Source organism: Mya arenaria, chromosome 14 (assembly GCF_026914265.1).
Source record: "Mya arenaria isolate MELC-2E11 chromosome 14, ASM2691426v1".
Classification (NCBI taxonomy): domain Eukaryota; kingdom Metazoa; phylum Mollusca; class Bivalvia; order Myida; family Myidae; genus Mya; species Mya arenaria.
The window spans coordinates 11821798-11893886 of record NC_069135.1 but is presented as its reverse complement, the minus strand read 5'-3'; the positions used below and the strand labels follow the sequence as shown (position 1 = coordinate 11893886).

Below are 72089 nucleotides of genomic sequence, written 5' to 3'. Positions count from 1 at the left end.
AAATCGCCAAACATGGCCGCGGGATCACCAAGTTATACCTAATTCTCCTTTAGACACATATTCATTTTTATTTGTTTTTATACTATGCCTCGAGTTTGTATGCTGGTGATAGGTATTAAGAAGATAAATTAAAATACCGAATGTCCTTAAGTTGAAAGGATTTCTAATTGCAGCACATTTTATACGGGACTGAAGTCCATTATGGTTTGTACATGAAAGGGAATACTTCCTTTACATGCCTGAGTGGTGGGATTTTGTTCATGTAACCATTGAACCATACCATTTGATCAAGAAAAGGCTTTTAATTCATTGCTTAGATGATACGTGTACAGACCGTAAGGCAAATTATGCATGTTCGGGGCGGGATCTTACCTCCGTTATGCAATGAAATTTAATAGAGCTAATCAGACACATTTTCAGGTTCCCACGTTCCATAAATACATAGTTTAGCTTTCGCATGTAAATAGTTCTACATATGATCGGAAAGTATGGTTCATTACTGTGCAATCCAGTATGAAGAAAACTTGTTTTTGTAATTTAAACTTTTATTGCTACTGACAAATTCACCAAATATCGCTGAAAAAATAATATTAATGGAATAAGATTTAAATATATTCAATTATCCGTATTTCACGTAACAATTAACTTAATGTCGACTTGAAGTTAAAATAAGTTTGTATCCAATTCCTTAATATAACCTTTTTGGTGTACCACAGCAGGCGGTTATTTTTTGTATTTCACAAACACATTATGGAAATGTATACGAACAGTAGCCTTGTGTCGAATTGTATCAACTTTATGACTACCAATAGAGTTACGTATGCCTCAAATGGTTGGCATATTTTAAACCTTCACAGAAGTGGGTGGCAGAGCCTCGTTTTTATCGTTTTAAAATGAACTCGTTTTATAAAATTCGATACAAAATAAACACTCATCTAAGATCCTCTATGTATCACATGTCGGGATATCATTCCTTTATTAGCAAGTTTAGTACTTATAACATTCTGGACGTTATGAGACTGGGGTTTAAAGTTTTCTTTCATTAACCCTGAAACGTACTAAGAGCATTCTTGAACTGACGTGACCGATAGCGACGTTGATGAATAACTCATTTTTTTTTATCTTAGGTTTACATTTAAAAAATACAAAGTGACATAAATCAATAGTATACGGTATCGCAGAAGAAAAGATCTTCCAGCGTTAACGAATGTCTTATAATATAACTATGGTAGTTTATTAAATAAAACTTACAACAAAAACAATCTGTATCCAAGCCATCGTGACAAACAAATTCTCACTGGTCCTTTCAGGCTTATGTTTTTCTACTATAACTCTATTAGAGAAATTTGGAACGCACAGAACGAACCCAATCACTTTACTGAAATTTGCTTAATATAAAAATGAAACAATGACAGTTAAATGATTTCTCATCTAGTATTTGCGTCCGTATTTCAATGCAAACTATTAAATTTAGTGGTTAATGCTGAGTTTCATTATGAGATGACATAATAAATACACGAACAATCAAACGAGTGAACAAACGTTCGAACAAAGGAACGAAGGCACGCACGCACATGCGCACGCACACACACACACACATACACGAACGAACGAACGAACGTACATAAGGACAAAAGAAAACAAAAATGATAATAAAAATGATGATTTTTAAATGTGCCTTGAAAACAGATTTTTTTCCGGCATCAATTCATATGTAATTTGTTTCATAATTTGCTTCTTATCAATAATTTCCTTTTATAATTGTTAGCTAGTATGGCTGACATTTAAACAATACCACATGTGGTTTGGCGGAAATTAATTCTTATATTCAACTGAAGCACTTAGTTACGACTTTTGTTGGAAACAAACGAATGTTGCATTGTGGCTGTCTTTCGGAATAAAAACATTTTATCCTATTCTAGAACTGTGTACTTTGTGGCCTATCAAATGCAACAAACATTACCACTCATAACTTGCTGATAGTAACGTATGAAGTATGTAACTCTCACTTTTTATTTACGTCGCAAATACATAAAGCAGCGTATTTTTTAAGATCATTTGAGGTATACACATGTATGTTTGTATACCTTATGTACAAGTCTGTATTCGTTTAACACTTTATAGCATCAGAATTAAATTTGAAAAAAATACACATTTATTTACATCTATTTGAAAACGAACCCATGCTTACATCTTCAGGAAATGCAGTGCATGGACACACGAGTGTTATGAAGTTGATAATGAGTCTTTCTCGACAGTCATTCATCGCAGGACATGGAGCATAGTGTTCTTTAGCTTTAACAGAAATGACATTACAAAGTAACTTCAATTGAAGTTTGACAAATATAATTAAAAGACAGTAAAACATTCCATTAACTGAGAATTTAATTGCCACACATAGACTACGATGCATGCTTGAAAGCAAATGAGAATACTGCTTAGTCCCGGATAATGCTATTGATGATGGGTATGTAGTCTTTTAGACGAGTTTTCATTGTTTTGCCAACATTTCACAGGGCTGTTTTTGTTGTTATTCCTATTAGCGGGCATATAAATAGAAAACAATATTGGCAGCAGTAATTGCAATACCCATCGCAAAATGCAATCACAGTCATTTAACTAAAACAAAAAAAGAAACAATAATTTACAGCAGCGCCTTTGCGCAGAGTTTCTCGCACGCAATATTTTCCATGTAGATTAACCTATGTTTTATAAATACAAATGCAATTAAAATTGCAATTGTCGCGTTTAACCATCATAAACTATTTCTTGAAGTCGTAAGGTATATATATGATTAAATAATTATGTTATTGAAAACTGTGCCGGAATAGATAGTTTGGACAATTTTACTTTTTCTTTTTTCATACATACTCGAAAATAAAACAACATTGTACAAGTAATGCATTCATCTGATCCTTAAAACACAGAAAGCACATTTGTATTACCATTGGTAGGTGTCAGCGTACAATTATGCATGAATACCCTCTTTTCCATGAATTAGATACCAAATTCTTTCAAGCCTACATCCCGAAGGATGGACTCGTATCTCTTCGTCAGATTGATGATTCCTGAATCGAATTTGTCACCAGTGAGGATGCGAGCAAAGGGATCATTGTCAAGGCCGCCTTTGAGTCGGGTGTAAAAACCAAGAGAATAAGACAATTGGCTCAGAAGATTTCAGTTAACACAGTTTTTGATTGTTCATGCATGATTGATGGGTTTGAAAGTTGTTGCAAATTGAAAGCGTTAGTGCTGGTAGCTGCTTAACTTTGATGACTGTTTTTCTCTTTGGACATTTGAGCATTTTCACACAAATTATAATATAAATAAAATAGGCAGTACGCCTATAATATAATGCAATCAATATCATAAAAGAGATCATATGCGCGGGACTTGGGTTGGTAATTCAGAAAATGGCTCGGTGTTCAGGGAAACAGTGTGTCAGGAATGAACATCGGGAAATCGACAGGATCAATTTATCTTTCATGTTAATTTGTGTTTCTCAGAGTATGTGTTTCCATGTTAATAAAGTATCCCAAAATGATATTTTGATATTCGTTTTGTAGCGAAACCCTTCTTTCAGACGCATGTGTTACTTACAAGTGTGTAGTATGTACAGTATGCATCCATTTATACAAAAGATAAAACTAGTTTTGTTCAGTTTAAAAGATTTTCTTCACAATTTTTCAACGAGTTTCAAGACACTTTGTTGCATCAGTGAATTGATCACTCTCGTGGGCGAAGTAAGTTTTGTTTCGGAAACCGGAGTACCCGAAATCAACCCAATTGTCAGGCTTGGTGATCTGAAACCAAACTGGCATACCGCCTTTCCGGGACTCGAGTGCTGGACACCTTGTCGCGAAGCGAGCAAGCTTACTTCCGCGAAACTAAAGACAACTCTCTCAAAATGTGAGACGATGTGAACTGGTTTCATTAATCGAAATGACATCATACTTTTATGTTACTGAAAATAGAACTGCGACGCCCATCATGCAACTTATTTTAAGTTCATAGAAAGTTTTAAAGTCCCATGTACGCACATGCCGTTATTGCTTTGTCGCGCAACATATTTGCTGGGCACGGAATCGTTTTGGTCCATGAATGTTTTTAGAACGGCTTTTAAAATATCGTTGCCAAATAACATGATATGATGTTAAAGTTATATTTTGTGTCTGTATTAAAACAGACCAACTATTGGTACAAGAAAGAGTGGTTAACCTTTATGGCTGTAGTTTTAAAACATCTAAAATTAGTGTATTCGGAAACGGTTAATAATGTTAAAATACCAGGAATTGTAATTTCGTGACCCTAAATTTAATAAAACGTAAACTTTTCAAGGTTCAAAATAATTCCACAGAACCGTTGCCACACATACTTGGAGTGAACGTAGTTAGCCTAATTCAAATATAACTGTAAGACTGACATCGACAAAGAGGTCATATGGTCGTATTTCAAAATTCACTTTTTACTGTTGAAAAGTGCAATCTGTTTATAACGTATAAACCTAAACCACACGTATAAATATTGAATCTGATCTTATTCTTTATAAGTTGGTTGAATACTCGTACGAAAAAAGAAAAGTACACGACAATCTTCGTGTTTATTATACACGTTATATTCATTACAAGCTAAGCGATATTTAAGTACGAACACATGCTGATGGTTGAGTAGAAGGAGTTTTCGTACGACGTTAAGAATAATGTTTTTTTAAATGACCATTCTTATACTCCAAACCATTTGTTGAGTTATTCGACATGACAAATAAGCTTTCTATGTAGGTACGTTATAACTAAATGTCAAGTACCCTGAGGCGGTCTAAAATGCAATTCAGATAAAGAATTCTTCTTCAGATTGATGTTTTCCTTAAATCTGAGTGATGCGCATAGCTTATACTTAGTTTACATTGAATTCAGTCCAATAACTGCAATAGGAGAGGACAGACTCATGAATACCTCAGAGATTAAATATATTATTGCTGGACTAGAACTGTGCTTACTTCCTGTCTGATGCAACATGGATAACTTTTACATGATAACCGCGAGTGAATTTACGGAGGAGAAACGCGATATACCATGATGTTAAAAATCAAATGGTTATGAACTGAATTTCAAGGAAATACCAACCGCTAGAAATGTAATTGTGCAAATATAGCAGCCTGTTAAAATTGATATGTAAATGGATGGAAACAACTCGCAACTTGCCTGTAACGATATACACAGTTATATTAACTTATGATACCTGGTGACCTCAGATGGTATCGTTTAAACTAATACATCTAAAAAAAACTTAACTATATTTTTGCCTAAAAGGTTATTTTCGCGAAAATAACTTCATTTTCGGCAAAAACTAACCATATTTTCAGATTTTGATCAATACCTTATTTTCGCCAAAAACTAACGAAATACATCAAAAATGTTATTAACGCTAAAATAACTTTATTTTCGCCCAAACTGACCCTATAATCAGATTTTTATCAATATCTTACTTTTGCCAAAATTACTTTATTTACATAGTTTTTTTTCGTTGTTTATGACCTTATTTTAGCGGAAATAGCCTATTTTCGTATTTGAGTAATATCGTATTTAGAGTTATTCTTATAAGAACAAATTTATGACCAATTTTGCTTAATGCGCCTGCAAATTAATTCTAGTTTAGTATTAGTACCTACTGGTTATTTAAATCAAATTTTGGCGCGGAATTATTTATTTTGAAATCGTTCGAGACAAAAAATGTTTTTCGAAGAAGAATTACAACATTTTCCAATCATAAATACCTTCTCATTGATAAGGTCATTCGCTTTCGCCGCTTTTTATCCATTTTTATTACTTTAACGTATAACTAGAAGATAACTTAGCTATTGATATTCCATAACGAAGTAGCCATGATCAAATTTGGTTAATTTAACAGTTGTGTATGAAGGTAAACATAATATTTGAACAATACTCATATTGTAATATCAAAATGGATCCTCTACTCATAGCAGAAAATCCTTCATTTTACCTGATTAAATAAGACAGGCAGAGGGACAAATTATTTCAACTTGTACAATGTACATCATATACAACACATATTTCTACATTGATCAATGTCAGAGTGTATGCATAGTGACAAACAATGTGGAATAAACGAGTATACATGTATATACACAAAAGAAAGTTAATATGTTACAACAAATTCGATGACTATTGTAATTGTTATAATATATCGTTATGTTTATCTGTTGCATTTTTAGAATAGATGGTGAATGGTTTTGATGCACGTATTTGTAAATGATTGTGGGTCTGTTGTCGCATTGTTAAAACGTAGTATACGTATATTTTGTTGTAGTTATCACTGCTTAATCAAAAAGATACTGATTAACAATGATATGTAATTTTAATAGAAATCTTTTTCTTCCTTTCCTTCTTCTCATTCTCTGTATTCTCTTTCTTAATAGTATGACTTTTGCATTGGTCAATAATTAATTCTTCGTTATCATCAACGTAATTTCAACTACCATTCTATGTTATATTTCCCTAAAATACTGAACGTCATCGTTTTTCTATTTGTTTAATTATTCCATTTTAACGTATTTCAAAATCTTAACGAAATGGTTCGTTGCCATTATGAGTATGCTTAAGTCGCAAAAGCTTGAACAGGTCAATTTATTTCATAATATGCAACCTCTTTCGAATCGCGATGAACAGATGTTTTTTTTTGAGATTTAGGAAAGAAGTCTCTAAGCGGCCTTGAGAGCGGAAAGAACTCTTATTGTAACCCAATTGATCGAATGACGCCTGAAATATTTTTAAACTTCTACCTTATCCAATATGTATACATTTTATATAACATTTCCCACATTCAGCGCACTGGTATGATTTCTCGCCAGTATGGCCGTCCATATGAGCCTTCAGGTCTATTTCTCCTCCATTGAAATCCCACACATGTCGCACGTATAACATGTCGTGCCATCTTCTCCTCGCCAATGTCTGTTCAGGTACGTATGTGTGGTGACCTCCTGCATGCATTTCGGGCACAGAAACTGCTTATTGGATCCATGTGTGGTGCACCTGTATAAATACATGTATGCCTTTAAAGGTATGCAATTTAAATACTTTAATTGCAATATTTTGGTAACCTTTAATAAAAACGCCTGAGCTTGTGACTGGTAGATAATTGCTTAATTATAGAATAATATAGAATAAAACAAGAATAATATAAGCATTTTTTAATACTAGAATACACTTACATATGGCGCGTCAAGCTTTCCGTTGTGTATAACTGTTTCTAACAGCGTGTAAATGCTTTTACACCGTCATTGCGGCGCTCATGCAATTTCAGCCCCCATGTCGTTTTCAACGCATTCCCACAAACGTGGCAAACAAATGACATCACTGAAACAGACACTGTCATTCATTAATTAAGCGCCACTTGATTTACTTTGCAAAATATATTACACAAATTGTAGTTTGTTAAAAGAATATCATCTGTAAAAGCATTTTCATAAAAATACGTCTCGCGCAAACAAACGCTTATTAAAATTTTAAAAGATGGCTTATCTAGCTAAGTAAAACGACATAAAGCGTTTCACTTTCCCTTATGCATATGACCGTAAGCATTATGATCATAATAATAATTAAATATAAATTCAAAAATCTTACAGCAATAGTTATGGATATAAAAAGAATAAAAAGTTTTAAAAGCTTTCGACATATACGATAACTCATTTTTATTATTATATAAGATGCCTACGTGCGTTTGTCATTTTTGGTAGACTACGTGCGTTTGCCTTATGAAAATGCCAACGTGCGTTTGCCAAATTTAAATTCTTCAGAAAATGCATTTGTTTGTACAAATTGCATCGCACAGAATATTCATAAAACAAATAAAAACCATTATTGAACAACTGAAAGTCAAAACAATTGAAAAAATGTGGCAATTTATCTTAATATTTGACATTTTAACACTACCTACGTGCGTTTGCATTCATGGACACAATTTGTATCGAAGTGTTCTCGAAAACTATGCAGACATGAATGGTGACCAATACACCGATCGAAAGACGAAACAATGCATTCTTTTTTGCGCTATGTCATTTGAACGAACTCTCGCGTATAACAAAAATATCGATAAGAAACTTACCTTGATTGACGATCAATCGAGCCAAAATACTACTGGCGTTTGCATTTGTGGTCACGTGACTTTTTTGCTCATCCCCGGTGCTTACTGTCGAACGTTCTTCAAACCATAAACCATACCAAACATCAAACATCATTTTCCCAGCCCTTACATGATGAACGCCCCTCAAACCCTAAAACATTCAAAACATCATACACCATATTCCCAGCCCCTACATTTTAAACGCCTCTAAAAACCTAAACAATACCAAACCTCATACATCATTTTCCCAGCCCTAGCATTTTGAACGCCCCTCAAAACCTAAACAATACCAAACGTCATACATCATTTTCCCAGCCCTTACATTTTTAACGCCCCTCAAAACCTAAACAAAACAAAACCTCCTACATTATTTTCCCAACACCTACATTTTGAACGCCCCTCAAACGCCAATCATACAGAACCGCATTACGCATACAACATTTAATGTGTGTCATTGAACATTGTGGTATTATGTGCTTTTTTAATTAAAACCTGCCATGAAAACGTATTGAAAGCATCGCGTTTGATAGTATTGTGTTTGTACTACTGTTTACAAATAATCTCAGCAAAACGTACAGATCAACTTTTTTAAGAAAGCAGTCGCAAAGAGGAGTACTGAAAACGAGGTCAATTGTTATCACCAAAAGCCGCCGAAACGCATTCGCAATTTCGCCTGCTGTTGGCTGTCAATCATATCAGCGGTACACTCAAATGGTCATAATTTCAGTTCTTAGCTTCAAATTCATATGTTATGTCATCTGATTTTTTACATGACTGGTTGTATTTTGATATTACCACCGGGTATTTTTTTCAATTTGAAGCTGAGTAAACACTCCGATTTTGTAACAATTCAAACCTTCGGAACGCTAATATCAATTGCAAACAGTAGTATGAATGCTTATACCAAATACATCATGATAAGTAAACTGTTATATTGTATTATAATGCTATGTTATTATAATGATGTATGACTATAAAATTGACTTAAATTGCATATTGAAAACCATCGCCTGCCCCGGTTTCTCGAAAATACTTACTCCAATAATTTTGTCTATGGTGTATTTATGACATTTTTTAAACATATTTTTAACCAGTATGCACTACCATTTTAGACGATATCTGTATTTTATAAAGGGTCACTAGGCATCAGTCTTATCTTCATTGTCAAGTTTAAATTAACGTATTGTCCTAAAAGTGTCAACATTTATCAGAAGCTATGAATATATATTAACAACCCTCAGACTATTTATTTTTAAAACGTTTATTGTAATTATTGCAATATTTCAGACGATGGCCAACGACTTCTTGATGACCAAATGGCGTCTCTGGTATCAATCTCTTGACCTCAACCATGATACCGTGATATCCCTTGATGACGTCGAGGAATCTTGGTAGGTATTGAACCGACGTTAAACAAACGTCGTCATCAAAATTGTATGGTGAGGCAAACAATGACACCGAAGTTTAAACTTCAAACATATTCCAACTTAACATATTGTAACTTGAAAATGAAGCTTAACTAGTCGCATTTGTTTGTATTAACGATGGATGGATTACTTTAACGTGAAGACTTCTGAGCTCGTTCTTGTTTAAACATTATATATTTAACAACGATTGTGAAGAAAATTATGATAATTTACAATAAGTCACTGTCGTAGGCACAATTTATCGCAATAGTGTGGTTTTGTGTTGTGGTGAAAACCGCAGTATTCTGAGAAAATCCACTAGTCTAGCTTAGTGACAACTAATCAAACTCACATGCGCCCAGGTCGGGATTTGAATCCTGGTTGCTTTGTAGAGAAGCCAGAGCGCTAACCACTGCGCTAACCGACAAACGAATAGTCTTCCCCTACAATGTACCAAAACGTGAAAGAAAGAATATCCAACACATTCTCATGGACCTAATAGGATTCCGCGCTTTAACCCATCACTGTCGCTGACGACGTTCACTAACTAGCGTGCGGCATAAGTGAAAAGCGTTACACGCTAGTTCCTGAACCGATAACGTCCGACAATCTAGCTACCGTTAAGATATGGACATTCATGTTTAGACAGAAACAAGGGAAACTTATTCAAACAGCCTACTATGTAATATAAACAAAACACTCAGACTAAACATAAACATTGTAAATATCGATTAATTAATACCATAGAAATTACGTGAACAAGCATAACATACAGAATCCTTATATGAAAGTGTAAGTCGCAAATTGATAAAAAAAAATGAAAAGCCAACCAATATGAAAAAAACCTCATTACTACCGCCCCCACAGCCAAGGTGACGTATGCGAAATATAAAATTTGGTTTACCTTTACAGCATAAATACAAGTTTACCACAACTCAATGCCACCAATTAGTTCATTACCTGTTAATCATCACTGCCATTCAGTTTCACCACCACCGACTGATTCTTCCATACAAAATTTTAACATCACTGACCTTTGATTTCACTATCTCTGGCGCAAACTGCCACACGTGGTTTCAACATCTCTGACTGAAGTTGCAACCTGTGATTTCGCCATCTCTGGTGGAAAATGCCACACATGGTTTCATAATCTGTTACTTATACCGCTACCAATGGTTTCACCATCTCTAGCTAATATTTCTACCTACAGGTATGCCATCTCAGACTGATGCTGCAATCTACGGACCAGAATCTGTGGCTGAAACTGTCACCTATGGGTTCACCATATGTTACTGATACTGGCATTCACTGAAATTAACACCTATGGTTCCACCATCTCTGACAGATACTGCATCCTATGGTTTAACCATCTCGGACTTATATTGTATTCATTGTCTTCATCATATATGAATGATACGGCCACCTATAGCTTCACCATCTCTGACTGATAGTGTATTCCTCGTCTTCATCATCTCGTACTGATACGGTCACCTATGGCTTCACCATCTCTGACTGATAGTGTATTCTTCGTTTTCATCATCTCTGACTGATACGGTCACCTATGGCTTCATAATCTCTGACTGATACTGCATCCCATGGTATAGCCATCTCAGACTCATATTGTATTCTTCGTCTTCATCATCTCTGACTGATACGGTCACCTATGACTTCACAATTTCTGACTGATACTGCATCCAATGGTTTAGCCATCTCAGACTAATATTGTATTATTCGTCTTGATCATCTCTGACTGATACGGTCACCTATAGCTTCACCATCTCTGACTGATACGGTCACCTATGGCTTCACCATCTCTGACTGATACTGCATGCCATGGTTTAGCCATCTCAGACTCATATTGTTTCCTGTTCATCATCTCTGACTGATACGGTCACCTATGGCTTCACAATCTCTGACAGATACTGCACCCTATGGTTTAGCCATCTTAGACTTATATTGTATTCTTTGCTTCATTATCTCGGTCACCTATGGCTTCAGCCATTTCTTAACTAAAGTTGATTTCTCTTAGTCAAAATAAAAGAAAAGTAGAACTATGTATTCTCAATATTATCAATGGATAAAAAGTTCATAGATTGTATTATGTTATTCTATTAAATTACCAATGAGAACCTTAAAATCGAAAACTGATTTAAAACGTTTAATAAATGACGACTGGGTCTAGCTTAAGACATTGCGAAAAAAGTTAAACCTATTATTTTTTCAAATGTATGTTTAGAGTAACAGCGAAAAGAAAATCACGTATCTGGATGGTAAAGTTGCAAAATAAACGCATAGAAGTTAGTTTACAAAATTTGTTTTGTCAGATAACTATGCATTCATGTCTTTGATAATATAAATAAATTAAGCCCACATTGAAAGAATCATAGTGTAGATTCAATTGTATCAGTGTGAATTATATGTACAGCAAAAATCTTTATATCTTCAATAACTACAACGATGAGTTCGAGAAGCATTAATTGAATGTGTATGGCGTTGCTTTTTAGTTTATTAAAACGATGTTATGGGGAAAAAAAAGAACACGGTAACATTGATTTGAATTTAAAATTGATCAATTTGCTTTTATTATGCATTTTTGTGTCGCCTACAAAGTATGGCAAACACTGGGGAATCATGTCTTTGCCGTCACACTCGCTCTTGAATGCACTATGGAAGAGTCATCCAGCAATGTGTACGGTGTGCGCATTGCGCATGGCCAGTTGTTGCTCCTATTGATTTTAGAGGCTGTTGTTAAAAGGTGGGGGCGTAGCAAACTTTAATACAACAAGAGCGATCGCAAATGCTCGCCTGTTAAGTTGTCGATATTGGGACATAACTCGGCAATTGCAAATATCTGAGATATTGGCTATTATTTGCAATTGCGTATGTTTGAAAAGCGGTTTTTGAACGGGGGCCCTTCAGGGCCACGTTCATAGTAGGCACATCAGATCGTTACTACAAATGATTACACGGTGATTCGGTCGAAATAATGCGCTCATTGAATGCTTGAATACACATGACATCTTTAAACTTCAACAAAACTGAATTGATGTATAGTAATGTACACTTGAACTCGTACATTTTGCATATCCCTGAAAATGCAGCTGAAAAAAAATCACAAAATGAAAACAACATATTTATCCGCAACCGCTCGAAAACGGCGAAAAACTAAATGTATTGTTACAGGTGTGAGTCGGTATATGAAGTAGTTACCATAACTGATTAATCGATTCCAATCAATTCTAAAATTTCCTTAAAATGAAATGATATATAAACACTATTTCACTGATCAATAAGCAAACAAACGAAGTGAATGCTTTTTGGAAACCGTATATCGATAAAGTATATTATACAGATTACTCCGCCTATGTTTAGCATGATCATTTCACTTTTCGATCGTCGCCATTTTGTAAGAGTGTCTCATGGACTTCAGCTGGATTAAATGTGTAAGTAATTTAAAATCAGATTGTTACACATGAACGGCTCTACGTGTGTGTGGCATGACAGTTATTGAAATTACTTCATTATTTGCACTGTATACATATTGTTCTTTGTGCAAATATCTATGATTTACCTGCGTTGTTTATGCGCGTGACCTACATTAATTGAGAGGCCTAAACCATGAACCTGCGTGTTTATTCTATTATTTAATTTGTTTAGATTACGATGTGAATTTGTGTGATTACGATGTGAATTTGTGTAGTTCGTCTAGCTAATTTTGATGACGTATACTATGCTTTTCGATAATTTATGCATTCGTGCTGTTCGTGGCTCACGCAGCTTCGTGACATTAGGTGACCTACTAAGTAGATACATACCATGAATGTACTCAGTAGCGATGCCAAGTCGAATGTAGTAATCTCCCCTTATGAATCTCATGAATATTAATTTATCACGGAAGGCGACTCCAGGCTGGTACCGGTTTTATACACCCTTTAAAACACATATATCAACATTTGCGGAGAACCATGAGGCTATTTATAATTATTCAGATGATGAAATATTCTGGGATCCAGTCAGAGTTCACTGAAAACGTGGTTTTTCTAAAAGAAAAACGAAAGTGAAAATTTGATTAAACGTTTTTTTTTCATGTTTTAAGGCAAGTACAAAGGATTATTTGGTTTGTATTTAAGTATGGGAGGGGTCTCTCATAGTTTTTATCACTTTTGATACGAAAACAACTGGACTTTGAACGTTCTTAGACCATTTATAGACTTCGCCAAAATGTAAACAAAATCCAAAATGGTTGCCGCGAAGTGAAACTCCAGTTTTCACTTAGTCAGATGTTTGATGATTAATGCATGAAACAGTTGCTGACAGCTTCAAAATGCAAGTACACCTTGTGTAAATAGGTGTAAACATTAAGAATGAATACAATCTATGTCTGTTCTTTAAATATTTGTTAAAAAACACATGTTTTTTTCTCAAAGTTTGTGTTCGTCCCTAGTTTCGTACGGTTTCGTTCTCAAATATGTTTACAGTATGTAATAAAGACGTGTTTATTAATAAACCCAAGTTGTTTTCTAACTGAAATGTGATATTGGGTTCATCTTCAAGTGTTGGCTTCATCGCACCTGTCATGAGCAGCTTTCGGTCGTGGTGGAACACTTAAAAGTTGAACCCATCAATTTAAACTGGTATGCCAGAGATGTGTTAATTGAGTATGTTGTGTAGGCTATAAAGGCGGCAATGATTGTATGTTTGGGTGTTGTTGATTTATTTATTTTCCTTTCTTATTATTTTAAATAGACCCGGGAGGAACTGTAAAGAACCGCACTGTACTTTGTGTATGCCAACATGCCGACATGCTGTAATTTGTTAGTACTTAGATCATATAATGGAAAATTGTATCCAAACTGAAGTATAAAGTGAGTAAGTTTGGGTCATATAAGCTCATTAATACTGTTTGTTCCATTCCTAAATGAATTCCTTTCATGTTGTTTGTCGATCATTTTTGGTGCGACTTTGATCATAATATTATTTTCTAATGAAACTGCTGACTCGTATTAGTCTTTGGTCTGTATTGTGCATCAATTCGCACATTTTGTTTGCTCTTTTAAGCAAACATTACATTTATTTAAAATTCTATAAGCAATTAAACAAAACATACTGCACATTTGATGCAGAATTATGTTTTATTTAGTGTGCATATGATTTTCAGCTTATGGACAAGAAATCATCTACTTCAACAATCACAGCAACACAATGAGATCCCAATTTTAAAGAAATAATGCCACCTTTCATTAATTCATTAATTCATTCCATCAATCATTCATATATATTCATTTATTTATGCAGTTTATACATTGAAATACTTGCCATTTCTTAAGGCAAAAGAAATAAAAAGTGAACCACGTTCATAAAGATTAGAGCCTTTTCCCTTCATGCATTAAAAAAAAATCTTAATACATAATAAATGTCTTAAAACCCTAATGTATTGTTTATTTCAATAGCCAGCCTGGTTGCTGTAGCCACAGGGGAATTTACATTTCTCAAGGCAAAAGAAATAAAAACTGAGCCACTTTCATAAAGATTAGAGCCTTTTCCCTTCATGCATTAAAAAAGCAACCTTAATACATTATAAATGTCTTAAAACCCTAATGTATTGTTTATTTCATTAGCCAGCCTTGTTGCTGTAGCCACAGGGAAATTTTCAAGGACAAGAACAAGTGCTGGTAAAAATGTGATCTCATGTGGTTTTCCGTACTGGCATTCAGCAAGGATGTCAGAGAAAGGAATACTATCTCCAAGTAAGAAGAAATTCTAAGTATGTCTGGTTTAAATGCTTTCAAAATGCATCTGGGTACTCAATAAGATAAGATTAACCTTTGAATTGTTAAAAACTGATAGCAACATGTCCAAAAGACTATATATTTCATAATATTTGTCCTGAAAATCCTTCAATTCATGAGCTTTTCTGAATATTTATCACATTTATGACCACATAAAAGGTTGTGTATGCCTCAAATGAGTGTTTACATGCCTTTTTCAAACTTTAACAGTATTGGCAGATAGTTTTTTTAAGTGTAAAACATTGCTTTTGTGTCTTGCTTGCAGATCATGGTGTGCCAATAAGCTCCAGTTAGCTACGCCTTTTTCTTCCCACCGGAAATCCTGCAATCTGAATCCAGGAGATGCAGCTCTGAATCCAATATTTCAGAAGAATGAATATGTAAGTCAACTCTGTAGTACTTGTTTGTGTGTAAATGATCAAAAGAGTGAGATTTATAGCAAATCAGGTGTAAAAAAACAACTTAAAGACATTGGTGAAGTGCTGTACTCTGATTTTAATGCCAAATCTAGCCTTCAAAACAGATACTTAAAGTAAACAAAATATTAAAAATGAGCATATTAATGCTATCTCTGCATTTTCTACATTATGTAGCCACCTCATACATGAAAACACTAGCATTTGTCATGAATCTTTCAGTTTTGGTGGGGGGTTTTACCATTTTGGTGTTTAGACTGTCTATAAACACATTATCACTAAATTTCTTTTGTTAAATTGAACAGTTCTGTTACCTTTGTATAAAAGTGGATAAGAAAAGCAAAAGTTTGATAAGTTGAAGCATTTCCTATGTCATTTTTGTTTTGCGATGGTAATTTGTACGTAGTAAGTGCGTCCGTGCGTCTGTAAACAATTCATGTTTACACGATACAGCCTTCAGTTTTGATTGTATCTTGATGAAACCTGTACAGTATTTACATATCCATTAGAGTTCGGTTTCTTTTGAAAACCAGCCAGAGACGACCATGCTTGCCTAGATTATGGGCCTTGATAGTATAAAAATCATGTAAACAATTGCTCGTTAACATGATACAGCCTTCAGTTTTGATTGTATCTCGATGAAACTTGTACAGTATCTACATATCCATAAGAGCTTGGTTCCTTTCAAAACCAGCCAGATCCGCCCAGGCATGCCTAGATTATGGGCCTTAATAGTATGAAAAAAATCAGTTTGTCAGGAAACAATTGCTCGTTAACACGATACAGCCTTCAGTTTTGATTGTATCTCGATCAAACTTGTACAGTATCTACATGTCTATAAGAGCTCGGTTCCTTTTGAAAACCAGACAGATCCAGTCAGCCAGTAGAGCATACGCCCTTTTGGGCCTCTTGTTTATATACAACTCTAAGCGCAAAAGAAGTGCAAAAACCTTATTTTGCTTAGAAAAAAACTTATAAGAGTAGGCAGGTCATTTTTGTGGTGCTGTTCTGTAGACACCATTGAAAGCTACAAGGAAAACTTTACTTAGTCAAATTATTCCAATGCATGAGGAAATAATGGCTCTTCAAAGGTTTGCAGCTTACCATTTGAGGGAAATTGCTGTTTCTGCTTTTTATGAAAATACCACAGGTGCTAATCTTTGTCTTAATCATTTATTGTTTAATATATCATTTCCAAACTTTCAGTATGTGTTGCATATACCCTGCAAATGAACTATATGAGTTTTGAAGCCTGTTCCCCCTTCTGTCATGCAATGAATATTAATGACTATGTATGTGGTACATGTACTTTCAGAAAACTGAAGCCTTCAGGAAGTCAATGACACCATGGTATTGATTTACTCAGCTCTGATGTACTCACCTGTGATGTAACATGCCTTCAAGCCACTATCCGAAGAACATTCAGACGTTCTAAATGGACCATTGCCCTGTTGCCATGGAAATCATTATGAGGAGGAGCACAAACTGTCACTTGTTTTGAATATGAGATGTACCACGAACTGACCATAAACTTTTCGGATGCTCTGTTTATTTCATCAGCCAATTTCGATGTAAATTTTACTGAATAATGACAAACAGTCTTACTCATAAGGATCTCTTACTCGTTCGTATTCCACAACTAAACATGCTTGCAATTACACTGTGCCATCTATCATAATATCGCAATGCTGCAATGACCACATTTTTTTGTACCAGTTGTTGCTTTATACTGAAACTTTAATTGAAAATGGTGCATAAACACTGACAACATAAATGTTTCATTCATACATTTGTACATGTTCTTTCAGTGTATATGTTGATAATGTTAAGACATATTTTATGTGCATTTTCACGTGTGTTTATTGCCAACCTCATCAAAACATGCATAGTTTGCTCACATACAAATTTCTAACACAGACATTTACTGAATGTATTACTACTTTACGTTGATTTTGATATGTAAATAAAACATTGTACTTCTCGTTTGTACCAAACACTTTTCAATTGCTATATTTTTTTTCCATGTTATGTCCGCATACAGATGGTATTTTCGTATCAATTTTTAGCTCGACTATTCGTAGAATATGGAGAGCAATACTACACACCCAAGTGTCGGCGTTGGCGTCACACCTTGGATAAGGTATTGCATGCAAGCACACATAGGTTAATATCTCAGTTACTTCTTGAAGTATCGCATTGAGACGTGATACAATGGTACTCAACCATCCAACCTACTTAATTAACCATGTTAGATAACTCTACTTTGCATTTAATGCAAATTAAAGGCTTTTATTATTTGACTTAGAAAATCTGGTTAAGGTTTTGTGTGCAAGCACACATAGGTAAATATCTCATTAAGTACTTGAGGTATTACATTGAGACTTGATACAATGGTATTCAACCATCCAAACTACTTAATTAACAAAGTTAGATAACTGTAGTTTGCATTTAATCCAAATAATAGGATATTATTATTTGCGTGCAAGCGCACATAGGTTAATATCTCAGCAGCTACTTGAGGTATTGCATTGAGACATGTTACAAGGTACTCAACCATCCAACCTAATAAATTAACCAAGTAAGATGACTTTCCATTTAATGCAAATGATAGGCCTTTATTATTCGACTCAGATATTCTGATTAAGGTTTTGTGTGCAAGCACACATTATATAAATATCAACGCAACTACTTGATGTATTGCATTGAGACTCATACAGTTGTACTCAACCATCAAACTTCCCCATGTAAGATAGCTCTAGTTTCATTTAATGCAAATAGTTGCCCTTTATTATTCGACATAGAATTCTAGTTAAGGTTTTGCGTGCAAGCACACATAGGCAAATATCTCAGCAACTACTCGATGTATTGCATTGAGACTTTATAGAATGGTATTCAACCACTCAATGTCATTGAATAACCAAGATAACTGTATTTTGCAAATAATTGCCATTTATTATTAGACTTAAACATTCTGGTTGAAATTTTCCATGTAACCACATTTATGTTAATATCTAACCACATGAATTGCATTGGAATCTTATCTAACAGCGATCAATGCATGTTTTGCCAAATGTTTCAATCCTTACACTGAACAGCGGCGGAATAGTCGATCCCACTGTCTCTGTGACAGCTTTGTTTAAAATTAACGTGATGTTCATTTCCATTGTGAAACTTATCCCTTGGGAACAATATTAACATCTTTTAGCATACATGCCTGGATGAGTTTTAATAAATGACCATGTTATGCATATTTACTGCAGGAAAATATACAATGACCTACATTTCATATCAACTTGTGTATCTGTATTTCCCAACTACTTCGAAATAACAAACGTCCCATCCCTAAAATGTTCAAACATATTCTACATACATTATTTTTATCTTACACTGTATATATTTGTTCTTTGTATATATCACGCCTAATAAAATTGAAGCCTGTCAAGTCGTACGTTGTTGTGAAACATATGAACTCAACCTCTCAAATTCCCTGTGTGTTCCTATCGATTCGTTTCTGAAATTCCTGTCATCATTTGAAAAAAAATGCTTATTCTCTCGGGGCCGTCGTTCCTCAGCGCTTTGATTGTACTAAGTTTCATTTTGAATAGTTTGAACGCTTTTTGAAGTATGGCCTTAAATAAAATTTTGCAATTTCTGTCGAAAACAGGACATAATTAAACAATTACTTATCTTAAAATTATGGGAATATTTCTTTAGAAACATGTACAGCAATATTAATTTGATGACCGGTAAAGAGTAATGGTCGAGATTGAAAGGTTCTTTTTTTACTTATTGTATCGAAAAAAACAACATAAGGCATAAAACATGAATATGGCATAATTCGACAATTATTAAAACAAGAGTTATCGCATTGCCATTCACGTGCGCATATTGGTACCGAGTTTCATTCGATGTTTAAGGTCAAAGTGGTTGTAGAACAAGGACGCCGACGACGACACCATGACTACCCATTTTCTAAAACTGTTTCGGATCAATTACTTGTTAAAGATACCTAATGTAGGTTTCAAGTTTCTCAAAAGCACGAGTCAAAGTCAGTCTTTACATTGCTTACGTTATTATCGATAGGATCTACTTAGCGTAATGAGTCTTTGGCGCCGGCGGCCTTTTCATGTTTCCGTATATCTTGAAGCCTATGTATGAGGTGTATCACGAAGCTCACGGGAGATGCCCGAGTTATAACGATTGGCCTCTGAGTTGGGCATAACTACGGAAAATAAGCTTGAATAAATGGTCTAATTGTTGTTCAATATATGTTGTTTTGGCTGTTTCTCATAATACACTCGAGGTTTTTGTACTAACTGTAATATTATTCATGTTATGTGCGACAAATGGTCAAATAATTTGCTTGGAGTTAGGTCTGTAACGTTTGCATATACGCACGCAAAAGTATGCCCTCGACCAACTGAACTTTGGTGCCCTTTTTACAATTGCTCGTGTTATGATTTCTAATGCAAATATGAATGTGTATTCGGCTGAAATGTTGGAGTAAAAAATAAACTTGAGGCATGGGTATTGGTGTTGCTTTATAACGTATGAACAAAACATTTTGTATATACCTTACTCCTTACACGTACACATAGAACACATGAACACACAACTTTTAAAAAAGGTTTCTTCAAAGTTATTTGTGCCCGAAAGCTCACGTTAAGCCGATGACAGAGAACGTACCGAAAGTGGCTGAAAAAGCGAGTTTTCCGAAGAACGCTTCCAAAAGAAAGTAATACCTACATGCCTCGAAGCTAGGGTAACACACTCAAATGAACTAAACTGAGTGTAAAAGCGGGTTTTAATTACGCAATTTTAACTCACAAAAACGAGTTGATTTGTGGGGTTTTGTAAAAAGTCGTTTTCTTGTGGAATCGTTTTCACAATATCTATGAATAACACCCGTATGTTGGTTGAAATGGGATTTTCTTCAAGTTTAAAAGCTCGGTTTTGTTTAAGAAAATCTAAGTGAGTTTTTAATACAGAATTCATCATTTATTATTAGTTATTTTTCTTCTCTTCGAAAGGATTTGGCATAATATCATAGTTTACTTAAATTTTCTTCTCAGCATACATAACTTACCAAAAAAACGTTTCCCAATCGCTTACTTAACGTTTAACGGTATTTTAAGCGGTAATTTATATTGTTGTAGCTGGAAAATTCAATAGGAGCTATAAGATAATGCGGGTAAATAAATACATTGAATATTTTAAGAATAAGTTCATCTGTGTTTAAAAACGTTTAGTAATTGAATTTAGTCTTACATGGGTTACTGCTTATTTACCCCGTGTTGCAATCATGCATACATAATTATAACCATTAGAAATCATTCAATATTAAATGTATTTCAAATGGTAAAACGTATGATAGAAGGGTCATTAGGCATCCAAATTTCACATATTTGTTATGGACGTTTTTATTCAGAAGCAACATATAAACCAGAGTATGTTCAGCGATCCCAACGGCGGGGAAAAGAGCAAAACCTATCCCAATCACACTGTTAAAACTAGCCCCTCACCCTCATCATAGGGTTAAAACAAGCCCACGTCACATTGGTTAAACTACCACACCCTGCCCCAATCACAGTCGTAACAAAACCCCTCCAATTACATTGATAACAATATACCCCAACATTGGTTAGAGAACCCCTCACATCACATTGATTATAAGTATCTTCCATGGCCGAGAGTGTAAGATAGGTTCATTCCGACCCGAGCGTAGGGTGTTTTGTGGAAACGAGGTTTACCGAGTTTCCGCAAAACACCCTGCGCGAGGGTCGGGATGAACCTATCTTACACGAGCGGTTATGGTAGATGCTTTTTCTCCCATCTCAGTTAAACAAAATTAAGTAAAAATGTTTTGTTTTTTTGCTAGAACTCTTTTGTGCTTAGTGAAAATAATTGCGTACGGATATGCGATAATTCGTAGTTGACATGGATATTCGCGCAGTGATTCAGAGTATGTAAATGGTCTGATCGGTCTTTAAATAGTTCTAAGAAGAGTGAAGCAGTATTTCTTGAAAGGTGCGTGAAAACTGTTTTCTGGTGACATTTGAAGCGAGAAATAATTAACTAGCGTTATAAATATTGCCACAAGACAAGGTTTCCATGATGAGCTATAGACGAGAGTCTTCAACAGGGGAGGTAATTACACTGTGGTGACCATTAAAAGAAGTTCCATCCGGCATTTTATCTTCGCCCGTGGGCACATTGATACATCACATTGGTTGCACAACCCCTCACATCACATTGATAACACTATTCCCCTCCCATCATATTGATACATCACATTGGTTGCACAACCCCTCCCATCACATTGATAACACTATTCCCCTCCCATCACATTGATACATCACATTGGTTGCACAACCCCTCACATCACATTGATAACACTATCCCGCTCCCATCACATTGATAACACTATTCCCCTCCCATCACATTGATACATCACATTGGTTGCACAACCCCTCACATCACATTGATAACACTATTCCCCTCCCATCACATTGATAACACTATTCCCCTCCCATCACATTGATACATCACATTGATTGCACAACCCCTCACATCACATTGATAACACTATTCCCCTCCCATCACATTGATAACACTATTCCCCTCCCATCACATTGATACATCACATTGGTTGCACAACCCCTCACATCACATTGATAACACTATTCCCCTCCCATCACATTGATACATCACATTGGTTGCACAACCCCTCACATCACATTGATAACACTATTCCCCTCCCATCACATTGATAACACTATCCCCCTCCCATCACATTGATACATCACATTGGTTGCACAACCCCTCACATCACATTGATAACACTATCCCGCTCCCATCACATTGATAACACTATCCCCCTCCCATCACATTGATACATCACATTGGTTGCACAACCCCTCACATCACATTGATAACACTATCCCGCTACCATCACATTGATACACCACATTAGTGACACAACCCCTCACATCACATTGATAACACTATCCCGCTCCAATCGCATTGGTAACGTCCCCCAAACATTCCCCCCCCCCCGAATCACAATGGTTACACTTCCCCCAAACACATTGGTTATCCAACCCCTTCCAACACATTGATAACACAACCTCTCCCATCACATTTATGACACTATCTCACATCACATTGGTAACATAACCCCCTCCCCCCTACTTAAATTGGTAACACTACCCAGCCCCATCACATTGGTAGAACAACCCCTCGAATGACATTGATAACACTATCCTCCCATTACATTGGTAACCCATCACCTCACAACGATTTGATAACACAACAACCCCATCACATTGGTAACACAGCTCCCCCTATCAAATTAGTAACACTACACCGCCATCACATTGGTAACACAGCTCCCCCTCCCCCAATCAAATTAGTAACACTTCATCCCAATCACATTGGTAACACAGCTCCCACCAATCAAATTAGTAACACCCACCCCATCACATTCGTATTACAGCTCCAACCCTATCAAATTAGTGTAACTAACACTACACCTCCATCACATTGTTAACACTACCCCCCCCCCAACCATGAACATTGTTAACACAACCCCTCCCATCACATTAATAACACTATCCCCAGTCACATTGGTAACGAAACACCTCACCCTCCCACATCAATTTGATAACACAACTCCCATCACATTGGACCCCCCCCCCCTCCTCCCATCACTTTAATAACATTAACCCCCACTATCACATTGATATCACTACCCACATCACATTGATAACACTACCCCTTCCCCTCCCAAATCACATTGATTGCACTACCCCCCATTCCCATTGATAACAATACCGTCCCCAAATCACATTGATAACACTTCCCCCATCACATTAGTAACCCCTACCCCCTTTACTTTTGTAACATAACCCCTTCCCCTCCCCCATCTCATTGGAAACACAACCACTTCCTCCCCGATCACATTAGTAACACAACCCTTCCACCTCCCACATCACATTTGTAACACAACCACTTCCTCCCCCTATCACATTTGTAACACAACCGGCCTCCCCAATCGCAGTGATAATACTACCCCTCCCCTTTTCCCATCTCTTGTGTAACACAACCCCCCCCCCCCCCCTAGTCTAAAATAATAGACGTGTTATACGGGATTCTTCCAATCCCTAACGTCTAAACGGGAATGTGCAAAAAACGGGGGTGTTTTAAAAATATTGAAATTGTTTGTAGTGAAGTATTTTATGGTTGAAATTGATCATAAAGAGTTATTTTCATATTTTACCTTGTAAGTGAAATGTTATTTTGCACTAAACAAGCATTTAATGCATTAAAACAAGTTGTTTACCTTTCCAATAAAACGAAAGTTGACTGACACAGACAACAATTATGTGAAGGGGAACAACTCGATACAATCGTAATAGCTCGGCCTCCTCCGACAAAGCTTCGAGATAGACCTCGTTATACAATCGTAACAACTCGGCCATGGCCGAAATGTTCCGAGCGATTTAAAACTGTGCCCTGAAGCCTTGCAGGTGCCCTTCATGTATATATCGTTATGTTTTGACAGAATGAAATGAAAAAAAGCCGTCAAACTCATAATTATAAGTTGGATATTTATTTTTTTGTGTACGGAACTAATATAAAATAACATTATCTGGTAATATTTCTTGTTTTTATGATATTTTATAGACTCTATATGCTTTAACCCGGAATCCTGATCGGAACAACTACCCACTTTTGATACTAAACAATTTGTACGTGAAGGATTTGCCATATCAAAAATCTAAAAAAAAATCCGCCAACGTACAATTATTTGGACTACCCCCCCCCCCCCCCAATCAAATTGATAGCTCAACCCCTCCCTTTCCCACATCACATTGTAACACAACCTCTGTCCCTTCCCAACACATTTGTAACACAACCCCTCCCCCTCCCCTAAAAAAATCACATTTGTAACACAACCCCTTCCCCTCCCCATCACATTTGTAACACAACCCCTCCCCATTCATATGTGTAACACAACCTCTCCCCCTTCACATTTTTAACACAACACTTGCCACTGAATCTACATGTGATGTATCACGTCGTTTACGACACGAGCATCTTCAGCTGTTTTGAAACATTGTTTTGCAATTCAATTTTCACTGTGGTTGCCTACCACGTACATCCTAGTAAGCTAAAAAAATAGCGTCGGTAATTTTATTAGTACTCATAAACGGATATGATTTTATCTGGGAAACCATTGTGCGCTAGTTTCAAACAGAGAAGTAAGATGAGACAGCAACACGATTGTTGCGTTTATTCATTTAATCATGTAAAATGATGTTTTATTGGTCTCCTACTAACTCGCATTGGCAGTTCTAGACTTGTTTGAGGTAATACTGTCGAGTTTTGGACCATCCGGTGTTTAAAACCTTTAATGTTAAATATATTTGAATGAAGGTATGATTTGGATTTAAAATATTGTCAAATTTCTATAGGATTACTGGTCCTCAAGTACATTTTAACTGTATTACTGACTAGTAGTTATTTGGTATAGAAGGTGTTTCAAACCTCACTGACCGAACAAAAGGAAAGCTGCCTTTTAACTTAGAACTTGCCTGTGAAGTAGCCGAAACTGACTCACTGCAGACTTGTAATACGGCCAGAATGCCTTTAAATGGGAGTCGGACGCTTCTGAAGGGCGAAGATACCAACAGTACGACCATATGAAGTATAACGAGGATTTTCGCCTTGTCCAAAAGGCAAAAAAATACCCTGGGGGCGAAAGGCCGCCGCCCCCACCACACACACACCTCCCTTCATAAGGGCGGGGACACAAATACCCTGGGAGCGACAGGCCGCTGCCCCCACCACACACACACCTCCCGTCCTAAGGGCGGGGACACAAATACCCTGGGAGCGAAAGTATATATATATATAGTAAATAACATTATACATACATGATATTATCAGTAGCCATGACAGGCACACCGAACCAAGGATGACACAAAAAAGAGAAAACTCTTATTTGCATTGTGGTCCTTTGTTTTGATGGCATGGCAAAGGGAGGCATTGCATATTTAAATAATAATATGGCTGTAATCGAAATTGCACATGGAAATTAAAACTTAGTCTTTATGCATTAAAATAAATATTGCCGTAGTCGTATCACATTCAGTTTACATAATAAGTTATAAGTTAAGAAAGTCATATATAATAATCACATTATTATTAGTAGCATTTATAAAATGCGAGGTTAAGTTAAAATAGTTCCTTTACTGAAAATCCTTGAATAAATAGATGATTTTTTTTTTAAAAACTCTAGCCTTTAATGCCGTAATCGATTATGCCAAATTATCTAAAAAAGGATTCTTCACTAGCAATTTAAAAACAGGTAATTTTGCAGTATGTGCTTGATGGCAATTTGTTTCATAAGTAAATACCAGAAAAGAAGAAGGACTTTCACCCAAAACCTATGACCTCTGGAACAGCATAAGCCCCTTCCTGATATAACCTTGTCCTACGTGTGTGTGCACAGTATCTAGGGAGATAAAATTTTCTCCCATGTAGTCCGGGGCTATGCCATTTTTTATTCTAAAGACATGACCCAAAATAATCTGGTCGATACGTTTGTTGACATGTTACCAGTTGAATGATTTAAAGTGTTCTGGGTCAATGTGAGAACTTGCATCAAGATACAAAACAAACCTCATTAATTATTTTGTGTGGTTTGGAGCTTGCTTTGTAGTAACTTGGTCAGACCAAGATACCACATGGAACAGGCATAATCAAATGACATTGAAATAAGGCAATGACAAGGAGTTTTTGGTGTGTTTTTGTTTTTGTGTTTTCTTTCGATACAGATATTTTAACATTGCATATTTTTAATATGGAACGAGCCATAGAATCAAAAGATAGGGTCTGATGAATAGTAGCGCCAAGATATTTAACAGCAGAAGTTAGTTCAATAGTGATACCATTACATGTAATATTAAGTGTTGAATGTGACCTTATTTTATGTTTAGACTCATTGACTCAGTTTTGCCTAAATGAGGTGACAACTTATTATCAACCAACCATTGACTGACAAGATGCAGGTCATATTTCAATGATGTTTCCACAGATAACTTACATTTACCTGAAACAAGTATGTCGGAATCATCAGTGTATAACAAGAGCTTGTTTTAACAACGGCTGACATATCGTTAACATAAATAAAAAACATGAGGGCCTATTATGGAACCATGAGGAACTCCACATGTAATAGTAGCAGTAGTAGAATATGTACTGGAGACATCAACTAGTTGCTTTTTATCGGAAATATAGGATTTAAGCCATCTTAAAATGTCATCACCATATCCTACAGATCGAAGCTTCAAAAGAAGGATGGAGAGGTCGACTGTATCGAAAGCCTTTTGGAGGTCTAACAGAATCATACCTACTACGTGACCTTTGTCCATCTCCATCCTTATGAAAAATGCTAAATGAATATGACAAGTATCTGTTGAGAAGCCAATTCTAAACCCAGACTGAAATTTATACAATAACTTGTTGCCTTTGAAATATGATTCAACTTGGTCATATACAAACCTTTCATAAATCTTTGATACGATACTTAGAATTGAAACCGTGCGGTAGTTACGTACAGAAGTTGTGTCATTCCTTTTCAAGTTGGGAATTACTCTAGCTGATTTAAGATCATCTGGTACCACACCTTGAATAAGGGATAAATTAAGGACATGAGCTAGAGGTTCGGCAATTATAGACGCTCCATCTTTATAAAACGAAAAGACATACCATCTAAACCTGTAGCCTTATTAGTACTTAACTGAGATAAATATATCAAAATCTGATTTTACGAAACTAATGAAAAAGAAAAGCTATTTAACAACACGCTTAAATTGGAATAAAATTTTGGCAATTTTTTAACAAGCTTAGAGGCGACTGTGGTATAATATTAGTTTAAAAGAGTCGGCAATAGTTTTCTTATCAAAACGAACACACCACCAATATTCAGACAAATATTGAAACTTGAAGAAGATATCCCTTTCTTAGAAGGTAAGCCAAGATTTTTAAGAATAGACCACAGAGATTTGGAATCATTTATGTTTTCTTCCAGAGTCTCCGTGAAAAAGCTTTTCTTGGATGAATCAATCAAATACTTTTTTAATTATGATTTAAAAGTACTAATTTTTTTAATCACTTCTGACTTTTCGATACTGAGTCCCTCTGTTTTATAACATATCAGAATTTATTAATGGTTCCGTTCTTTGTTTAATACGCTATTGTTTAACTGGTGCAATATTTTTAACAACTGATATAAAAGTATTCTTCAAAAAATCCCAAGCTTCAGATGCGATATCAGAAAGAATAATACTTGTCCAATCAGCAGCTAACAAGTTTCGTTGAAACTCTTCTTGACTATGACTTTTCATGGATCGTGTTGTAATATTATTAAGCGATTCCAATAAATGACTTAGAAACCATTCGCGTACAAAAATCATGCTGTGATCTCTGAAACTTGTTTCAATAACTCCGGATTGTGAAATACTATTCGGAACTGACACTAATATCATATCTATAGGAGTGGATGTTGTACTACCCATCCTTGTAAAATCATGTATCAGTTGTGTAAAATTAAACATATCAATGAAAGAACTAAACGCAGAAAACAGAGTGCATGGTTTTGTCGTCTTAATGACATCCGTATTAAAATCGCCTTACACAGGTGTTTCATACCCAGACTATTTCTTGAACACAAACTGTCAAGAAGACTATTAATGTTTGTTTAATGGGGTGGTCTATATACATACAACCCCACACCAGAATAGGTTAGGAATTTGGCAAAAGCCAAGTTGCTTCTAGATCGTTATGCTGTAAATCGCTGCGACTGTAAAAAGAAAAGTCTTTTCGTATATAAATGCGCATTAAAATCTTACACTTGAGCAAATAACTATCTATTTATTTATTTTATCAATATGTTTCCATTTTTCGACAATAGTCTGATAAATAAAAAATAAATGCCGCCGAACCCCAAACCCCACCCCCCTAAATGAATAAAGCCAGTATGAGATATCTCGAGAAGCGGTACTTGAAAATCCTTTTCTTTATTTTCATAAACATTCATGTCAAGAGATTTACAGTGTAAGTGACATTGAAGATATTATATTTTAAAATAGCCTATTGGCATTAAAGAAAATTGAAAAGTGATTAAATAAAATACTTTTGTATCTATCGTTTACTTTGTGTTATGTAAATCGTCCATATTAAGACTAAGGCAGACCGTGTAGTCAAGATGTTGACAGTGATGCCTTAATTGAATAACGTATGTTATCGGCTGTTCTGCAGACAGATGATCTATATATCGTAGTTAAATCTGCAATGTTGTTCCACAGAATGACGTCCACAGATATTAAGAAACATAAAGTACAGTAGAGGCTTCTGTCAGTCGTGAGTTTATTTTCTTGGCGATCTTTCAGGGTTCATATTTCTCGAAATGCTGAATGCTGACATTAGAAACAAGAAGGTCCCAGCTAGTACTTTATGATCGTCGGAATACAGGGTTCAGGGTTAGCAGAAGAATATCTCTGTGTCATATTTAAATAAAGGGACAGAGTTTTTTTACCACATATTAACGATGTTTTAACTTGAGGCATATAAGGGAAATGTGCCGTGCACCTATCAGCCATGTTAACAACAAAAAAGGAATATAGAAAATATGTTATAGTCCCACTAGACCATATTGGATACCACTTGTTCTGAGCTAAATATCGTATACTTTTAGAAAGAACAAAAAAAACATCTATATACGTCAATGTAAAATTAGCCCTGTCCCCTGGTGGCTATGTTTTTAAAAGCCACCATGGCTTGAGGGAATTTATAACGGATCACCTGTAGAAGTATTAGATGTTGTCAGCGGTTTCTGAGAAAGCGATTTCAAATATGGTGTCAGAGCAATTTGTCAGTCATTTTTTTTACGAACAAACATTGATTAGAGGAATTTGATTACGGGTCCCCTGAGAAAAGTTTCTGCGAAATTGAAATCTTGCCTGCGGTTTCCGTGTAGAAGTATAGTACCATATAGTTATGTATTAAATCCTGTGTCCTCCACCCACAACACCCGTCGGTTTTTACAAACCAACATGAGACAAGGCAACTTGATAATTGGTATCCGAAGGTACATTTCTGCGGAATTATTTTGAATCTGGGCAAAGTTTTCTGAGAGGTATATTTTCATAGTTGTCTATAAAGTCATATATTGCATTAAAGCCTCGCACCCTGTCTACCTCGTTGTGTTTACACTTAAAATATGCTAGTCTTACTCTTCTGGAATAATCAATCGTTCGCGGGGAAACAGTATGTGAGCTAAAGAGGTCGTTTCTGTTCATCCTTAATTTTATTTGAAACTTTCTAGTTAAAAATGAAAAAAAAAACAATGCTTAATTATATTCAGTTCATTTCGGTGAATTTCACAGGGAAAAAATCAGGGTGAATTCAGACGGCATAATGGCCAGAAAATTATAACTTATTTGTCTCTCATTTGTAGATAGGAAGAAAGATTAATGGTGCCAATGTGATGCCACTGCCTCGAAGGATACCAAACCGCCTCATTAACAACGTATTGTAATTGCCGTCTCATAAAACAAATGTATGTATTTGGACAGGTATTAAAGATGAACTGTTACTCCCAGATAAGATTTACCACGGTCAATAATATTATTTTAAAGCTGCACTCTCACAGATATACCATTATTACAACTTTTTTTTATTTTTTGTCTTGGAAAGAGCAAATTTTTGCCTAAATATCTGCAAACCAATGTTATAAGATTGCTTACAAAAAATCGTAGATTTTCATATTTCCGTTAGTAAAATAATGTTTTAAACTAACTGAAAAATGCATAAAACATTAATCTGCGATCTATTTTTTGTCAGCAGTCTTATATAACTGGTGTCAATTGTTTTCTCAAAAATTGGCTCGTTCCAAGACAAAAATGTCTAAACGTTCTATCTGTGAGAGTCAAGCTTTAATATTTCAAAAAGGATGAATAAATGTCGAAAACAATGGTTCTTATGAAGGATTCCGAATTTGAATTTGAAAGAAAAGAGCATAAAACTCGGTATTTTTACTTTATGAGACTACAGTAAATCTTTTAGCATTCAGCAATCATTTAATATGTTTGCGCTTTCTGCTATTAAATACACGGATACAATCTTGTTTTCAGTAAATAATAGATTCCATAAATGCATTATTTAATAAGAAGTTAAAGGTTTATAAGTCAAAATTGATGTTTGTTATACATGTGTATGTATTGGTTTTGAATAATAGTGCCAGTGCCGAAATGCAACCATTTTGTAAGAAATTAATAGGTCTTTTTCTTAAAATTGGTGATGTAATTTTATGCGATAAATTCGATTGAAAACAACAGTACATTTAATTTAAATAAAAAAGAATCATACTAATGCGAGGTACTTGAATTTCATGATTTTGATAACATTGTGTGTAATTATATTAGCTTGAATGTTCAGCATTTGGTTCTGATTTCCTACAAAGAAATGTTTGGTTTTGAACCGAGGCAGGCGGTACTAATTTGTAACTTGATCCAGTCACTGGACAAGGCAGTGCAGTAAGTGCATACGGATCATTTATTAGAAGTAATGGTCAACTTGGGGTATTTAGAAAGCATTCTTTGAACTGCTACAGCTATCCCTCCTGGTTTTCTCTTTGTTAATTTCTTGCGTTTTTTTTGTAAATAGGTTGAGGTTGCTAACAAAGCCAAGGTCGCCGAGCTTTGTTTCTTGTAGCCTTATTATTGAGTATTTATTCATAAGGCCAAAACGCTCAGCGTTATTAAGTGTACCCTTTAAGCCATAAACATTTAAACTGCTTGCAATGTTGCTGCTATTATTGTTGAAATAAAATTATTATTATAACAATTATTATTCTTAATCATTACAATATTACTTAAGGTCATCTTACTGTTTTATAATACTATCTCATTAGCTGACACATTGTAAACGCAAAATCTGACGCAGGGAAGGTGTATCAGATGAGTGGTCGTAGGCGGACCTTTAAAACCCGCGAAAATTGATTGTTTTAATGATTAAGCCTAGTATTTAATTATTGCCTATCAGCAATTTCATTTGCTTAAATGAAGGCTTTAATTGCTATTTTAAACAATCAGTATTTTAGTTTCACCTATTATTGACATCATGTGATAAAAAGGAAGTATGAATGTTTGTAAATAAATTAAAAAAGCATTTGTTATACGCAGCTCAATTATTTACAATACAACTTAGTTTAAATAGCTCCATGATAATTTCCCTAACTGCCAAAGTTAACATAATACTCATCTTGTATTCCATTTACATAAACTATTGTTTGCTTCATTGCATTTTATTATTTTGTACTATATATTTAAGTTTAGATAAGTGACATTTATATATATATATATACTTGTAACACTCAAATAAACTTTCTGTCTGTCTGTCTGTCTGTCTGTCTGTCTTCAAAACGAAGGGCAGTATTAACAGATAAACAGACGCACAGAGTACACTATCTTATCTGGCTTTCCGATTTTCATAATATACTCTCTAATTGGGAACAAATTTGGATTAATTTAGAAAAGGGTCCAATTTAGACACCAACCGTTTTAAGGACATTAAGAAGGCTGACCCAGTATGACGAATGTCCGTCCGTGCCGAGTCAGGATTCAGCTGTGCGTCAATATATCGGTACGATTCGCTCATGTAAACCAGTAATGTGCATCCAGCAGCCTTGATATTTCCTTCATTTAATTGTAGAGATACTCAAATGTCCATTTTTTACATGGATACATGTCAATATGCCTCTAAAGGCAACATGAAAAAGTACAGTAACATATTGCCTGCCGTCTCCTGAAGTACTTTCAGAACTTTAATTGAATCATCATACCTTTTCAAATGGGTTCTGACATGTTGAATGTTCAGTCTTACTGTAGCTTAAACTTGCGCTACTAGCTATACATACTCGTACAATTTCTCTATTACCAGTATAAATGTGAACCGACATAATAAGCATCTGTAATAGCACTTGTGATCTGAATCTATGTCTACAAGAAGGTCTTGCAGGCTATACCAGACCCACTTTATTTTTTTCAACTCAGAAAAAAATGTTCTTAATGTCACCGTAGAACTACCATGTATGCGGCACAATTTAAAAACATTTTTTTGGAAATACACGAAAAAGAATCTTGGGCTTCGATGTAAGCCCTGATTTGTGATCCTGGTAAATCGATACAATCTGATGTCATCACTCAATTGAATGTTGAATAAGGTAGGATAAAGGGATCCTTGACGTTGGGTTTATATATATATATATTTAACAACTAGAGCCTATTAAGCGTTTATTATATAAAAAAAAACACATTTTTTTTACATAAAATAGAACATAATATAAAAACAGAACTAAATAAAAACAGAACTAAAGATAATCGTTATTGGATATTTGTGAAATGAGAATTATATAATTATCTTTGAGAAAACACCGTTTTGATACAACAATACTAACCAAAATGCATTTAAACAAAGGCTTAACATACAAGTACATGTTGGAATTTAAATTGGGTAATGACAGTCAATATTGTCAAAGTGCATCGTCTTGTATTCACACAGCTGCTTTCAGTTTTATTTGTAGATATCGACGGTTTCTCTTTTTCTAATTTTTCAGTTATACCTGTACCATAAAGGTGTGGCGACATAAGATTATCTCGAACAAAAATTTGAAACTCATTTGTCAGATTTTGTCAGTTACTGTTTTTTATACTTTAGTCACATGCGGGGTTCTGTTTCCCATTGAATGGGTCACAGAGGCACACCCCTTGTATCTCCTCCCAGTCCTGACCTTCATTACACGAGCAGATCTTCTGCTTGGGGCTCATGGTTGAGTTGAAGTCGCACTTTGTCCTCGGCCACTCCGCACAGTCATTCGCGTTAGCGCACTGACCGCCAAGCTCAACTGTCATATACAAAAACGGACAATATGAATGGTAATTCAGTGGAAGCTAAAGACACAATTATAATAGTCTGAAATTGATCTCGATCATGTTTAAGGCACGAGAACAAAAGACTTATAAGACAATGTTTAAAAAGTGATGTAAGAGGACAGCAAACGCATAACCCAAACATGAGCTCTACCCTCACCCCCTACAAATACTCTATTGATCAACTATAAACTATTGAACAATACTTTATTTGGCGTACACATTTAAACACATCAACGTTAAAGGCCTCGTATATTGAGGGTTAAATTATTAAGAGAAAAAAAATAATATAAAAGAAATAAAATAATAGAATAATAGAGCCTCAAAGAAGGTCTCATATAACCCCGAATTTCCTATGCTTTATTAATTAATAAAAGCAGAAGTGTATGGGAATGCCCAACGGTTACACAAACGCGACTACTGCAATGCGGTTATGAGGTAAGAACGTTGAAAGAACTCCTTATAAAGCATACATGGCAGTTGCCTGTTTAGTCATTCACAGGAGCCGAAGGAAATTAAGCTCCTGTTTTAGAAATAAATATGATGCAAGCATTTTGAAAGGAAAAATATAAATATTGTTAATGGAAAATCGCCGATTGCATGGGTCAGAAGCAATTGATTATTTACCCCCTTTGGCTTCAAATAAATACAATTTAACTTTTAATTGATGATTATGAGAATGATTATCTTTATCTAAGAAATATTAAAACTAGTTAGTTCTTAGTTAAAATATTTGAGTAAATTGTATACAGAGCAATAGGATAATCTTTCTGTAAGAATGTACGCGATATGCAAATTTCTTAGTGACATTAAGCGTACTAAATTTATACTTTTCTTTCGGTTTTGTTGAATGTTTGTTTTTCCTAAGGGTTTTAAAATGTGAAAAAATGTAAAGAGAAGCTATATGGATATACATAGCGGGGAGCGGAAATGTTACTAGCTCCGGCCACACCAGTTTACTGACCTCCTCCCTTGCATATTTCCTCCCGACACATCAACGGCGGCGTGCAGGGATCATCGCAAAAATTGGTTGAGGAACAGGCCGCATCCGCTTGTAGCCCTGGAACATACATGACATAATGTAAGTAAATACTTTTCATCTGCATTGGCCAAATTAAAAAAAAAACATGTGTTAACCGGTTCACGATCCGGCCTTTTGAAGGTTTTATAACAACAGAATTGTGCACGTAAGTAATCTTATTTTATTTACATTTAGCCCTTTATGGTTCTAGAATGATATCACTAAATTGACTGGCTTATATAAAACACTGATTATTACCGAGGTCGCTTTTGAATAGTCATTTTAAAGATCCCGATGTACTCAAGTAGATATTAGCCTTATAGCGAACCCTTACTCAAGATACTAAAGTAGAAATTAACATTATAGCGAGCCCTTACACAAGTAGATATTATTTTCAAGGCAGGCCCTTACACAGACAGATATTAACTTAAATGCGAGCCCTTAATCAAGTAGATATTAACAATATACCGAACTCTTATTCAAATAAATACAAACATTATAGCGAACCCTTAATTGGTCTGCATTCACCTATTATAGCGAGCCTTTCTCTAAGGTGTTAATTATAATGTAAATCAATTCTTCAAGGTATATATTTTATATAGAAGTAACTTACGTGGCAGGCATTCTCCACCGCAGAAGTCACAACCTTGCGGATTGTAGAAGCCTGGATCGCACACGCAGATGGGGTCACACGAAAAGTTGCTGTCAGGTACACAGGAGGCATTTTCATCAAGGCAATTGTCGAGGTCAGGGTCACACTCATACCCAAGCGGCACATCTGAAACAACGGCGGCAACTTTCAACAGTGCAGGTGTTATTTTGAAAAATAATGTTTAACAGTTATGCATCCGACTCTGTTATCCTATAAGGGTATTTGTAAAGTAATATATAATAATGTATTCAAATATGTAAAATAAAGTAATGATATAAAAGTAACGGTCGTGATCGAAGTTTGAATATTTCTATCATTTTTTATAACAAATAACAAAACTTTTCTACTATATTTCAGTTTGTATGATATGGCTATACCACTAACCACTGAATGTACGTTATATCCAGTTGACCATCTATATAAATTAAATTAAAAGTGTATCAAGGTGTTTATGTCTTCGTTACTATTGTGTATCCTTATTTCTATGAACTTGGTCTAGGACAGTTGAGCAACATGGAATTGACCACGTACCGCATACACTGCCGTTTTTCACTGCTGGTGACTCACACACGCACTGATTGCTACCCCCACAAACCGTGTTGGCCTGTAGACAATCACCATCGTCCACACAAGAGTCATCCAAGTTACCATCGTCTGAATGAAGGTATAAAAGCAAGATTTGATAACGAACTCGTGTGAATTTTTCACATATACTCGCAGTCGAGCATACATGTGGTAAAACAGTAACCGAGCCTGGTAGACAACATTTATTACTTATAACCAATGAAACTCCGAGCGTAGATCGAATGCTCTTTGAGACCGACACTTGCGGCTCGGCAATTGTCACTAATTAAAGGCAGATGGCAGACAAACGTCATGCGTTGTATATTATGCAGGTACATAATAGTTAAATTTAAGCATCATGCTTAATGTGTTTCTAATTACAATCATAACCATGTAGCTGAGTAATTCTTAGTGAGCTTTCTTGTTAAAGATAATAAAAGGTCATTAGTATTTTTGTTTATGTAATGCCGGATGTGATATCTATGAAGACAGCGGGTCGGATTTACAGACACAAATGCTTCTTGCTACTCCTTAGTTTGAGCCTTTTGTAAACACAAGTACAACTTACAGCAGCCGAAATCGTCTACCGAAATGAAGACGTAGATCTTAGATCCTGGACAGACACACACGTCGTTATCGTCAAACATCAGCGGATTCGGGCACGTGTTGATGCAATCGCCGACACACGTGCTGCCGTTCTGAAAATAGTAAGTCGGAAGTCCAAACATATAGGTACTTTTTAATAACAATTGAAGCAGGTCTCTCGCATAGTGTTGGGAGAAAAGTACAAGAAAAGGCAGAAAAATAAGATTATTTAAAAGGAAAATGAAATTAACAGCTTTCTGTATATATAGACATTGTTCTACATGTTAGTCATTAAACGTATAAAGGTTTACTTTGTTAGACAGGTTTGAGAACGGAGATCAACAAATGGTGTCGGAAAATTATCTAACGGCCTCACTAGGTCACCCGTAAATTGTTCAAAGGAAAAAATTCAATAAATAAGAAAACATTTCTAAACATCAGAATTATGTTTCCAAAAATTTGGAATAAAAGGTTTTCCAAAAAGGAGTATAAAGTTGGTGCCTTTTAAAAGACATTTGAAGGCGATGAGTCAGTAAATCAAAGTCAAGGCGTTTTGGATTCGATTTTTCGGCCGCTGCACATATGCGTTTGGTTTGCGGTCATCCAGCCTGATTTATGGGTTTTCGCCGCGTATTCCGAGTGATAAGATATAACATTGTAATACCTGTTTTCTTTATCGCTCTAACATACATAAGTTTAAACTAAGTTTCCGTACATAGGTTGTATCTGGTGGACATTGGCACGTGTTTTCCTGGCAGACGAGTGGGGCCACACAACAGTCCGAGCACGTATCGTTGGGCTCGTCCACGCCGTCTGGAATAACGAGTAAAACAGATTAGCTACATTATGGAATTATTGCAAATATACAAAATGGTCCCTCTAGGAGATGTGTAAAACACAGACTGTGCACTCAAAGAGGATATCTGTAGTTAACATTAAGCTCCGTCATGGAGATTTTGAAAATATACAATATGCCCCGCTCGAAAGATAACTGAAATACACAATATGCCCCGCTCAAAAGATAACTGAAATACACAATATGCCCCGCTCGAAAGATAACTGAAATATACAATATGCCCCGCTCGAAAGATAACTGAAATACACAATATGCCCCGCTCGAAATATAACTGCAATATACAATATGCCCCGCTCGAAAGATAACTGAAATATACAATATGCCCCGCTCGAAAGATAACTGAAATATACAATATGCCCCGCTCGAAAGATAACTGAAATACACAATATGCCCCGCTCGAAAGATAACTGAAATACACAATATGCCCCGCTCGAAAGATAACTGCAATATACAATATGCCCCGCTCGAAAGATAACTGAAATACACAATATGCCCCGCTCGAATGATAACTGAAATATACAATATGCCCCGCTCGAAAGATAACTGAAATACACAATATGCTCTGGTGGAGAGATATCTTGTACACAAATAATCAATATGCTGCATGGGTTAGATATCGTGTACACAAATAATCAATATGCTGCGTGGGTTAGATATCTTGTACACAAATAATCAATATGCTGCGTGGGTTAGATATCTTGTACACAAATAATCAATATGCTGCGTGGGTTAGATATCTTGTACACAAATAATCAATATGCTGCGTGGGTTAGATATCTTGTACACAAATAATCAATATGCTGCTTGGGTTAGATATCTTGTACACAAATAATCAATATGCCGCGTGGGTTAGATATCGGTTATAGGGATATCTAAACTAAACGATTATGTCCGTATCCAAACCATACCTTCTCAGGAGAGGTTTTGAACAATTTGGATGGTGATGAGAAGAGGATGTGGATAAGTGTTATGCTTACTTTGCAAATGTTACGTTGCAATACATGGTATGGCATTGATACGAATACCACTACATGGACATTCCAAGTAGTTCAAAACCTAGAAACATGTATTTTATAAAGTATGCAAACACAATGGAAAAATAAAGGAACGAGCCCAGTAGTCGAAGAATCAAAAGTAAACCCTGCTTAGGGGCACAAGGCAGTGATCCAAAGGGCAATGAACTATAAACCCAAAAATACGAACATCACATACATAAATACAAACACTTAAGACAGACTTACACCACATACACAAACACCATAAAACACTTTACCCTCATCAAAATTGCTTTACCGTTAAATGAAGGGATTACTGCATTAGAACGGTTAGTGAAACAAAACTTAACTATAACTCGAGTTTACTAGGGGCTTTAACTGGTTAGCATGGCCAAAACCTCACACTTGTTCCATCGTATAGTTTAAATATATTTATTTAACAACTTTTGTGAACCAAGTTATAGAGGATATTTGTTTATTTCAATGAAAGATCGTATTTTATTTTACGAGTGTCATGGAAAAACATATTTTCACAAGTGCCGAAGCCACGAGTGAAAATATAGTTTTTCTATTATCACGAGTGTTATTTACGCCCCTACCCGTGGGGCGCCCCTCACGCAAAATTATAGCTGTCAACTTTTCTATTTCCGGTTTGTTGAGAAAAAGTTTTCTGCATTTATTCTTATAGTTTATAATTCGCTCGTTTTTTAGTGAAAAGCTTTTATGAACAGTAATCAATGAAGTTTTATAAGTGCAAATATGTTCCAAAAAGTAACGAAAACACTTTTATTTTAAGCGGGGCATGAATACATAACCAAATTACTACGCCGCCATTATATGAATGAATATTTGGAAGGTCAAATGGGTTAGCAAAACAAATGCGGATATTCATTGGATTTCAAACATTTTTCTTAGTTTTAGACTGTTTTTCATGATTCATGAATATTCAGTCATCTTACTGTCAGAGACCAGTCTGTTTTGCTTGAAAACATGTTTGTTTTCCACGTAAAGAGTGAATGCCTCGCTAGTTTTTTGACAAATTTTAGGGCGTGGGTGGGGTAAAAAATATCAGATCATCTGTAAAATGTCGTGTGAATTTTTCGGGTAGCTCGTTTTACGTATTACAACGACAAACAGTTCAAAAACATTTGAACGATGATATAAAATTCTATTTATGTTCGATCAGTTGTTTGCGTCTGTAATTTGTGGTTTGAAAGCAAATATTCGAGTTGTTAATTTCCAAATATGTATTTATTTAAATTTATTAAACATTTATTTAAATTTTAAACATTTTTGCCAAATTTTTCTGGTTCAAAGTGAAGTGTTCTGTTTTGATCAAGGGGAAGTTACGACAAAGGATTTTAAACGTAGTTCTGAAAGTTGATATTTCACTCCTTATTTTGCAGTGAAAATATCAAAATGATATTTTCACTGTTATTTTTTCACTGATAAAATCCCATACTTCATCAAAAAGCATGAAAGAAATAACAACATAATATTAATCGCTCTTGTTGGAACGATTTCACGCGAAGACTGTGGTCTTGTGCTGTGGGGAAACCGGAGAACCCGGAGAAAACCGACTGGTCCGGCTTGGTGACCAATAACCTAACTCACATGCGCCAAGTACCTTGGTCGCCTAGGTGAGAAGCGCGTGCGCTAACCGGATAACCAAAATTAATCGTTTATCGATAATTACTAAAGTAATATATATATATATATATGTCTCATCAGAGCACGCATCAACTTGAAAACAATTAAGAATAAAGCAAAATATAATTAATATACTTATAAAGTAGTTTCAAGTTCTCAACGACCGGATACCAACATCACATGCAAACGAAAGCATCAAGCCGGAGCAAAAGTGTTAGCTCTTAAGAGTTACGATTAAGTCATTCAAAGACCACTGTCAGACATAGTTTACCTCATTAAGTCTAGTAATGAAATTATCGTAGTACATCCGCGGAGTAAAAACGCAAAAAGAATGTAATAAAACAAAAGGACATACGTATTTGTAAAAAAGCTGTGTAATATTTTTCGAGATGCTAAAACATAAGAATCATAAACGTTACGAACAGTTTTTAGGCTTGAGATATAGCTCAAAACTTTTGTAAAATACCAAAAATAATCAACCGAGTCTATGTGGAATTCTTGCAGTTCTGGGTTTGATCTCATTGGAGCAATATGCATAATAATTCTATAAATAATGTACTACAGGGGAGGAAATTCAGATATACAATACATGAATAATTCTTGGGGGGGGGGGGGGGGGGGGGGTTCTCTTTAAGACTGCACTGCTCTACTGAAATAAGTTAAATGGTTGAAATATACACAGTAGCATTGTATGTTAAATGGAAGAACATATATCCTTTATCATTATTAATTAATATATACCTCAAATATTGCAGGCATGTATTGGCATTCATACTCCAGCATCCAGGTAAGCTGGGTTATTTTCCTCTGTATTGTAATGTTTTTGCGGACAAGTAAAAAAACATATCCACGTATGTAAGACATATGCTAATGAACATTGTAATGACTCTTATTTCGATATGGTACTGTTACGGATAATTGGTTTTAGTATGTACATTTGTAATAAAATTGTTATGCTCTCTTTGTTTAAGCGATAATCGGAATTGAAGGAGAATTTTTATACTACATTTGTGCTTACATTCTCTTAAAATGTTTGATAGGCATAATAGAAGAACACATTAGTATACAAATTTAGTTGATACTTAATATCTCCTTTTTCTATGATGTACGTTTAATTCAGCTCCTCATGGGATTCACCGAACCAATATGGTGGTTGGGTTGGGCTGTGAGTGGGTGTTGAGCTAGCGAGCGAGCGAGCGAGCGAGCGAGCGAGTGAGTGAGTGACTGAGTGAGTGACTGAGTGAGTGACTGAGTGAGTGACTGAGTGAGTGACTGAGTGAGTGACTGAGTCGGTAAGTTGAATAAGTGGATTGGCAGGCTTTGTAGCCAGTGACGAGTGCCATGTTATTGTTCATATGATCTTATTTTGAAAATCACATAGATGGAATCATCGCTTAAGCCATTCAGCACTGTCAGTGCTTTGATTTACTCAAGAGACAGAAGCGTCAACCAAAAGTATATGTGGTGAAGGTCAATTAAAGCTAAAGTCAAACTTAACTATGCTTTAGAGTTAGATAAGAGCTACACTTGTGGAACTCAAATCAAAATATCATAAGTTTACTGAATGTTTGTCATATAATGTCGTCGCAAGGGGTTGTGATCAACACCAATTGAACACACTTCAATGCAAATAAGTGTTTTAAAGGCCATTATGTCGATCCGTTACTTTTATTGAAGGAAGCATTTCAATTTTCGAAGCTTTTAAGAATGTCGCCATAGAAATCCGGATGAGTTATAGCATTAACAATTAGAGAATTAAGACTGTACTTCTATTTAAATGTATTTCGTAATGCTTAATAAAGAACTTAAAAAAGGTTTTCCTCAATTTCTGATATCTAAATTCCTGTTTTAAGAATTTGGCAGACATTAATTTACTACGGGAACAAAATTCATACACGTCAGAACATACTCCATCGAATCTAACTTATTGAGAAATGAATACATCATATGTCATTATACTACTGGAGCAAAATAAAGGGATAGCAAGAAACTAGTATTCTCGCAAAATTTGATCGTAAACTAGGTGTTATCACTTCCGTTCGTCCATACCGTTTTCCACGGCTTATACATGTGTTTTTGGTGTTGACATATTACAGAATCGGTATTTATTGTAACATCCAGGTCATCAGAGGATTACTGTTTGTATGATACTCACTGGGCACACAAACTGGTGGTGAGCTGTCGTCAAGCTCGAAGCCAGACCGACAAACACAGACGTCTCCCACACATTCCGCATTTTGGTCCGCGCAAACACCGTTATTCGAACAATTACCACCGATAGAAATATCTAAATAAACATATAATTCTATGTGAAACATATCGTTTATATGTTAGGCAATAGTATTTCCTGTACTTGAGCTACAATAAAGAAATAATTTAACAAAAAAGAATATCACGTGAAGAAATAAATTTGTTAACGAAATACTTAGTAATAGTAGACTTTCGCTTCGCTTTTGAAATCTACAGAAACAAGATCGTGAGTCGAAAGTTTAACCATAAAAGTTTTAAGCGGTATTGTCTTTTAAAACAATTCCTTAACTCGCCTTGTAGACACTCCTCGCCCTGTCGGTGGAAGCCTTCCGCGCATGCGCATGTTCCGTCGTCACACACTGTGTTGTCATCACCACACTCTTCGTCACACGTACAATTATTGCCAAATTCAACAACTGGTGACAGGGAGCACAATTTGAATAATGCAACAGAATGCCCAGAAGCCAAACACGTGTTAATAAAGGCTTATAAAAGGGACATCAAACTATATATATGTTTTCTTTTGTAATTGTAAAGCTAGTATGAACTTGAATGCATAATTGTAATTAATGGTAAAAAGAAAATGCTATTTATTATATTAAAGTATTGTTTATCGATTTATATTAAGGTAACCGTTAAGGAGCGGTCATAGGAATTCACTCCGGGTTAAACTGGTATCCAAAAACTCAGTCTTCCACCTGTGCCAGTCTATAACGACTTTGACTCCAATAATACTATTCTAATTTAATATTTACACTGTACTTCAATTAGACAAAGGCAAATGGTAATACCGATACTAGATTTCTCTTCCTAATCCCAGATTAAGGGAAAACAGACATACAAACGCACACACGAACACATGTAAAACTTACATTGATAAAATAATTACGAACCTGGCTGGCACAAGCCGCAGTTGTCAACATAAAATCCTTCACTACACTCGCATGTCATAGTAGTGCACTCGGAGTTGGGCACGATGCAATGCGAATCATCCGTACAGCTTTCGCATAGGACTTTGCCTGAAAAAAATGCAAACGATACGGCTAAATAAAGACTGCCGTATGTAAATGTTTATATACACGCTTTACACTTGAACGTAATAAGTCTCTAAAGCAAACCAGTTTTCTTCACCTGAATTATCGAGTTATTACCCCTTCTGTACCAAATCGGATTCTAGCCCGTTTAATGAAATACTAGTATGTTATGCTCTTATATGTGAAACAGTGTCTACATCCGTTTAGTATTTACACCGCAGCTTACATTCCTTAAATTAATGGACATTCGGAAATTGCGATTTTTTCCGATTATTCGAATATTGTTATTATTGTTCTTAATTTGTCCGCTTAAAGTTTCTTGAAACAAATGTTTTTCCTTTTGCATAGGTTGAACTGCGAATCTGTTAAAATCTCAAAAAATGATGGTATGAAATATAAAAGCATCTCCTGAATAATAAGTTGAATATTTCATACTATCTTCGTAAAAATTCAGTTAAAATGTTACTTGACAAATAAGAAACCTTATTCAGTCTACGTAAGTAATACTAAATTGATAAATAATATAAATTAATCTGTACATTGAAATCGTTCGTGTTAAACATGTTGCCTCTATTTTAAAACAAAACTCAAAACGCATTAATTTGATCAAGCCGTCATACCGGGGGTGCAGATTTCGTCGATAAGTACAAAGCCATCGTTACACACACAGATGCTTGCTGGTTCAATGTCGGTGTTGCAGTTAGCGTTTGGATCCTCACACTCTACAGTAGTATTGCATTCTGACCCGACAGGAACCTCTGAAGCAAGATGTTTTAAAGATGCACTCTTACTCCCAAATAAGATTTACCACAATTAATACAATTGTTTCAACATATACCAAAAAGGATTAATAAATATCGAAAACAATGGTACTTAGGATGGATACCGAGTTTAATTCGAAAAAAAGGTGCAGAAAGCACGGTATTATTACCTTAAGAAACGATAATATATCAGAGTAGATCTTCTAGCACTCACAATCATTTACTATTTTTGAGATGTCAGCTATTAAATACACGGTTACAAAATTATTATCAGTAATAAATATTTTCCATCAATGCATTATTTAGTAAGAAGTTAAAGGTTTATCACTCAAATTTTATGTTCATTTTGAATGAGAGCTTGAGCTTATTTTTTCCATTTCTAAAAAAGAATCAGGTACCATTTGGCCGCTTGAAGTTAAGGCAATTCTAGCAATACTTTAATCCCAAAGATATTCCTTTCAAAGTCATCACTAACGCATAATACACCCTTAGATTATTTCATAGTAATAACTTACCTAAAGTATATAGCCACTTAAATTGAATTGTTTCTTTTTAGCAATAACATAAGTGGATGTGCATTACACAATGCCATTACTTACGTAAAATACACTCCCCCTCATCGTTCCCATCATAGTCAACGCCACAGATGCACACGTTGTTTGAACATTGAACACTGGGCGCGCTTCCCTTGCAGTCGTTGACATTTCTACACGGCTCCCCAAGGCAACTTACTGCAATGCGTTCGTTAACCACGGAGCGTTAAAACTGTTGCAGTGGACGTTTCAGTGGGCTTCTTAAGAGTCAATATATTTTAGGAACAAAACAAAAAGCTGAGATAAATAACACAAGTATCTGTGAAAAATATCTTTTTTTAAAGAGAACATGTTAAACATATTAAAGGACAAATGCCATTTTATGTATAAGACAATAAATAATTTAAACAAATGGCACACAAAAGCTTTGTACTCAAGTAGGCATACATGGGACACAAGTTCCATCGTCGTTAAGATAAAAGTCGTCGTTACACACACACTCGTCTTGATCTGGGTCGCAATTAGCGTTCGCATCGCGACATTCGACAGAACTATTGCATGAATCTCCAACGTCGACCTCTGAAAAACAACATTTTATGTGCTTTATCGGTTACAAGTCTTTACGAACAGCGCATAAACGGTCATTCGACGTTTACTGAGCACACATTTAAATGTACATGTTTAAAATAAGAGATTTATCAGCAAATTTTAACAAGAAAACCCTGCTGTGTTTTATTTTATCACAATATGGTTTTGATAACGCAAGTTTTTGATTTAAGCCACGAGCTTTCCAATTGATAGTTTGTAAAGATGTGAATCGTCGGTGGGAAACTTACGTAAAATGCACTCCCCCTCATCGTTCGCATCATAGTCAGCGCCACAGATGCACACGTTGTTTGAACATTGAACACTGGGCGCGCTTCCCTTGCAGTCGTTGACATTTCTACACGGCTCCCCAAGGCAACTTACTGCAATGCGTACGTTAACCACGGAGCGTTAAAATTGTTGGAATGGACGTTTCAGTGGGCTTCGTTAGAGTCAATATATTTCAGGAACAAAACAATAAGATGAGATGAATGACACTAGTATCTGTGAAAAAAATGTTGTTGTTTTTTAAAAGAACATGTTAAACATATATAAGGACAGATGTTATTTTTGTATAAGACAATAGATGATTTAAACAAATGACACACAAAAGCTTTGTACTCAAGAAGGCATACATGGGACACACGTTCCATCGTCGTTAAGATAAAAGTCGTCGTCACACACACACTCGTCTTGATCTGGGTCGCAATTAGCGTTCGCATCCCGACATTCGACAGAGCTATTGCATGAACCTCCAACGTCGACCTCTGAAAAACAACATTTTATGTGCTTTATCGGTTACAAGTCTTTCCGAACAGCGCATAAACGGTCATTCGACGTTTACCGAGCACACATTTAAATGTACACGTTTAAAATAAGAGATTTATCAGTAAGTTTTAACAAGAAAACCCTGCTGTTATTTATTATATCACAACATGGTTTTAATAACGCAAGTTTCTGATTTTAGCCACGAGCTTTCCGATTGACAGTTTGTAAAGATGTGAATCGTCGGTGGGAAACTTACGTAAAATACACTCCCCCTCATCGTTCGCATCATAGTCAGCGCCACAGATGCACACGTTGTTTGAACATTGAACACTGGGCGCGCTTCCCTTGCAGTCGTTGACATTTCTACACGGCTCCCCAAGGCAACTTACTGCAATGCGTACGTTAACCACGGAGCGTTAAAACTGTTGCAATGGACGTTTCAGTGGGCTTCTTTAGAGTCAATATATTTTAGGAACAAAACAATTAGATGAGGTAAATGACACTAGTATCTGTGAAAAAAAATGTTTTTTTTAAAGAGAACATGTTAAACATATTTAAAGACAGATGCCATTTTTTGTATTAAACAATAAATAATTTAAACAAATGGCACACAACAAGGGTTGACTCAAGAAGGCATACATGGGACACACGTTCCATCGTCGTTAAGATAAAAGTCGTCGTTACACACACACTCGTCTTGATCTGGATCGCAATTAGCGTTCGCATCGCGACATTCGACAGAACTATTGCATGAATCTCCAACGTCGACCTCTGAAAAACAACATTTTATGTGCTTTATCGGTTACAAGTCTTTCCGAACAGCGCATAAACGGTCATTCGACGTTTACTGAGAACACATTTAAATGTACTTGTTTAAAATAAGAGATTTATCAGAAAGATTTACCAAGAAAACCCTGCTGTTTTTTATTATATCACAACATGGTTTTAATAACGCAGGTTTCTGATATTAGCCACGAGCTTTCCAGTTGGCAGTTGGTAAAGGTGTGAATCGCTGCTGGGAAACTTACGTAAAATGCACTCCCCCTCATCATTCCCATCATAGTCAACGCCACAGATGCACACGTTGTTTGAACATTGAACACTGGGCGCGCTTCCCTTGCAGTCGTTGACATTTCTACACGGCTCCCCAAGGCAACTTACTGCAATGCGTACGTTAACCACGGAGCGTTAAAACTGTTGCAATGGACGTTTCAGTGGGCTTCTTTAGAGTCAATATATTTTAGGAACAAAACAATAAGATGAGGTAAATGACACTAGTATCTGTGAAAAAGGTGGGTTTTTTTAAAGAGAACATGTTAAACATATTTAAAGACAGATGCCATTTTTTGAATTAAACAATAAATAATTTAAACAAATGGCACACAACAAGGGTTGACTCAAGAAGGCATACATGGGACACACGTTCCATCGTCGTTAAGATAAAAGTCGTCGTTACACACACACTCGTCTTGATCTGGATCGCAATTAGCGTTCGCATCGCGACATTCGACAGAACTATTGCATGAACCTCCAACGTCGACCTCTGAAAAACAACATGTTATGTGCTTTATCGGTTACAAGTCTTTCCGAACAGCGCATAAACGGTCATTCGACGTTTACTGAGAACACATTTAAATGTACTTGTTAAAAATAAGAGATTTATCAGAAAGATTTACCAAGAAAACCCTGCTGTTTTTTATTATATCACAACATGGTTTTAATAACGCAGGTTTCTGATTTTAGCCACGAGCTTTCCAGTTGGCAGTTGGTAAAGGTGTGAATCGCTGCTGGGAAACTTACGTAAAATGCACTCCCCCTCATCATTCCCATCATAGTCAACGCCACAGATGCACACGTTGTTTGAACATTGAACACTGGGCGCGCTTCCCTTGCAGTCGTTGACATTTCTACACGGCTCCCCAAGGCAACTTACTGCAATGCGTACGTTAACCACGGAGCGTTAAAACGATTTTTTTAAAGATGCACTCTTACTCCCAAATAATCTTAACCAAAATTAACATAATTTTTAAAATATTTCAAAAAGGTTGAATAAATGTCAAAAACAATGGTTCTTATGAGGGAAACCAAGTTTAACTTGAAATAAAGGTGCAGAAAACACGGTATTCATACCTTATGAGACAATAGTAAATCATAGTAAATCTTTTAGCATTCACCAATCATTTAATATTTTTGCGTTTTTAGCCATTAAATACACGGTTACAATCATGTTATCAGAAAGTAATATTTTCCATAAATGCGTTATTTAGTAAGTAGTTAAAGGTTTATCTATCAACAATTATGTATGTTATACATATATTTGTTTTGATTTTGAAGAAGAGTGTCACTTTAAAGAGAAAATGTTAAACATATTTAAGGACAGATGCAATTTAAGTATAAGTCAATAAACAATTTAAACAAATGGCACACAAAAGCGTTGTACTCAAGTAAACATACATGGGACACACGCTCCATCGTCGTTAAGATAAAAGTCGTCGTTACACACGCACTCGTCTTGATCCGGGTCGCAATTAGCGTTCGCATCGCGACATTCGACAGAACTATTGCATGAATCTCCAACGTCGACCTCTGAAAAATAACATTTTATGTGCTTTATCGGCTACAAGTCTTTCCGAACAGGGCATAAACGGTCATTCGACGTTTACCGAGCATACATTTAAATGTACTTGTTTAAAATAAGAGATTTATCAGTAAGTTTTAACAAGAAAACCCTGCTGTGTTTTATCATATCACAACATGGTTTTAATAACGCAAGTTTCTGATTTTAGCCACGAGCTTTCCGATTGACAGTTTGTAAAGATGTGAATCGTCGGTGGGGAACTTACGTAAAATACACTCCCCCTCATCGTTCGCATCATAGTCAGCGCCACAGATGCACACGTTGTTTAAACATTGAACACTGGGTGCGCTTCCCTTGCAGTCGTTGACATTTCTACACGGCTCCCCAAGGCAACTTACTGCAATGCGTACGTTAACCACGGAGCGTTAAAACTGTTGCAATGGACGTTTCAGTGGGCTTCTTTAAAGTCAATATATTTTAGGAACAAAACAATAAGATGAGATAAATGACACTAGTATATGTGAAAAAATGTGTTTTTTTAAAGAGAACATGTTAAACATATATAAGGACAGATGCCAATTTATGTATAAAACAATAAATAATTTAAACAAATGGCACACAAAAGGGTTGACTCAAGTAGGCATACATGGGACACACGTTCCATCGTCGTTAAGATAAAAGTCGTCGTTACACACACACTCGTCTTGATCTGGGTCGCAATTAGCGTTCGCATCGCGACATTCGACAGAGCTATTGCATGAACCTCCAACGTCGACCTCTGAAAAACAACATTTTATGTGCTTTATCGGTTACAAGTCTTTCCGAACAGCGCATAAACGGTCATTCGACGTTTACCGAAAACAAAACTATTTGTTTCTTATAAGAGAATATTCAGTACTAGTTACACTATTTGTGCTCGTATGTGAATGTCTATAAAAAAACATCTTTCTGAATATTTCTAATGTTATCTGGTTGGAATTAATTTCCATTTTTATGGCCACCTGCTGATCTGTTGATCGCAGCGTAATGTTTACACAAGTAATGATATTGATTATAAACACAAATAGCCCAATTTAAAGATGAACGCTTGATATGAAAAATATACCATCTCAACATTTCCAGCTAAATAAATTTCAGTCAACAAATATCGAATATGGGAAATAAAGGGAAAACAGAACGCTTTTGTTTAGCGTTGCGATGTTTTCTGAAATTCGACACTTCCCCTTTGGTCATGGGCCTGAGACAACTAAGTCAGAATTTGCGTCCTGGGTCGGATAAGGCCAAACTTTCTTTCTAAAAATGAGTGGAGAAATTTTGAAGAGACGGAGACCGAAACGCCGTTTTGTGAAAATTGTCGGTATAAAAATTCTGCGGAAATTTCTTTCAGTTCAAAATCCATGCAGAACGCATTTATATAATGCAACATACCCAGTATTAAAAGTTTCAACGTATTCTGATTTATTTTCTTATATTTCCTAAATAAAAAGATAAAACACGCCTCAAGCCATACTTGGTTTACATTCTCCTCCTGGCTCATCCCCGTTGCTGTCATAGCAACATTCGTCACATGTGCATGTGTCAGTCACGTGATCACAGTGCGCATTGGGCGTTGTGCACTGGAAATGGCAGAGGCAATCACCACCCAGTGGCACATCTGTAACAAAAGGTAATTGATAAACTCCCCTAGTTTTATTTTTTTATTTTTTTTTAAATAGTATATGTGTACTGACTTGTTTGTGGAGTTTTGTGTCTTGTTTGTGATTGTTTGTTTTTGTGTTCTATGTCTTTAGCGTTTACCCTGTGTCATTAAACGGGATTAATGTTTCCCCAAGTTCATGTATACTTTGATAAATTTACCATTTACGTTTTTACTTTATACGGGATTGTTGAGATAAGAGTGAGGTTGTGCACACAAACTGGTTAAAACCCCCAGTAATTTACATTTTACTGATCGTTCCAAGGCGGTACCTAACAATCCTTGATAAACATACGTAGTTGTCTTATATAGTATGTATACACTGTGCTGTTTGTGGAGTTTTGTGCTTTTCTTTCATGTTTCTTGTTTGTGATTTTTTGTTTTTATGTTCTATGTCTTTGGCGTTTACCAAAGGCCATAAAACCGGGTTTATGTTTAAAATGTTTGCTACTGAGCTTGTTTCTGTAGTTTTTTGCATAAATATTTATACCTTTTAAAGTTGTGTATGTGAAGTTAAGTTATACTTAATCGGGTTTCCCGTTCATCACTGATTAATTTTCTTGAAGGTAAAGGGTCTAAAACAAATTCAAGATAAAAATCAAAACTTTTTTGGTAACACCCTAAAAGGTAGAAGACAGCCTCAAGTTGTCTCAGAGAATACCATCATTGCGTTAATAAGAGGACAAACATGTGCACATCGCTTAAAATGTCAGTGTTTGCTAAGGAAACCATTGGTTGCAGAACTAGTTTGTGATTGCTAAAGAAGTAAATGATTGCTTAGGTAGACAATGGTTGCTTATGAAGTCATTGGTTGAAATAATTCGAATACTCTCGGTAAAAGACCACTAAATAAGGTTGCATACCAAATATGAATGATATGAGCATTATGGTTTCTGACAAAAAAGGTTTGAAAATGTTGACTACAGACGACGGACGCCGATCACAATACCTCACCTACGGCTGTTCGTGTTCAGCCCAGGTGAGCTAAATCAACATCTATGTTTATTTCATAAAGAGTCAATCCCGCTACTTCCAGCTTATATATAGATAATATAAGGCTATCGTCGAATACAGACCAAGTATATACATTGGCATTAACTAAACAAATTAACTATTATAAATTGCTAGGTATGGACTTTCTTGTTTCAAAAAACAATGAATACAAGCATTTTTGAAGGACAAAATCAGGCAATGTGGACAGGAAACAATAAATGGCTTATCTAAAACATATTCTACCTGGATCAGGTACACATTCCCCTTTCAAACAAACCTGAAATCATATCAAAGCAATATTGAGTACGATTTCAAAATCAAAATATAAACAAAAACAGATGATGTTTGTAAGAAATAAATGTTAAATATGTATGGTAAGTAAGCTCATAGACACTCCTAAATGTATTACATTGAAAAGCGTTTGGAGATAACAGTTAAAAGCATAATGGTTTAATTATCGAAAACACATACCCATCCACAAAAAAAACAATTTGCATATGTTAGATTCCTACCCTGGCCACCCCACAGGGTGTTCCCGACAAAACCTTCACTCTACAAACGCATTGGCCATTTTTCAAACAGCTGATTCCAACCGAACACATGTATGGAGGGAACGTCTGAAAACATAGGGATCGTTTACTAGTACTAGAGAGGATATTTCGAACCGTTATAAAGGATTATGAAATAGTGTGCATTTTGCACATACCACGTTGTTGCCGGTTGGGTCACATTGGCCGGACTCGTTCCCCCAGCGTTCCCGGCACTGCCAATCTCCATCGTATTTCCGGCAAGGCACACCGGACGTTTTATTGTCAAATTCATTCCACTGTTCCTGGGAGAAGCTGTGCTGTCGAAGGCAGTTTGTACTCAGGCTAAAACACAGACATATCTTCACCAAATGATAAATTATAATTTTACTCATGATAATATTGTTTCTATGTTTGTTGGTGTAATAGTATTTTTACGTGCAACACTGGAAACAGTGGCTTATATTATAGTATATCTTTAAAAGTTGTCCAAGGAGCCAACGACCACTAATAAATGGATACGGTGTGGCACTTCACCAAAGTCATATAAATTATGGGGTTAAAATGTGGACCAAACGAAAGATGTATTGCACTTTACTCAGGCAAATACATCATGGGGGCTAAAATGTCGACCAAACGAATGATGTATTGCACTTTACCCAGGCAAAAATACAGCATTGGGGTTAAATGTGGACCAAACGAAAGATGTATTGCACTTTACTCATGCAAATACATCATGGGGGTTAAAATGTCGACCAAACGAATGATGTTTTGCACTTTACCCAGGCAAAAATACAACATTGGGGTTAAATGTGGACCAAACGAATGATGTATTGCACCTTACCCAGGCAAAAATACAACATTGGGGTTAAATATTGACCAAACGAATGATGTAAAACACTTTACCCAGGCAAAAATACAACATTGGGGTTAAATATTGACCAAACGAATGATGTATTGCACTTTACCCAGGCAAAATACGTTATGGAAGTTAATGTTGACTTCAATAGTAACTGCAATACTTTTAACGACTCTATATCCTCATAATTTTGGCATGTTTAAATGCATGTCAAAGATTTGTGAATCAAAATGTCATAGACTCTATAATCATATATATTTAAGAAATAAACAAGTCCTACCCGTCGACGTATGTACATATTGCCTGAGCAGTGCAACTAGTGATAAACCAGTTGTTTCGGCTAGCTGGTGGTACTAGGGGCGTCTGCGATATGTCCTGTCGCTGCACGTAGTAGTCGTTAGGACAGTTTGTATTCAATTCGTTAACTGCGTCGATGCTAAAAAGTGAACATATAGTTTAACATATGAATAGGATGCATATAACTGTAGCTTAATATATTAGCTTATTATTGAAACGGTTATTAAGATTTAAGATATGGCGACTACTTGATTCAGAAATTGGCTTTTATGATTGGTTTCAAAGCAGTATTCATTTGTTTCTTCTCTAAAAAAAATATTTCAAGAGTTGATACTAAGATATAAAAACGATGCAATCAGTGTTGGATCTGGCGAATTTTGCTTGATAAGCACAGAGTCATGTATTAACAAAAGCAACACAAGTAAATGATAAAACGCAATATGTGTTGTTGTTGTTTGTTTATGAAATGGTCATCTGTTTGGAATTTGAGTGATAATTCAAGCATTAATACACTCACATATGAAAATATACATATGGAAATGAAATATAATGTGCAAATATAACCATTGGAAAACAGGTTATCAAAATGTAATGATGGTTTTAGTCAGACACTTGGCTCTAGAACTACGGGATTTAAAAAAAAAAGAGAAAAAAGAAACAGCAAGCCAAGCAAAACAAAAATATTGCCTCTTCAATGTGAATACGATAGCAAACCTGTGTAAGAGATCGTGTACGGCCTGCAGGGAGACAGTGGATCCCAGGAGCTCGGAGATACCAACATGATACCTCGGGTCTGAGTGACAAACGCCTGGACGCCACATCGTGCCTAAACAAATGTGGGTTTTCAAAGCTGCACTCTCACAGATTGACCATGTTAACAATTATTTTTATTTTTTTTGTCTTGGAAAGAGCAATTTTTGTGTATATATCTGCAAACCAATGATATAAGATTGCTGACAAAAATATCAGATCGTAGATTTTCATATTTCCATTCGAAAATTAATGTTTTACTAACGGTTTAAGAACAATGCAAAAACCATCAATTTTTGAACTTAAAAATAAAATTTATATCAGATTTTTGTCATTTTTGACAATATTGCAATCTCAACGATAAGTGTGGAGAGAATAGAAGTTAGATCGCAAAGAAAATGGTCAGTGAGCCAGGCTGTAGGACAGACAGAAAGCAGTTTCAAACACCATGGCATTGTATGTACTACAACAAGGGTATAGAAGGTTTTGGAATCAGTCATAAGCACCGCTGGCAGACCTCTGGAACTCTGATAATGTCGAGCAGAACACCATGGCTAAGGGAGAAGTTTGGAGAGCAGAGGAAGAGGAAAGGTCAGCAAAGGCGATACAACTTCGACCCCTGGGGAATTGGGCAAAGTGGAACTACCTTAAAGCACGTGGCAGGAGCTGTGGGGATATTATCCGCTTCAAATAGGTTTCATTCTCCGATTCGTTTATGGCATGTAACCCTGGCGCCACGATCAGGTTCTTAGAGAATTAGCATACACCCTAGAAACGAAGTACGTAAAAGAGACAATGGAAACAGACAGGCCTCCTGTTTATCAGCTTTGTAAGACAATGAAAAAATAGCCAACCACAAAAACGTGTAGGGGCGTCAAAGAAATCTTAAAACTAGGAAACTGAGGAAGTGGCCCATACCATCGTTCGGCAAGACATCGTAATTTGGTTTAGTTAGGATGGTGGAGCATACATTCGCCTAGGTTGAGAGTAGTAAAGAGGCATTCGAGCTCAAGAAACGAAAATACCAAGACTTGGCGAACACATGTATAAAGATTGGTTAAAAGATGTGAAACTTTCTAATGGAAGCTTGCTTCGAGGGCTTTTCATCATAGTCACAGTGTGGAAAAAAGTTGGGAGCCAGCCATTGGCATTAAGGGACGAGATATAAAGACCGCCGTCCGCGATCTTGAGAGAGCTGAAGATAGAGCGTCCATATTGCTCTAGGTAGGACGCAGTGAACCAATTTGGAAGCAAAAATGGAAGAGGTAGTGACTGATCACCAGTACCAGCTCCGCCACATAGAGGAAGTACCGAAATAAGGGGCGAAACAGCGAGTGATAGATGGGCACTCGGCTGAGGACGTCAATGTTAAGTAGTACATCTGTATATTCACAACATAATGCTACCTCTGTAAAAAATGTAAACATTTCTTCTTCTTTTTCATTTTTCATTATTTTTATTTATAGGTTTATTTATTTAGTTGCAAATGTGGGTAAAGTGGTTCAGATAGATAAGATGTTTCAAACTTTTTTCTAAAAACAAGGTTATTTTTTGTCATAAATGAATGATAATACATTTCTGCGCTTACTCACAACTATAACATAGAAAGTATTGGAACAATTTTCCATTGTCAAATAGAAATCAAGTTTAAGATTGTGTTTTAATAGGTTAAAGGGCACTATGTTGGACATTCTATTTTGTTTATATATATTAAAGGAAAAGTATGTTGCCTTAAATACAAGAAATATAGTCAAGAAAAAATATCTACTTGATTTATCTTGAAAATGAAATTGCTGTTAACTTACTTCTGTAATAATTGTAGCAGTTGCCGTTTTTCATTCCGCAAATATCATTTCTGTGAACGACAAACAAGATTATCAGAACAAGAACAGAGTAAGTTGAATAATACGGAAACAATGACAGTTATGGTTGAATGGATCATCACGATTATTACGCTGTGTTCTTTTAATATCTAACCAATTCCTATCCATGGTTGTACTGACATTTACCTCTCAAATATAAGAATTCAGTTTTGGGTCGAATAGCCCAGTAATATGCATTAACCCGAATGTTTGTGTTTACTTTAGGTCAGAATTAGAATGTGTCTTAGTCAAAGTTAGCACCGAACATATTTTGATACTTTCCGCACAGCATTTCAGTCGAAGAATTTCATATCATTTCCTTTATTTTTCTTGGGACTGTACGTCTTTGAACTTAACGAGTGATATGCATGGAACTGTTCTTTTTTCTTCTAAGGATTTATTTAAAGTGTGATTTAAGATCATTAGTTCAGAATGTGCCAACGTGTCATACCTCGTGTAGCATATCATGACGTCATACTGGTAAGTGTTAATTGGCGCGGAGCCTTGCAGAGCGTGGCAGGCGGAAAGGCCGTTGATTGACTGGACATACTGGTAACCTCCGTAGCTGATCAAGGCAGAGTTTGTCCAACTGGTACTCTGCATGAAAATTGTATTTTTGCAAAACCCTCCGCAAATCCACTCCGATGAACATGTAACGGAGTAGGTTATGGTGGGTATCCGACGATTAAAAAATGATATATTAGCAACACATGAATGGGAAAGTTCTAAAGCCCTTGTTTAGTTATGTTTCATATTTTGATGTCTAGAAAACGTTATAAGGGTACATTATTTCAGTATCGATATTAAAAATAATTTTTTTTTTTCATATTGAAACATAAAAATAATTGAATGTTTCTCCTACAAAGTTCAGTTATGAAACCAAAACCTATGATGTTGGATTTTTAAATAAAATATTCATGCATCTTGTTCAAACGGGGTCATGAAAAAATTCAGCCAGGGGCGCGGGGAGTTCTCTTTTACAACACCAAGTTCAATATAGTTGATTATGGTGCAACAATGGTAAAACTTTGAAGGCCATAGCTGCTTATATTTAGCTCGTGAAATAAGAGATTAACAAATCAACCTTACATGCATAGTTAAGACCAAGAAAAGATGTGAACATCATAGTCTTGCAAATATGTCCTTGTTCAGTGTTGAAAATAAACCAGACAGTAACGCATTCATCCTGTTCTTAAATTTGTTAATGATAAGTGTCCGTCGCATATGGAAGATGAAATAAAATCTTGTGTTTGTAAAGGACGTACACCCATTTAACAAGGTCAACTATGTATAACTTTTTGGTTTCAACCTGTAGTCGGAAACAAAACATTTCTGTCTTCTATAGTGTCGTAATAGATTAGAATGAGTTAACAACTGACAAAAGGGATCGCGAACAGTTTTCGTTTTAAAAAAGAAATCTGTTAAAAGCGAGATGATGGATAAAGCACAAGATCACCGTATACATGCTATGTCATTAAAATTATCACTTAACAAACAATATTTTGTAACCTTCATTTTCTGATTCTTTAACTATATATTCTGATTAAGCTTATCAATACACAATCATTGTATTGATCATTTGTAAGTGTATTATTTCTTTAGTAAGTATGAATTGAATTGAAATGCATTGAATTGAATTGGGAGTAAGCTCCAGGGCTTCCATGGACAAGTTCTGTCTGATATAATTTGATTTTTTTTTATTATAATAGCAATTTACCAGCTGTCTAAATAAGAATAAACGTACAGTCTGAATATAGATGTGCACGATGTAGGCCCGCAGACAGACGATTGGACAGTCGAGTCCAAAATATGGTAGCACGTCGGAGATACACCGCAGTCGTAAGTTCACCTGGGGAGAAAAACACATTGGTGAACAAGGCCCTGAGAAGGATTTCGCTTTTCTAAAACAAAATCTCAAAATTGACACCTATTTTGTAAAATTACTAAATGTAAACCCAATCTAACGGTTATCCAAATGCTTGATAGCACATAAACACATGGTGCATTAAATGCATTCAGTTTTTGATGCGTTTCTATTAAGAGAAATCGTATGTCGACTAAATATTACAAATAGCATGCATAGTTTCATTGAACATCTATTAATTCTTGCAATAGGTGAAAATGTTGCAAACATCACAGTTCTTTGAGATCTCTATAGGGAGGCGTTTAAATTGTTATTTACCGTTTATTCCATTAGCCTTTCCTGTGGTGGTTAAATTTCGTTAAATCTATGCATTTGTATGAGTACACTTTTTACACTTAAGAAATACAAGTATTTGTTTAATTGCATATATATGAAAAATTCATATAGTGCCTCTCGACACATCTGCATAGATGCAAATGAAAATTGATATATTCGTACCTCTGCATAAATGCATATGATATAGTCGTACAGTTCGTTAACAGCATCGGTTGTATTTGGTCCGTATAGATCAAGAAAACTGAAAAATAATATAATACGTATTGATAAATTTAAATTGTTACATAGTGGAGTTTTAATTAAAGATCAATATGTTTAGGTATGTTCATATGATTGCCCATACGTAAGCGAGAAGGAACCAGTTATTTCCAATAAATTAAATACGATAACACTTCATAAATAATTATAAATCACTACAGTACATCGATAAATGTAAGAATTTAAACTAAAGGACAAATTGCATAGATAAAAGTCATGCAGACTCGTTAGAGAGAAAAACAACAAAAAAAGAATTATATTGGAAAGCGGACATGTTTGAGCCCTTACTGTTCATAGATTGTGTTGTCGAGTACAATCATGACCTCGAATATGTCGCAAACAGTGTAGTCCTCGGCGGCCCGCTTATTGATCACGTGATTTGATACTGAAAATAAAGGTTTTTGTACTTGCACTTTTCGATAATCAAATCATTCTAAAACTTGTACACAATTACGCACTAAAGTTTACTCAATTGTTCTTAAGCATTAAGAATATAACTTCAGTTCTTTTTCGGCTAAAACGTTAATAATGAATAAGGGCTTATTCCGCCAACCGAAAACTTGAAATACCTAAGAACACAAAATAAAAAACCACAATGAAGATTGAGATATGTCGCCAAATAAATTGTTTATTCTATAATATTCCAAGTTATTTATTCTATATAACATACTGACAAGCACATTCCCCTCCCGGCACCTGTACATGCACAAACCTGTCTGTGTATGTTCCGTAATGTTGACCTGTCTTCTCGTCCTCTTGGCCGCTGAATCTAACACAGTATCCATGTACCTTTCCATGTCATCAGTTCTCCTCCTCAACAGATGGTCTTGGAGCGATTCTGACTCATGGTCAGGCTCGATTTGGTATACATCCTCGCCAATTTGCAACGATCCTTTCTGCAATAAAAGCCTTGTATTGTCCACTTGTAACTCACTATCAACAACACCGGTACTGATTACACTAGTCTAAGAAAAGTGGTGAACAGGGTGTATCCGTCAATCATTTTAAATAATGAAAAACTACGAAACGAAAGTAACTGGTTTATTTTATTGTTAGCTTTAAAGAATTTTTCCTAAATACTTTTCGTTCTAACTTACCAAACTACACATGGAGCTGCTTTTTTTACATTCAACAATTACTGCAGCCATATTGTGTGTGTCTTCATATACGGCTATAGCTTCCTGGATGTAAAAAATACACATTTAAGTATCAATAATATTGTTGATTTTAAAATCCCCCAATCCTCCAAAAAATAATAGATAAAAATAAGTAAATAATAATAATAATAAATAAATGAGCATCAATCCTTCCTGTTTTTAATCATACACAGCGTCATCGTTTTGTTTCGGAACTGATTACAGTAATTAAGTTGTTTTTATTTTCACTTAATTGACTTGCAAGTAGAAGAGGGTCAAACAGTAGTTGTTGAGTTGTCAAGATTTACAGCATACCAAATTTGGTTTACATGTAAAGTAAAACTTAATAACCTTAAAAGTATCAATAACTTTAAAAACTCATTGCAATACGAGCGCCGCCATTCTCTTTTCATTCATAAGAAAAATCATAGTCAAACATTTTGATTACGATTTCTTTACTATGAGACCTTGTTCTTCTTCTCTCGGTCTTGTTTCAATCAAATAAGAACACGTTATTAAGCTTCATACCCCAAAGTTATGTTCCATAAGTCCCGATGTGTCACTTATTTGTATATGTGTACTCATGAACGTGTTTCTTGTCAAGAGGAGATCCACTTTCTCATCTCCAGCCTCAACGGTGAATTTCATCTCCGCTGGAAACTGTGCGCCTTCATCAAACTCCGGTACAGACCTTTTAAACAGACTGTGCTGTGTTACCCTGGCTGTGGAAGATAAAGACATATGAACATAATACATTCATAAAAGTGGACATATAAAGAAACATTACCGCCGTGTATTTTTTTAAATACACTCTTATTGAATTGAATCAGCAGTAACTGACGTTGAAAGTAGAAGGTATTGTGTGCAATGTAACCTTCAATACCTATTTTAGCTTCCATGCGAGTTCTTCAAACGGTTTTCAGGTATGTTGAGGATTATGATTTGTACGTCGACGACATTATCTTGACACCCTTTCCAAAAAGAGGTAGACGAGATAAAAACGCGTATTTTTATCTTTATGACCAAAACATTTCCCATGTCGAAAACAAATATTACCTGGCGTCGGATCCTGCTTGTCGATTTGCGGTAAAGCAAAGCACTGCAATATGCACAGCCAGCACACCACACCGAGCATTGGATGTAGCATGTCCATGGTCACCTCGAGTCGATTTAATGTACGTGTCTGTTCGGGAAGATATGCGTCCCTTTCATGCACAATACCTCGTTATAAACTGCAAATCAAACACTATTCAATATTAAACAGGTTTTTTTTCCAAATCATTGCATATTCAAATTTACGTTTGTGTATTTGATTTGGTATGGGAGCGACCAATTCTTAAAAGAACAAAGAATGATGTAAACTTCATAAAAAAAACTGTACTTACTTGTTGGAAGCTCCACAGGAGTACTGAGTGCGTGGTCAGAAGCCAGTAAATATATATTGCCATGTGGTGACAGCTAGTCGCCTCATTTCGGTTTCATGAATACATTATTTTAATTCAAATGACCAGACAATATGGCGCTTAATTAACATTCCAATTAATGCATGAAAACTGAGAACTCTTGGTAGAATATCATAAAACAATATATTCACACTATTCAAACAAACATAAAGTCAATGACTCCTCTCGAGAGGTCAAAATTGTTTTACTATTTTAAAAATTATTGTTTATCATTGTTTGTAGCCTTCAAAAAAAACACAAAGAGCTCTGACCGGCCAAAATTCTAGTTGCTTGTTAATTTCGCTGTTAACACATTTATATTGAAATACTCCCTACATCCTTTCATAATGCCAATGCAACAAGTAGGAAAGTTGAAGGTATTGACATTGCTGCAAATATGCGTAATGTCAAATTTAATATGTATTCTAAGTTCCATGCGAGTTCTTCAAACGAAATAGGTTCAGATTGGTAAATAGGGTGAGAGTAATCTAGTGGTAGAGGTGTCTGCCTCTCACACAAAAGGTCGTGGATTTGATCTCCACTAGGGGATCCATCTCATGGCCTCACAAAAAGCACACAGTACTTGTTTCTTCCCTGGAAACGGACTCGAGAGTGCTATCAGCTTTCGTAACAGTCAAGCTAAAAGAAATAAGTATAAACTATACTAATATCAATTTCGGGAGATGAACTAACATTTAAATAGACAGGCTTTCGGTATTAATGATTTCCGTTCAATAAGCTATGACTCGGTTTATTATGTCCTCGTTCCAACAACACAGTCTAACACTGAATGCCACGTATTTTTTGTGGAATGTCTCTTTTCGTGTACGTTTCCTAGCCGCATTGAGGGGGCTGCAATAAATGGTGTGTTTTGTTTTTTGCCGCCTGATGGGAGTTGCTATGGTCCATTTGTGTGTCAGTGTAGGTGACTTTATCTGTCACCATAAGGGAGTTGCTATGGTCCATTTGTGTGTCAATGTAGGTGTCTTTATCTGTCACCATAAGGGAGTTGCTATGGTCCATTTGTGTGTCAATGTAGGTGTCTTTGTCCGTACCCACAAGGGAGTTGCTATGTTTGATTTGTATGTCAGTGTAGGTGTCTTTATCTGTCACCATAAGGGAGTTGCTATGGTCCATTTGTGTGTCAATGAAGGTGTCTTTGTCGCTAAAATGGAGTTGCTATGGTCCATTTGTGTGTCAATGTAGGTGTCTTTATCTGTCACCATAAGGGAGTTGTTATGGTCCATTTGTGTGTCAATGTAGGTGTCTTTGTCGCTAAAATGGAGTTGCTATGGTCCATTTGTGTGTCAATGTAGGGGTCTTTGTCGCTAAAATGGAGTTGCTATGGTCCATTTGTGTGTCAAGGTAGGTGTCTTTGTCGCTATAATGGAGTTGCTATGGTCCATTTGTGTGTCAATGTAGGTGTCTTTGTCGCTAAAATGGAGTTGCTATGGTCCATTTGTGTGTCAATGTAGGTGTCTTTGTCACCATAATGGAGTTGCTATGGTCCATTTGTGTGTCAATGTAGGTGTCCACAAGGGAGTTGCTATGTTTGATTTGTCTGTCAGTGTAAGTGTCTTTCTCTGTACCCATATTAGAGTTGCTATGGTCCATTTGTGTGTCAGTCTAGGTGTCTTTGTCTGTCACCATAATGTAGTTGCTATGGTCCATTTGTGTGTCAGTGTGAGTGTGTCTGTCTGTCCCTATAAGGGAGTTGTTATGGTGAATTTGTGTGTCAGTGTGGGTGTCTCTGTCTGTCACCATAAGGGAGTTGCTATGTTTCATTTGTCTGTCAGTGCAGGTGTCTTTCTCTGAACCCATCAGGGAGTTGCTATAGGTTTCTTAATCTGTCACCATAATCAAAATGCTATGGTCCATTTGTGTGTCAGTGTGAGTGTGTCTGTATGTCACTATAAGGGAGTTGCTATGGTCCATTTGTGTGCCAGTGTGAGTGTGTCTGTCTGTCCCTATAAGGGAGTTGCTATGGTCCATTTGTGTGTCAGTGTAGGTGTCTCTGTCTGTCACTATAAGGGAGTTGCTATGGTCCATTTGTGTGTCAGTGTAGGTGTCTCTGTCTGTCACTATAAGGGAGTTGCTATGGTCCATTTGTGTGTCAGTGTGAGTGTGTCAGTCTGTCCCTATAAGGGAGTTGCTATGGTCCATTTGTGTGTCAGTGTGAGTGTGTCTGTATGTCACTATAAGGGAGTTGCTATGGTCGATTTGTGTGTCAGTGTGAGTGTATCTGTCTGTCACCATAAGGGAGTTGCTATGGTCCATTTGTGTGTCAGTGTGCGTGTGTCTGTCTGTCCCTATAAGGGAGTTGCTATGGTCCATTTGTGTGTCAGTGTGAGTGTGTCTGTCTGTCATCATAAGGGAGTTGCTATGGTCCATTTCTGTATCAGTGTGAGTGTGTCTGTCTGTCCCTATCAGGGAGTTGCTATGGTCCATTTGTGTGTCAGTGTGAGTGTGTCTGTCTGTCTGTCCCTATAAGGGTGTTGCTATGGTCCATTTCTGTGTCAGTGTAGGTGTCTCTATCTGTCACTATAAGGGAGTTACTATGGTCCATTTTTGTGTCAGTGTAGGTGGCTTTGACTTTACCCAAAAGGGAGTTGCTATGGTCCCTGTGTGTGTCAGTGTAGGTGTCTATGTCTGTCACCATAAGGGGGTTGCTATGGTACCTGTGTGTGACAGTGTGAGTGTGTCTGTCTGTCACCATAAGGGAGTTGCTTTGGTCCATTAGTGTGTCAGTGTAGGTGTCTCTGTCTGTCACCATAAGGGGGTTGCTATGGTACCTGTGTGTGTCAGTGTGAGTGTGTCTGTCTGACACCATAAGGGAGTTGCTTTGGTCCATTAGTGTGTCAGTGTAGGTGTCTCTGTCTGTCACCATAAGGGAGTTGCTATGGTACCTGTGTGTGTCAGTGTGAGTGTGTCTGTCTGTCACCATAAGGGGGTTGCTATGGTACCTGTGTGTGTCAGTGTGAGTGTGTCTGTCTGACACCATAAGGGAGTTGCTATGGTCCCTGTGTGTGTCAGTGCAGGTGTCTCTGTCTGTCACCATAAGGGAGTTGCTATGGTCCTAGTGTGTGTCAGTGTGAGTGTGTCTGTCTGTCACCATAAGGGAGTTGCTATGGTCCTAGTGTGCGTCAGTGTGAGTGTGTCTGTCTGTCACCATAAGGGGGTTGCTATGGTCCCTGTGTGTGTCAGTGTGAGTGTGTCTGTCTGACACCATAAGGGAGTTGCTATGGTCCCTGTGTGTGTCAGTGTGAGTGTGTCTGTCTGACACCATAAGGGAGTTGCTATGGTCCTAGTGTGCGTCAGTGTGAGTGTGTCTGTCTGACACCATAAGGGAGTTGCTATGGTCCTAGTGTGCGTCAGTGTGAGTGTGTCTGTCTGACACCATAAGGGAATTGCTATGGTCCCTGTGTGTGTCAGTGTGAGTGTGTCTGTCTGTCACCATAAGGGAGTTGCTATGGTCCCGGTGTGTCACTGTGAGTGTGTCTGTCTGTCACCATAAGGGAGTTGCTATGGTCCTAGTGTGCGTCAGTGTGAGTGTGTCTGTCTGTCACCATAAGGGGGTTGCTATGGTCCCTGTGTGTGTCAGTGTAGGTGTCTCTGTCTGTCACCATAAGGAAGTTGCTATGGTCCCTGTGTGTGTCAGTGTAGGTGTCTCTGTCTGTCACCATAAGGGAGTTGCTATGGTCCTAGTGTGTGTCAGTGTGAGTGTGTCTGTCTGTCACCATAAGGGGGTTGCTATGGTCCCTGTGTGTGTCAGTGTGAGTGTGTCTGTCTGTCACCATAAGGGGGTTGCTATGGTCCCTGTGTGTGTCAGTGTAGGTGTCTCTGTCTGTCACCATAAGGGGGTTGCTATGGTCCCTGTGTGTGTCAGTGTGAGTGTGTCTGTTTGTCACCATAAGGGGGTTGCTATGGTCCATCTGTTTGTCAGTGTAGGTGTCTTTGTCTGTACCCACATGGGGGTTGCTATGGACCATTTCTGTGTTAGTGTAGGTGTCTTTGTCTGTACCCACAAGGGAGTTGCTATGTCGGTTTCTCTGTCGCCATAAGACACGTTGCTATGTTTGACTACGCCGTTAATACAGATAACATTTCAACTTTCAACGTTTCACCAGGGTCAGATGTGAATGAACTCGCACATGTTTTCTTGTTTGAGATGTATAGATAAACATAAATCAAGAGGTCAGTCAACTAGCCTTGTCTTCTTTTCCAGTAAATTCTAATACACGGTGGGATTGGCGACAAGATAAGCGCTTAAAACTCGGCTCAAAAACTTTTTATATCAGCGATCTTGCAGAGTTCCTATTTATGTCGCATTCCTATGATCATGATATGTTCTTTCGGATATAAAATTAAGAATACTGGTGAGTTACACTCTGAAAAAGCATAAAAGTACTTTTGTTCAAAGTTCTAGCTTCACAAAAGCTACATTCACAGTTCATCTTAAAGTAATTAGAGACCAGATGGTGTTTACTTATAAAAGAACATCTGATTTATTCATTGGCGACAAGTTCAATTTAACAGCTGTTTAGAAAAGGAGTGTAAAAATATGTTCAGGTTGTATTGGGATATTAAAGAAAACAAGATAAGTGAGGCATTTCTTATATATAGTCGAACTCCGTTGGCTCGAACTCCCAGGGACCGGCGAAAATACATCGAACCTCGGAAATTCAAGCGGGATTTTTTACCTTCAATTTAAAGAAATCAGTCCTTTACATCAAGTTTGAGCCCACTAGGATTTCGAGCTAAACGAGCTCGAGCTAAGCGTGTTCGACTGTATAGGTGTCCGCGTGTTTCATGCTACTTACTATGTTATTGTATTTGTGAATGAAAGGAAAGGCTTGACCATTTCTGACACTCTTATGCACCAGTCAATTGTAACCACGGCCCCCAGGTCCGGGGAATAGCAGGGACTTTGATTTTTGGTCCAGCAACCCCGGGTAAAATTCCCGCCCTTCGGGGACGCACTGATGGTCAAATCCCCGCCAAATGCCCCGCACCCCAGGGAGCCTAGGTAAGGCCCTTTCCCCGCTTTATTTTGTGCGAAGACAAAATCACCGCATTCACCCGGCACTGCGAGGCCACCTGAAAGGTAAAAACACGGCCCATTACCCCGGCTATACTACCTTAATCAAATGTGCCTACATGTAGAGGCCGGATGGTGTATAAACTTTTAAAAATCCTAAGAATCATAAAAGAAGTATAATTACCCTTTGACGAATGTTAGATATAATTATGAAATGGACCTTGTGTTTTGACGAATCTAATACAGACAGTTCAAAAGAGACAATTATTTTCAACCTAAACTTTTATGTAAAAATACAACAATATACTGATATTAAAGAAAGGTGGAATAACCGCACTAGATATGAAAATACCTGAACAGAAATTAACCTTAAGGACATTTGAACGATAAACCTGTAATTGTTAATGTTTTAGCTACGGTGATTTAATATTAGTTTGGCCTGTACACAGGGACGCCAACACATATTTGTGAAAAAGAGGAAACCAATACGAAAAAAGAATATCACCATTACACTTGATCCAAACAATCTTTTTTGTAAAGATCGAATAAAAGGCAATAATTGAACTTTTAAAGTTTTGTGTCCAAAAAAGAGGAAATCAGCCGAAGAGAGAAAAAATGGCATCACTGTTAAAGTACACCAGATGGAAAAATGACAAGATAACCACACATATAGTATATAATATAGTGAGTCGAGATACGTATGGCGACTACTATATCCGTCTAAAATACAACATACTTGGCACGAGAGGAATAAACTTCACGTGCATTTTCAACTAGATTAATATATATATATATATATATATATATATATATATATATAGTTTTAAAACCTCTAAAATATTGGGGCCCTGTTTATATTTACACCCGAATTATTGGGTCCACGGTGTATTTATTGGGGCATACCTCAATATTGGGTCAAAGACCCAACATATAAGGACCCAACATAATTGTTTGTTTTAAATGTATCTGCAGGGTCAAATACGTGATTGCAACCTGTATTCCTAAACACATTTATTGGGTCGCAATTTCACTGTTGGGTCGCCAAATATACACGCACCGTGTTTCGTGTATATTTGTATATTATATTATATATTTTGACCCAATATTGCAATATATTGGGACATCACAATAAAGTGGAAAAGCTATCGTTATTGGTATATGTTATACTTATTTTTTTCCATACACAGTAACAACAAACCTTAACGTAGCAATATAACACCTTAACCGTTTAGTTGATGTACTATTATATAGATGATGACATCATTTTCTATAAATAATTCAATTTTTTTTTTTTGCTTGTGAATAGCTTTGAAAATATGATGTAAAATGGAGAATTTGCTCCTTAGGAGCAAAGTTTCCATGTTTCATCGTGTTTTTAAATATCACATTCTACATTCTCTAGATGCGTTAGAATGTGTCTCTATCAGTTATTGGGTAGATGTGAACATTAACATGTAACTCAAAATAATTTAATTCATAGAATAACTCCTATGTCAGCCAGTATAGATCCCAGGAAAAAAAATCAGGCATTCTAGTGCAAGAAAACTTTCTAAATATTACTTTCTATGAAGTTTAATGCTCCTTCCCTAAAAATCTGTTTCTTAAATGCTAAATAATGGTTTATTTTTTTATTTCTTTCCTGTACATCATCGTATCACTTCATAAGCATACAACTTGAATCCAAATGAGACGCCGAGTAATTGGACGTCCCATTCGGATCCAAGCTGGTTGACATTCTGATATGAGTTAACAATCAACATACAATAGGGGAGTGGGTACACTGACGAGCAATGAAAATGCAACAAGTATTTTTGAGTGTAACTACAAAACGTGCATTTTCGTAGACAACAGACCAAGACATATTTCATATTAGTTACCTATGCTACTCCCTGAAATGGGTTTTGTTTTCTGAAATCAACCATGACTGACTACGGCCGGACTTCTGGCGTATTCAACGTCCGCGACGCGCACGCTTTCTTAGCGACGTTTTTAAAATTCGTTTTTACTTTTATTGCACGTGTGCGTTGATTTACTTTATGAAAATCACCTGAAATAGTAAATCTCTAAGAAATAGGCAATGACACGATAAAACAATCGAAAAGTCAGTCTTCAAATTGAACGGTATAACGTCACGGGCTCCGTTTCAGACTGTCCATGACAAGGTACACAGCGTGCAACGCCGTCAAGACAGAATGTCTACCAACGTTAACGTAATCGATTCCTTGCAGCCCAATCGACGACAGAAGACTTGGTCAGGACACGGTGGTAAACCAAAACATTGGAAACTGTGTCAAGAAGACTTAGGGACTACGGTGGAAGTTGTCATCGGCTTTGCAAATTGTCGTGTTGCGCCGTAGCCATCGTATTGAAGTTACAGTCAGCTTGACACAGGCGTGGTAACTGTGTTGCTCTGGGTACCACATCTTGCACACCCGTCTCTCAGGCAATGCCTTGTTTAAATTTTCTTTTTCTGCAGGCATTAAATCTTAACACTTTGCTAGATGAAATGACGACCTTAAGAGATGTGTATATGTTTGCATTCAAAAGATATTGAAGCATATATTCTTTGTTGCGTTTTCATTGCTCGTCAGTGTATAATCCGAAAGCAGACGAAGACAACCAAAAATAACACATAGGCAAAGCAAGTTTGTCGTCACTAAGTATTATCTAACAACTGTCAACAAGTGTGTATGTGTTTGAATTTTCCAAACACTGCTGTCTGGTTGTGAAAGATGTTTGTAAAGCACTGACAAATCCTGACGAGTCCTGACTAGCAATTGTGTATAATTAATCAGAGCTTAAGATAAGGTGTGTATTGCATGTTCTAAAATATCCCTTTCTCAATCTATTCCTATGATTGACCACTTATTAGAATCGCAACCGGATGTTTGGATTCCTAGAACAGGGGGAATGTCTAATATATGGGCATCGCAGATACGGCCACAGTACCACTTCCGGGTTTAATCAGCGTGTTTCCTGGTAGTATCGTGTCAGTGTTACGAAAGCTTTCCATTTTATTAAATCATATTTTAAAGTATTTCAAAACTGGATAAAAATATCTCGAGAACATTTCAAGGATACACCCACTCTTATCCAGAAGCAGTTTTAGCCACTTGTGCCTATTTTATAACAACATGCTGTCGCATTTATAATTCCACAAAGATGTAACGCCCTCGCATGTTTGAAGGAGTAACATTTTTGTGGACTTAAGGTGACGATGTGACATCATGTGAAAATTTCATTAGCACCTTTCTCAACCATTTACCTGTTTATCACGTGTTTTCACGCCCTTGCAAACAGAGTAGACCCAGATCAGGCAGCTCCTAAAGATCTGGGTCTGCTCTGCTTGTTTCACTCAGGGGTGACAAAATTCCAGAATTCCGGATTTTGGGCAAGTGTCCAAAAAAAATAAAAAAAATGTTTTGGACACTTGCCCACTCATTCTCAATATGTTTCTAAAACACATTAAGAATTAGTGGGCAAGTGTCAAAAACAAATTATGTTTTTTTCTCAGCTCAAATACAGTTTTCACATAAGCTTGAGTCGGATATTGTTTATGAAATTTGGACCAGGTCTCTTATTCTTGCATGCTCAGACTTCACCCTTCCTCCACACAAGCACAGTGCACCTATTGAAACCTTTGAAACTTAAAGTGGTTGAAAATTTAAATGAAATTAGAGTATGTGCTCCTATAGAGCAAAATGCTCCATTTCCCATGATATTTTTAAAGGTATTCAGACCATCATTTTTTTCAAGTTCATTTTGTGCTCTTTTTTTTTAACTTCATTTTCTATAAATTTGTAAACAATACAAATTTATAGAAAATGAAGTGATGATCTAAAATTAATGTATGAAGTAAATAGGACTGCAACGGTTCACCGAAGTTCGGTTATTTTCGATTCTTTTTTCTCGGTTCGATTTTCGGTTTGGCGCCGCAAAATTTCGGTTCGGTGCGTCAATTTACGGCCATGACGGCCCATTAGACTATACCGCTTATTTGGACCAATCAGCTTGCCGATCATATTCTGCCTACCGTTGTTAGGTAAAAATGTCTGAATTGTGCGATCCACTGGCTGCTTTAAAATCGGCACTTTGGAAGCATTTCGGCTTCTTCAAGAAGGCTTGCAGCATAACTTGATAGTTGATACAGTTGACAGATGTATATATTAGTCTTATTAGATGAATATTGGCAAGTAAATGAGTTGTTTTAAAGTGTTTCTATAATTATCTTGTGTTCCCTATTTCCGAACCGAATAATCGATAACCGAGAGGGTAATAATCGAAACTGAACCGAACCGAGAAGTACCTGTATTGTTGCAGGCCTAGGAGTAAAGTGTTAAGACTTTGGAATAGTCTTGTGTGAATGGAGAAAACGTTCGAACAGAAGCTGATAATCATTATCAGCTTCTACCAAAATGGTTATTTCATTCATTTGATTGAAAAGTCCCAACTGTGAACTGAATACATAACACTTGACAGTTCAAAAGGTAGCAGGAGATTGCATTTTGAGTCTTGATTTCCATTTAAACCCAGGAGCTTTCGGGGGCTTTGCCCCCTGGCACCCCTGTTCACTAAACAATGTAGTTTGAACTTCAGACCAAGGCTTGTAAGACAATTAACTCTCAAACCAGGACTGGTGTGACATTTTAATCTTAGACCTGGACTAATGAGGCAGCAGGCAGTGCAGTGCTGACCAGATGGAAACAGTTGACCCAACAATGTTATATATATTACTTGCAAAACCCTTAGAATTGTTGGGTCATAAATTTTCTCGCAAAACCTGGTGAAAGTGATGATATATAGTAGACAAAATTGGCTAGGGGCCCAAAAAGAGTCCCTTTAAGCCAAAACAAAAGTGACAGTTAATATGGTTCCGAATTAACCAACAATGTTGCCTAGATGCCCCTTAAGGTTACCTTTAGAGCTAAGAAAGCTACAAGCTGTAATGGAGATCAGTGATCCAACAACATATTATACATGAATACCTGTTGGGTCATAAATTGTTTTCATACAAGTCCTGTTCCCATAGAGACCATGACCATTGAGACAGTTTACTCACAGGCCAAGACTAGTGAGACAGTTTAATCTCAGACCAAGACTAGTGAAGTATCAGGCAGTGCTAACCAAATGGAATTGACACAACAATGTAATATATACTACTTACAAAACCCTAAGAACTGTTGGGTCATTAATTTTTTTGCAAAACCTGATGAAAATGATCATATATAGTAGACAAAATTGGATAGGAACTCTTTTGAATCCCTTTAAGCCAAAACAAAAGTGACAGTTTTGGTCAGACCTCGGGCCAAAAACTTGCTCAGGATGTTTTTCTTGATGATGTCTTGATCGAGTTCAGTCATGGATGGGGCAAGGTCAAAAAATAGGTCAGTAGGTCAAATCTTCGAAAAATCCTGTTTACCCTGTAGGAGCCCCATTTTTTGCCCAATCTTCCTGAAATTCAGTCAGAATATTTGTTTGATGATATCTCAATCGAGTTTGACCATGGGTTGGGCCAGGTCAAAAAGTAGGTCAGTAGGTCAAATCTTTGAAAAATCCTATTTAGGCTTTAAGGGCCACATTTTTTACCCAATCTTCCTGAAACTAGCTCAGGATTATTTCTTGATAATATCTTGATCAAGTTCAATCAAGGGTGGGGCCAGGTCATAAAGTAGGTCAGTAAGTTAAATCTTAAAAAATCACAAACCTTCACCTTTGACATTAGTGCGTAAATGGGCACTCCCAACCCTTATTGCATGCACAATTGTGAAAAAGTGCCTTCATGCTAGACCCAGTCCTTTTGGGGCATGTGTCATGTGACTGTGACAGCTCTTGTTAATCATTTCTTTTTATATGCCCAAAGAAACTTTGGTTGTATTTTGTTATGGCGCATCTTCCGCTTGTCCATCCCTCTGTCTGTTTGTCTGTCAGCCATTCTTGTCCGCTCAATAACTTTAATACTATTCAGCTTAGGGCAACCATGGATTAAAAATTTATGACCCAACAATTCTTAGGGTTTTGCAAGTTATATATATATTACATTGTTGGGTTAATTTTTTTATGACCCAACAATTATTCAGAGTTCTCATGGAATATATAAAAAAATGTATAATACATTGTCTTTTTGTCTGTTAGCCATTCTTGTCCGCTCAATAACTTTAATACTATTCAGCTTAGGGCAACCATGGATTAAAAAATTATGACCCAACAATTCTTGGAGTTTTGCAAGTTATATATATATTACATTGTTGGGTCAATTGTTTTATGACCCAACAATTATTCAGAGTTCTCATGGAATATATAAAAAAATGTATAATACATTGTTGGGTCACCAATCTCAAATACTACCAGTAGCTATCTTTAATTTGAAGGTTATGTTATCGGGCACCAAGGCAACACTTAATTAGGGACCAAATCAATGTCAATGTCACAGTTATCTGATATATAGAATGCCTG

General features: G+C 36.3%; 1 protein-coding gene across 1 annotated transcript; it reads right to left on the bottom strand.

The window, feature by feature from the left end:
• Positions 1-33530: 33530 nt before the first annotated feature.
• Positions 33531-53771, bottom strand: LOC128215848 (prestalk protein-like). Its single transcript, XM_052922459.1, has 22 exons — positions 53665-53771; positions 52934-53089; positions 51974-52139; positions 50089-50194; positions 49225-49356; positions 48844-48975; positions 48455-48586; positions 47801-47932; positions 47412-47543; positions 47029-47160; positions 46640-46771; positions 46257-46388; positions 45868-45999; positions 45484-45615; positions 45095-45226; positions 42613-42735; positions 37284-37381; positions 36552-36681; positions 35951-36073; positions 35381-35545; positions 34711-34806; positions 33531-33721 (listed from the first exon to the last, which is right to left on the bottom strand). Exons 1-22 carry the CDS (start codon positions 53769-53771, stop codon positions 33531-33533), a joined length of 2913 nt encoding a protein of 970 aa, XP_052778419.1.
• Positions 53772-72089: the final 18318 nt, after the last annotated feature.

Excerpts from the sequence above, each read along its gene's own strand:
- LOC128215848 (XM_052922459.1), bottom strand. The coding sequence starts at position 53,771 with ATGTGGCGTCCAGGCGTTTGTCACTCAGACCCGAGGTATCATGTTGGT. Across the intron at positions 46,389-46,639 it reads CGATGGAACGTGTGTCCCAT|TAAGTTGCCTTGGGGAGCCG; the intron begins GTATGCCTTCTT and ends TACGCATTGCAG. Across the intron at positions 35,546-35,950 it reads GAAAAACGGCAGTGTATGCG|ATGTGCCGCTTGGGTATGAG; the intron begins GTACGTGGTCAA and ends CCGTTGTTTCAG.